This window comes from Petromyzon marinus, unplaced genomic scaffold (assembly GCF_048934315.1).
Source record: "Petromyzon marinus isolate PM22_M1 ecotype Great Lakes invasive population unplaced genomic scaffold, UKy_Petmar_22M1.pri1.0 PM_G_Scaffold_15, whole genome shotgun sequence".
Lineage (NCBI taxonomy): Eukaryota > Metazoa > Chordata > Hyperoartia > Petromyzontiformes > Petromyzontidae > Petromyzon > Petromyzon marinus.
Window position 1 is genome coordinate 1852282 of NW_027422706.1, and position 72089 is coordinate 1924370.

A 72089-nucleotide genomic window follows, 5' to 3' on the forward strand; every position below is an offset into this window, starting at 1 on the left:
GACCAGGGTGGTGAAGTATGGTCAGTACACATTGACCAGGGTGGTGAAGTATGGTCAGTACACATTGACCAGCGTGGTGAAGTATGGTCAGGTCACATTGACCAGGGTGGTGAAGTATGGTCAGTACACATTGACCAGAGTGGTGAAGTATGGTCAGGTCACATTGACCAGAGTGGTGAAGTATGGTCAGTACACATTGACCAGCGTGGTGAAGTATGGTCAGTACACATTGACCAGCGTGGTGAAGTATGGTCAGTACACATTGACCAGCGTGGTGAAGTATGGTCAGTACACATTGACCAGCGTGGTGAAGTATGGTCAGTCCACATTGACCAGCCTGGTGAAGTATGGTCAGTCCACATTGACCAGCGTGAAGTATGGTCAGTCCACATTAACCAGAGTGGTGAAGTATGGTCAGGTCACATTGACCAGCGTGGTGAAGTATGGTCAGTACACATTGACCAGCGTGGTGAAGTATGGTCAGTACACATTGACCAGAGTGGTGAAGTATGGTCAGTACACATTGACCAGGGTGGTGAAGTATGGTCAGTACACATTGACCAGGGTGGTGAAGTATGGTCAGTACACATTGACCAGGGTGGTGAAGTATGGTCAGTACACATTGACCAGGGTGGTGAAGTATGGTCAGTACACATTGACCAGAGTGGTGAAGTATGGTCAGGTCACATTGATCAGGGTGGTGAAGTATGGTCAGTACACATTGACCAGCATGGTGAAGTATGGTCAGTACACATTGACCAGGGTGGTGAAGTATGGTCAGTACACATTGACCAGGGTGGTGAAGTATGGTCCGGTCACATTGACCAGCGTGGTGAAGTATGGTCAGTCCACATTGACCAGCGTGGTGAAGTATGGTCAGTACACATTGACCAGGGTGGTGAAGTATGGTCAGGTCACATTGACCAGCGTGGTGAAGTATGGTCAGTACACATTGACCAGGGTGGTGAAGTATGGTCAGTACACATTGACCAGCGTGGTGAAGTATGGCCAGTACACATTGACCAGGGTGGTGAAGTATGGTCAGTACACATTGACCAGAGTGGTGAAGTATGGTCAGGTCACATTGACCAGGGTGGTGAAGTATGGTCAGTACACATTGACCAGCGTGGTGAAGTATGGTCAGTACACATTGACCAGGGTGGTGAAGTATGGTCAGTACACATTGACCAGGGTGGTGAAGTATGGTCAGTACACATTGACCAGGGTGGTGAAGTATGGTCAGTACACATTGACCAGGGTGGTGAAGTATGGTCAGTACACATTGACCAGCGTGGTGAAGTATGGTCAGTCCACATTGACCAGAGTGGTGAAGTATGGTCAGGTCACATTGACCAGCGTGGTGAAGTATGGTCAGGTCACATTGACCAGGGTGGTGAAGTATGGTCAGTACACATTGACCAGAGTGGTGAAGTATGGTCAGGTCACATTGACCAGGGTGGTGAAGTATGGTCAGTACACATTGACCAGCGTGGTGAAGTATGGTCAGTACACATTGACCAGGGTGGTGAAGTATGGTCAGTACACATTGACCAGGGTGGTGAAGTATGGTCAGTACACATTGACCAGGGTGGTGAAGTATGGTCAGTACACATTGACCAGCGTGGTGAAGTATGGTCAGTCCACATTGACCAGCGTGGTGAAGTATGGTCAGTACACATTGACCAGAGTGGTGAAGTATGGTCAGTACACATTGACCAGCGTGGTGAAGTATGGTCAGTACACATTGACCAGCGTGGTGAAGTATGGTCAGTACACATTGACCAGCGTGGTGAAGTATGGTCAGGTCACATTGACCAGCGTGGTGAAGTATGGTCAGTACACATTGACCAGCTTGGTGAAGTATGGTCAGTACACATTGACCAGCGTGGTGAAGTATGGTCAGTACATATTGACCAGCGTGGTGAAGTATGGTCAGGTCACATTGACCAGCGTGGTGAAGTATGGTCAGGTCACATTGACCAGAGTGGTGAAGTATGGTCAGTACACATTGACCAGCGTGGTGAAGTATGGTCAGTACACATTGACCAGCGTGGTGAATAATGGTCAGTACACATTGACCAGCGTGGTGAAGTATGGTCAGGTCACATTGACCAGCGTGGTGAAGTATGGTCAGTACACATTGACCAGAGTGGTGAAGTATGGTCAGGTCACATTGACCAGCGTGGTGAAGTATGGTCACGTCACATTGACCAGGGTGGTGAAGTATGGTCAGTACACATTGACCAGAGTGGTGAAGTATGGTCAGGTCACATTGACCAGGGTGGTGAAGTATGGTCAGTACACATTGACCAGCGTGGTGAAGTATGGTCAGTACACATTGACCAGGGTGGTGAAGTATGGTCAGTACACATTGACCAGGGTGGTGAAGTATGGTCAGTACACATTGACCAGCGTGGTGAAGTATGGTCAGTCCACATTGACCAGCGTGGTGAAGTATGGTCAGTACACATTGACCAGAGTGGTGAAGTATGGTCAGTACACATTGACCAGCGTGGTGAAGTATGGTCAGTACACATTGACCAGCGTGGTGAAGTATGGTCAGTACACATTGACCAGCGTGGTGAAGTATGGTCAGTACACATTGACCAGCGTGGTGAAGTATGGTCAGGTCACATTGACCAGCGTGGTGAAGTATGGTCAGGTCACATTGACCAGAGTGGTGAAGTATGGTCAGTACACATTGACCAGCGTGGTGAAGTATGGTCAGTACACATTGACCAGCGTGGTGAAGTATGGTCAGTCCACATTGACCAGCGTGGTGAAGTATGGTCAGTACACATTGACCAGAGTGGTGAAGTATGGTCAGTACACATTGACCAGCGTGGTGAAGTATGGTCAGTACACATTGACCAGCGTGGTGAAGTATGGTCAGTACACATTGACCAGCGTGGTGAAGTATGGTCAGTACACATTGACCAGCGTGGTGAAGTATGGTCAGTCCACATTGACCAGGGTGGTGAAGTATGGTCAGTACACATTGACCAGCGTGGTGAAGTATGGTCAGTATACATTGACCAGCGTGGTGAAGTATGGTCAGTACACATTGACCAGCGTGGTGAAGTATGGTCAGTCCACATTGACCAGCGTGGTGAAGTATGGTCAGTACACATTGACCAGGTTGGTGACGTATGGTCAGTACACATTGACCAGCGTGGTGAAGTATGGTCAGTCCACATTGACCAGCGTGGTGAAGTATGGTCAAGTCGCATTGACCAGCGTGGTGAAGTGCGGTCAGGTCACATTGACCAGCCTGGTGAAGTATGGTCAGTACACATTGACCAGCGTGGTGAAGTATGGCCAGTACACATTGACCAGCGTGGTGAAGTATGGTCAGTTCACATTGACCATGGTGGTGAAGTATGGTCAGTACACATTGACCAGAGTGGTGAAGTATGGTCAGCACGCATTGACCAGGGTGGTGAAGTATGGTCAGTACACATTGACCAGGGTGGTGAAGTATGGTCAGTACACATTGACCAGCGTGGTGAAGTATGGTCAGTACACATTGACCGGGGTGGTGAAGTATGGTCAGTACACATTGACCAGCGTGGTGAAGTATGGTCAGTACACATTGACCAGCGTGGTGAAGTATGGTCAGGTCACATTGACCAGGGTGGTGAAGTATGGTCAGTACACATTGACCAGCGTGATGAAGTATGGTCGGTCCACATTGACCAGGGTGGTGAAGTATGGTCAGGTCACATTGACCAGCGTGGTGAAGTATGGTCAGGTCACATTGACCAGGGTGGTGAAGTATGGTCAGTACACATTGACCAGCGTGGTGAAGTATGGTCAGTACACATTGACCAGGGTGGTAAGTATGGTCAGTACACATTGACCAGGGTGGTGAAGTATGGTCAGGTCACATTGACCAGGGTGGTGAAGTATGGTCAGTACACATTGACCAGGGTGGTGAAGTATGGTCAGGTCACATTGACCAGCGTGGTGAAGTATGATCAGGTCACATTGACCAGCGTGGTGAAGTATGGTCAGTACACATTGACCAGGGTGGTGAAGTATGGTCAGGTCACATTGACCAGAGTGGTGAAGTATGGTCAGTACACGTTGACCAGGGTGGTGAAGTATGGTCAGTACACATTGACCAGCGTGGTGAAGTATTGTCAGTCCACATTGACCATGGTGGTGAAGTATGGTCTTTACACATTGACCAGCGTGGTGAAGTATGGTCAGTACACATTGACCAGCGTGGTGAAGTATGGTCAGTACACATTGACCAGCGTGGTGAAGTATGGTCAGTACACATTGACCAGCGTGGTGAAGTATGGTCAGGTCACATTGACCAGAGTGGTGAAGTATGGTCAGGTCACATTGACCAGCGTGGTGAAGTATGGTCAGTACACATTGACCAGCGTGGTGAAGTATGGTCAGTACACATTGACCAGCGTGGTGAAGTATGGTCAGTACACATTGACCAGCGTGGTGAAGTATGGTCAGTCCACATTGACCAGGGTGGTGAAGTATGGTCAGTACACATTGACCAGCGTGGTGAAGTATGGTCAGTATACATTGACCAGCGTGGTGAAGTATGGTCAGTACACATTGACCAGCGTGGTGAAGTATGGTCAGTCCACATTGACCAGCGTGGTGAAGTATGGTCAGTACACATTGACCAGGTTGGTGACGTATGGTCAGTACACATTGACCAGCGTGGTGAAGTATGGTCAGTCCACATTGACCAGCGTGGTGAAGTATGGTCAAGTCGCATTGACCAGCGTGGTGAAGTGCGGTCAGGTCACATTGACCAGCCTGGTGAAGTATGGTCAGTACACATTGACCAGCGTGGTGAAGTATGGCCAGTACACATTGACCAGCGTGGTGAAGTATGGTCAGTTCACATTGACCATGGTGGTGAAGTATGGTCAGTACACATTGACCAGAGTGGTGAAGTATGGTCAGCACGCATTGACCAGGGTGGTGAAGTATGGTCAGTACACATTGACCAGGGTGGTGAAGTATGGTCAGTACACATTGACCAGCGTGGTGAAGTATGGTCAGTACACATTGACCGGGGTGGTGAAGTATGGTCAGTACACATTGACCAGCGTGGTGAAGTATGGTCAGTACACATTGACCAGCGTGGTGAAGTATGGTCAGGTCACATTGACCAGGGTGGTGAAGTATGGTCAGTACACATTGACCAGCGTGATGAAGTATGGTCGGTCCACATTGACCAGGGTGGTGAAGTATGGTCAGGTCACATTGACCAGCGTGGTGAAGTATGGTCAGGTCACATTGACCAGGGTGGTGAAGTATGGTCAGTACACATTGACCAGCGTGGTGAAGTATGGTCAGTACACATTGACCAGGGTGGTAAGTATGGTCAGTACACATTGACCAGGGTGGTGAAGTATGGTCAGGTCACATTGACCAGGGTGGTGAAGTATGGTCAGTACACATTGACCAGGGTGGTGAAGTATGGTCAGGTCACATTGACCAGCGTGGTGAAGTATGATCAGGTCACATTGACCAGCGTGGTGAAGTATGGTCAGTACACATTGACCAGGGTGGTGAAGTATGGTCAGGTCACATTGACCAGAGTGGTGAAGTATGGTCAGTACACGTTGACCAGGGTGGTGAAGTATGGTCAGTACACATTGACCAGTGTGGTGAAGTATTGTCAGTCCACATTGACCATGGTGGTGAAGTATGGTCAGTACACATTGACCAGCGTGGTGAAGTATGGTCAGGTCACATTGACCAGAGTGGTGAAGTATGGTCAGTACACATTGACCAGCGTGGTGAAGTATGGTCAGGTCACATTGACCAGCGTGGTGAAGTATGGTCAGGTCACATTGACCAGCATGGTGAAGTATGGTCAGTACACATTGACCAGTGTGGTGAAGTATGGTCAGTACACATTGACCAGCATGGTGAAGTATGGTCAGTACACATTGACCAGCGTGGTGAAGTATGGTCAGTCCACATTGACCAGGGTGGTGAAGTATGGTCAGTCCACATTGACCAGCGTGGTGAAGTATGGTCAGTACACATTGACCAGCGTGGTGAAGTATGGTCAGTTCACATTGACCAGCGTGGTGAAGTATGGTCAGTACACATTGACCAGCGTGGTGAAGTATGGTCAGTTCACATTGACCAGCGTGGTGAAGTATGGTCAGTACACATTGACCAGCGTGGTGAAGTATGGTCAGTACACATTGACCAGCGTGGTGAAGTATGGTCAGTACACATTGACCAGCGTGGTGAAGTATGGTCAGTACACATTGACCAGCGTGGTGAAGTATGGTCAGTTCCCATTGACCAGCGTGGTGAAGTATGGTCAGGTCACATTGACCAGCGTGAAGTATGGTCAGTACACATTGACCAGCGTGGTGAAGTATGGTCAGTACACATTGACCAGAGTGGTGAAGTATGGTCAGTACACATTGACCAGCGTGGTGAAGTATGGTCAGTACACATTGACCAGAGTGGTGAAGTATGGTCAGTACACATCGACCAGCGTGGTGAAGTATGGTCAGGTCGCATTGACCAGCGTGGTGAAGTATGGTCAGTACACATTGACCAGGGTGGTGAAGTATGGTCAGTACACATTGACCAGGGTGGTGAAGTATGGTCAGTACACATTGACCAGCGTGGTGAAGTATGGTCAGGTCGCATTGACCAGCGTGGTGAAGTATGGTCAGTACACATTGACCAGCGTGGTGAAGTATGGTCAGTACACATTGACCAGAGTGGTTAAGTATGGTCAGTACACATTGACCAGGGTGGTGAAGTATGGTCAGTACACATTGACCAGCGTTGTGAAGTATGGTCAGTACACATTGACCAGCGTGGTGAAGTATGGTGAGTCCACATTGACCAGGGTGGTGAAGTATGGTCAGTACACATTGACCAGCGTGGTGAAGTATGGTCAGTATACATTGACCAGCGTGGTGAAGTATGGTCAGTACACATTGACCAGCGTGGTGAAGTATGGTCAGTCCACATTGACCAGCGTGGTGAAGTATGGTCAGTACACATTGACCAGGTTGGTGAAGTATGGTCAGTACACATTGACCAGCGTGGTGAAGTATGGTCAGTCCACATTGACCAGCGTGGTGAAGTATGGTCAGGTCGCATTGACCAGCGTGGTGAAGTGCGGTCAGGTCACATTGACCAGCCTGGTGAAGTATGGTCAGTACACATTGACCAGCGTGGTGAAGTATGGCCAGTACACATTGACCAGCGTGGTGAAGTATGGTCAGTTCACATTGACCATGGTGGTGAAGTATGGTCAGTACACATTGACCAGAGTGGTGAAGTATGGTCAGCACGCATTGACCAGGGTGGTGAAGTATGGTCAGTACACATTGACCAGGGTGGTGAAGTATGGTCAATACACATTGACCAGCGTGGTGAAGTATGGTCAGTACACATTGACCGGGGTGGTGAAGTATGGTCAGTACACATTGACCAGCGTGGTGAAGTATGGTCAGTACACATTGACCAGCGTGGTGAAGTATGGTCAGGTCACATTGACCAAGGTGGTGAAGTATGGTCAGTACACATTGACCAGCGTGATGAAGTATGGTCGGTCCACATTGACCAGGGTGGTGAAGTATGGTCAGGTCACATTGACCAGCGTGGTGAAGTATGGTCAGGTCACATTGACCAGGGTGGTGAAGTATGGTCAGTACACATTGACAAGCGTGGTGAAGTATGGTCAGTACACATTGACCAGGGTGGTAGGTATGGTCAGTACACATTGACCAGGGTGGTGAAGTATGGTCAGGTCACATTGACCAGAGTGGTGAAGTATGGTCAGTACACATTGACCAGGGTGGTGAAGTATGGTCAGGTCACATTGACCAGCGTGGTGAAGTATGATCAGGTCACATTGACCAGCGTGGTGAAGTATGGTCAGTACACATTGACCAGGGTGGTGAAGTATGGTCAGGTCACATTGACCAGAGTGGTGAAGTATGGTCAGTACACGTTGACCAGGGTGGTGAAGTATGGTCAGTACACATTGACCAGTGTGGTGAAGTATTGTCAGTCCACATTGACCATGGTGGTGAAGTATGGTCAGTACACATTGACCAGCGTGGTGAAGTATGGTCAGTACACATTGACCAGCGTGGTGAAGTATGGTCAGTACACATTGACCAGCGTGGTGAAGTATGGTCAGGTCACATTGACCAGAGTGGTGAAGTATGGTCAGGTCGCATTGACCAGAGTGGTGAAGTATGGTCAGTACACATTGACCAGCGTGGTGAAGTACGGTCAGTACACATTGACCAGCGTGGTGAAGTATGGTCAGTACACATTGACCAGCGTGGTGAAGTATGGTCAGGTCACATTGACCAGCATGGTGAAGTATGGTCAGTACACATTGACCAGCGTGGTGAAGTATGGTCAGTACACATTGACCAGCATGGTGAAGTATGGTCAGTACACATTGACCAGCGTGGTGAAGTATGGTCAGTCCACATTGACCAGGGTGGTGAAGTATGGTCAGTCCACATTGACCAGCGTGGTGAAGTATGGTCAGTACACATTGACCAGCGTGGTGAAGTATGGTCAGTTCACATTGACCAGCGTGGTGAAGTATGGTCAGTACACATTGACCAGCGTGGTGAAGTATGGTCAGTTCACATTGACCAGCGTGGTGAAGTATGGTCAGTACACATTGACCAGCGTGGTGAAGTATGGTCAGTACACATTGACCAGCGTGGTGAAGTATGGTCAGTACACATTGACCAGCGTGGTGAAGTATGGTCAGTACACATTGACCAGCGTGGTGAAGTATGGTCAGTTCCCATTGACCAGCGTGGTGAAGTATGGTCAGGTCACATTGACCAGCGTGAAGTATGGTCAGTACACATTGACCAGAGTGGTGAAGTATGGTCAGTACACATTGACCAGCGTGGTGAAGTATGGTCAGGTCGCATTGACCAGCGTGGTGAAGTATGGTCAGTACACATTGACCAGGGTGGTGAAGTATGGTCAGTACACATTGACCAGGGTGGTGAAGTATGGTCAGTACACATTGACCAGCGTGGTGAAGTATGGTCAGTACACATTGACCAGCGTGGTGAAGTATGGTCAGTCCACATTGACCAGCGTGGTGAAGTATGGTCAGGTCGCATTGACCAGCGTGGTGAAGTATGGTCAGTACACATTGACCAGCGTGGTGACGTATGGTCAGGTCGCATTGACCAGCGTGGTGAAGTATGGTCAGTACACATTGACCAGCGTGGTGAAGTATGGTCAGTACACATTGACCAGCGTGGTGAAGTATGGTCAGTCCACATTGACCAGCGTGGTGAAGTATGGTCAGTACACATTGACCAGGGTGGTGAAGTATGGTCAGTACACATTGACCAGCGTGGTGAAGTATGGTCAGGTCACATTGACCAGCGTGGTGAAGTATGGTCAGTCCACATTGACCAGCGTGGTGAAGTATGGTCAGGTCGCATTGACCAGCGTGGTGAAGTATGGTCAGTACACATTGACCAGCGTGGTGAAGTATGGTCAGTACACATTGACCAGCGTGGTGAAGTATGGTCAGTCCACATTGGCCAGCGTGGTGAAGTATGGTCAGTACACATTGACCAGGGTGGTGAAGTATGGTCAGTACACATTGACCAGCGTGGTGAAGTATGGTCAGTACACATTGACCAGCGTGGTGAAGTATGGTCAGTCCACATTGACCAGGGTGGTGAAGTATGGTCAGTCCACATTGACCAGCGTGGTGAAGTATGGTCAGTCCACATTGACCAGGGTGGTGAATTATGGTCAGTACACATTGACCAGCGTGGTGAAGTATGGTCAGTATACATTGACCAGCGTGGTGAAGTATGGTCAGTACACATTGACCAGCGTGGTGAAGTATAGTCAGTCCACATTGACCAGCGTGGTGAAGTATGGTCAGTACACATTGACCAGGGTGGTGAAGTATGGTCAGTACACATTGACCAGCGTGGTGAAATATGGTCAGTACACATTGACCAGCGTGTCGAAGTATGGTCAGTCCACATTGACCAGCGTGGTGAAGTATGGTCAGTCCACATTGACCAGCATGGTGAAGTATGGTCAGGTCGCATTGACCAGCGTGGTGAAGTACGGTCAGGTCACATTGACCAGGGTGGTGAAGTATGGTCAGTACACATTGACCAGCCTGGTGAAGTATGGTCAGTACACATTGACCAGCGTGGTGAAGTATGGTCAATACACATTGACCAGCGTGGTGAAGTATGGTCAGTACACATTGACCAGCGTGGTGAAGTGTGGTCAGTAAACATTGACCAGCGTGGTGAAGTATGGTCAGTACACATTGACCAGGGTGGTGAAGTATGTTCAGGTCGCATTGACCAGCGTGGTGAAGTATGGTCAGTACACATTGACCAGGGTGGTGAAGTATGGTCAGTACACATTGACCAGGGTGGTGAAGTATGGTCAGTACACATTGACCAGGGTGGTGAAGTATGGTCAGTACACATTGACCAGGGTGGTGAAGTATGGTCAGTCCACATTGACCAGCGTGGTGAAGTATGGTCAGGTCGCATTGACCAGCGTGGTGAAGTACGGTCAGGTCACATTGACCAGGGTGGTAAAGTATGGTCAGTACACATTGACCAGCCTGGTGAAGTATGGTCAGTACACATTGACCAGCGTGGTGAAGTATGGTCAGTACACATTGACCAGAGTGGTGAAGTATAGTCAGTACACATTGACCAGCGTGGTGAAGTATGGTCAGTACACATTGACCAGCGTGGTGAAGTATGGTCAGTACACATTGACCAGCGTGGTGAAGTATGGTCAGTACACATTGACCAGCGTGGTGAAGTGTGGTCAGTAAACATTGACCAGCGTGGTGAAGTATGGTCAGTCCACATTGACCAGCGTGGTGAAGTATGGTCAGGTCGCATTGACCAGCGTGGTGAAGTATGGTCAGTATACATTGACCAGCGTGGTGAAGTATGGTCAGGTCACATTGACCAGCGTGGTGAAGTATGGTCAGTACACATTGGCCAGCGTTGTGAAGTATGGTCAAGCAAATCGCTCCTCAACCTCTCACCGGGAGACTAGCATGATGTTTTGTGTTTCTCACTCGTGATGGGACTTTGTAGTATGAACGTTGAGATGTATAAGGGGCACCGAGGAGTGATCAATAAGTTCTGAATTACTCATTGGTTTTGTCGGTAAAGTCACGTATGTAGAAATACAATAAAATTATATTAAAACAAAAAAACCACAATCACGACGTTTCGATCACAACGCAAGCGATCTTCATCAGGTGTCAAGAACAAATCGCGGAGGTAAATACAGCAAAAAGATGAGAGACGAGAATTCAACAAACCTGAAAAATCATTGTGAAGCACATCCAGTCAGGCCAACGACACAGTTAGACACTTCCAGGCGGACCACGAATTTCAGAAGAGTGTTACATTTCGTGTTCAACCTTTGGATTGCACATACCACCTGATGAAGATCGCTTGCGTTGTGATCGAAACGTCGTGATTGTTTTGATTTAAAGCTTTCGTGACTGCAGTAATTCATATTCTTAGCTCTTTTGGTAAAGTCACGTTGAAGGGAAACAATATTGTTTATATATTTTATATATATTTTATTATTTTATTGTTTCCCTTCAACGTGACTTTACCGAAAGAGTTAAGAATGTGATTGTTTTTTGTTTTTATATAATTTTATTGTATTTCTACATACGTGACTTTACCGAAAAAACCAATGAGTAATTTTATGCAGTCACGAAAGCTTTAATGCTTTATTAAGTTCTGAATTGTCCCGTAGTAAGGTAGGGGCAACTGATGAGGGGTTGACAGCTGCGCCATCGAGAGGGAATCTTGATGGTGACGGTGTTTGTCTTTGTGGGTGAAGGACGCCAGTGGGAGAGCCTCGCCATGGACACGTCAGGTGACGAACTTGGCCGTGGTGGCAGCAGCAGCAAGGCCGCTTCTGACAGCCGGTGATGGCTCTGTGGTGATCGTGATGGGGTTGGTGCTGGTGGTGATTGTGAGGGTGGTAGTGATGGGTGGTGATCGTGATGGGTGGTGATCGTAATGATTGTGGTAATGGTGGTGATCGTGAGGGTGGTTATTGTGAGGGTGGTTATCGTGATGGGGTTGGTGGTGATCATGATGATGGTAGTGATGGTTGGGGATCGTTATGGTGATTGTGAGGGTGGTAGTGAGGGTGGTGATCGTGAGGGTAGTTATTGTGAGGGTGGTAGTGATGGTGGTTATCGTGATGGGGTTGGTGGTGATCATGATGATGGTAGTGATGGTTGGGGATCGTTATGGTGATTGTGAGGGTGGTGACCGTGAGGGTCGTGGTGATGGTGTTGATTGTGACGCTGGTGGTGGTGATTGTGAGTGTGGTGGTGATCGTGAGGGTGATGGTCGTGATCGTGATGATGGTGGTGATCGTGATGATGGTGGTGATCGTGATGGTGATGATGTTCATGACGATGGTGCACGTGATGGGGATGGTTATGATGGCGATCGTGGTCATTAGGGCCATAGAAAGTAATAGACGACGGTTAGGCAATACAAAAAAAGATGTATTCCTGACCAGGGAGTATACATTTTGTGAAGTATATTTAACTTTTCAGGGAGTATAATCTCCAAAAGTTTTGCACTATTGGACATTGTGCTCCCTAGTTGGATCGTATTCTCCCCGTACAGAAATTCACGATCACATTGTGCCTCGTTCATTTTCTCTCCCACCTGTCACAATCCCAACACCAGGTACGATTCCAACACCAACTATGACCCTTCCACCCAATTATCTCCAGCCGCCGAGGAAGCCGTGACCCTGCTCTCAACCCCCTCAGGCAGGCCCACCTCTGACGATCTGACAAACGAGCTGGAAGCACTGGTGCAGGAGATTAACGATAAACGCGCCAGGGACTTGGAGATGTTGAACGAGTTCCAGAATTCACTATTATTCGAGGTGAGAGGATGTTACTACGACCCAGGGTAGCCTTAATCTGGCTCTCTTGAGCCTCTGGGGCTTAACGCCTGGGTCCTTAGGCGCCCTCATTCTGGCTTTGAAACTGTGCGAAGGATTATGAAACAAGCCTCAGAGTTGTAACACTGAACCTGACGGGGAGCCTTCAGACCAAAATGTACGAGGTTCCATTTTCAGGAAACGGTTGGCAAAAATCATCAATGATGATTACATGTGAAAGAAATGCTGTATCTTTAAAAAAAAACAGACTCAAATCTGATGACTGATCTCCCTTTTGTACATTTGGGTAAGCAACTTCCGTTGAGATCTTAGAAGTCACCTTTCTTGAGGTGCGCTCTTCAGATACCCAGTGGTCGCTCATGGAACCCACGTAGCAACAAACTCGTTTTTTTTACCAGCTAGGCCAGGGGTGGGCAAATGTTTTGACTCACGGGCCACAGTGGGTTCTAAAATTTGACAGAGGGGCCGGGCCAGGAACAGATGGATGGAGTGTTTGTGTGAACTAAATATAAATGGCGTGTTAAAAATCATGTGAAAGGATTTGGCCTTTAACAGGTAGCAAAGCATTTATTTAGCAAAGCAATTTAACAAATTGCACGAACATAAGCAATGCAAAAACATAAATTTTGATTTAAAGCTTTCGTGACTTCAGTAATTCATATTCTTAGCTCTTTCGGTAAGGTCACGTTGAAGGGAAACAACAAAATAATAAAATGTATATAACAATAAAAATTCTCACGACGTTTCGACCATAACACAAACGGTTGTCATCAGGTGTGTCGGTTTGCATGAATTAATTTATTTTTAAATATATATTTTATTATTTTATTGTTTCCCTTCAACGTGACTTTACCGAAAGAGCTAAGAATATGAAATACAAAAACGTGTCGTAACTCGCGGTCAAAGTGCGCCATCGAATGGGGAAACGGGGGCATTACAGGCGAAAGGTAAAATTTAATTTAATAATAATAATATTTGGACAAGTTCGGCGGGCCGGATTAAAAAGCCCAACGCGCCGTACTTTGCCCCCTCACGTTGGCTATTAGGCCACGTGACATCACGCACGTCATCTCTGTCTTGGGGGAGCTTGGCTGTCATCTCTTATCTCCAGCTATTTAACAACAAAAAAACACTCAGTGGGACACTCCAAGAGCATTTGACTTACAGCCCACCGGTTGCGCATTTACTTACCGTGACAATGTGCGTTTCCCTCAAGTTTAGTTCAAATAAATGTTTAACGAGGTGAGAACTCAAGGGACCAGGATAGTCTCATTATTCAAAATCGATCCCCCGAGTCCAAGGTTGACAAAAGAGTAAGCAACAAAGAAAGTACAGAAATTATCAAATAAAAAATCTGAAGAAAAACAACAGCCGCCATTCACCGCTCCGCCACTAACTGGTGGTAATGTCACCAAATAGCTTGCGCCTTTGAATCCATGGTGCTCGTTTCGAAGGCAAGAGGTCATTGGACAGGCCCAGATCATTGTGGGTTATCTGACCGAGGTAAATGGCAGATGCACGGCCTGTGATCCCCACTGTGCCAACTTGTGTGCTTTAGCCGCCCACTGCTCCACTCTTGAGCGTCGCTCCTCCACCCTACATTGATGCTTGCAGAGCGACTACCTCCAACTGCCCAGTAGCATCCTTCATGAGCCTCCTCCACAGAGGCCGATCTTGACAACGCTGTTACCAATCCTTGGCAAGTCCAATCAGCTTTATATTCTCCTGTACCACAGCAGCCCCTGTGTTCTGTAGCTTGTACCATGACCATTCAGTCCCTTCTATCTGGCTAGACAGAAACTGATTGGGCATGCGGTGGCTGGGCATGTGGGCTATGTGACCCAGCTAACACACAGTCTAGCCTCATTGAGGAAGTCACTGGTGTGACTTTCTCCAGATCTTTCAAGAACATGTGAGTTCCTCACAACACAGCAGGGTGGATTGGAGGCAGGCCAGCCTGAATGTTTCAAGCCGATGCAAAATGTTCCTTTAAATGTGTTCAGTTCCACGAAAACAAAACACGATCATATGAGGAATTGAAAACATTTCTCTCCATTATTGCTTGTAAAATTGCCCTTTCGCCCCCCCCTCCCCCCACTGTAGGTGTCACAGGTGTGCGATACTATCCGCTCCTCCATCATGTCACGTCACGAAGGCTACAATATCCGCTTGACCATGCAGTTTGGGGAAATGGCGACGGTGCTGCAACAAGCTCGACAACAAGAGGTAGCCCTCGCCACCTCGTGGCAAGCCCTGGACTCAATCATGCAGTTACAACAGAGGCCCTAGAGGGCGTCAGTAATGGTCGTGTCAGACATGAGCCCTGGGGTGTTTATTTACAGAGAGAAAAAGCAACGTTGGAAGTTCACAACGCCCATGGCGGATTAACAACGGATTTGTTGGTAATGTCACGTAAAATAGAAATAATAATAAAAGGAAATGAATAAAAATAAAACCTACGACGTTTCAATCGCAGCACAAGCGGCGATTGTCATCAGGGTTCATATTGGCCATGCCATGTTCTGAGTTCGTACCGGATTGAGGCTTCACTTGAGCCTAATGAGGTGCAGAGTAATGGGAGAAAACTGGCAGAGGAAAAAAAACCCTATAGAGGAATCGAGCCGGAGGACTCCACCATTTGTGGAGGTGCAGATGTGCGTGTTTGGCAGGGGTCTTACACGAGGCCAGCACTTGAAACATTCATATGCCAGGTTCCAAAACTGAAATACAAATTGTTGGCTAATCCTTCACGCACAACGCTCCTCCACACGTGGAATTATATCACATTTGTATAACATCTAAACATGATCCTGGCCCACTCAGTTTTTATAATTGTCAAGTGAAAGTTGCTTTCCTGCTCAAATGTGCAATGATGTTGTGTTTACAGCCCTTATCCAGTGTTAGAAATGTCACATTTCAATGATGGGTGTGAGTCGACCCATAGGACAACCACTGTTTACTTCCCTACTTAGTGGTACTAATTGAATTGGCCCTTGAGGTCTCATAGGCTGAGTCAACCCCCAACCTTAGGATTTTATTGGTTTTTAATAAGCTATTAATTCCATAATTGGATGTTATAAATTTGAGCGCTTTTCAGATTTGTTGCATAGATAGTATGAGTTTTCAGATTTTAGTTAGACCTTTTCGGCAATGTTAATTGTAAAATGTTGTGAAATGTATTCTAATATATTCTTAGCTGTTACTGCAACTGCTTTTAAAATTGCTTTGTACTTGCTGTGCTTTCGTGATGTTTCATGAGTGCTGACCCAGTGCTCACTGAAATAAAATACATCGAGACTCTGGGCTTACACTTGGTTATAAAGTTAATACTGGTAGGAACCTCCTGGTTATTACACCACCAGCCCACAGGGGATTATTGTTGTGTCCGTCCGTCGTGCATCCAAAAATGGGAGGGGTGGGGCTGGGTGGAGAGGGTGGGGAGGGGAGGGGCTGGGTGGGGAGGGTGGGGAGGGAGGGGCTGGGTGGGGAGGGTGGGGAGGGAGGGGCTGAGTGGGGAAGGGCTGGTCACCCCGTGGTGCCCTTATAAAACTCAACGTTTAACCTACTCACGCCGGCTTGTGCCCGCCCTCACAGTCGGGCATATTGTGCTGAACACACCACGTGGTGGTGCCGCCGTTGTTGACCCTGGCCATTGACCGAGCAACTCAACGTTCCTACTACCAGCTCCCTCCGCAGGAGAACGTGTTATGTTATCTTATGGTTGTGCCTCTACGTGCCTTTGGCCTTGCTTTACATACCCTTGAACTCTCTAAACATTGGGCCTCGCTCTTTGGCTCTTTAGGTAAAGTCACGTAGTAGGTATAAAATAAATTAAATCCGCGACGTTTCGGGCGCAACACAACAAGCGTCCGCCGTCAGGTGGGACAACCACAGCAAGAAAACAATTGCTGAAGTGGGCAAAAGGGCTGCTGTGACAAGAGGCTATGTAGGTAAGAGAGGGGGTGAGGAGCCAGGGAGGAGAGATAAAGAGTGGAGGGGGTGGAGTAGGGGCAGTGGAGTGCTGCAAGTGAGTCACATCTAGATTGGGTCTTGCGTTTCATTATCAAGTTACATTTTCCAAAAGCGCACCAACCTGCTCTCATCCGCTTATTTTGTAAGTTTGATCCCAGGCGGCCTTCAGTTATATGCGAGCCACTTATGGCGCTCAGGATGCGTTCTTAATAAACGGAACACTTCATGAAACAGCGCTGTAGGAGGTCAAGATGGCGCCGATGATGGCAGCCTCGGCCGGTTGGTGCGCCCTGTTTTGTCTTGTTTTGTCTTGAGAGGGGCTTGCTGTTCAACACACTCGTGCTGGTGAGAGAGGCCTGCTGTTCATCACACCCGTGCTGGTGAGAGAGGCCTGCTGTTTTGGGGCCTGCTGTTCATCACACCCGTGCTGGTGAGAGAGGCCTGCTGTTCAGTACACCCGTGTTGAGGGGCCTGCTGTTCAGCACACCCTTGCTGGTGAGAGAGGCCTGCTGTTCAACACACCCGTGCTGGTGAGAGGGGCCTGCTTTTCAGCACACCCGTGCTGGTGAGAGGGGCCTGCTGTTCAGCACACCCGTGCTGGTGAGAGAGGCCTGCTGTTCAGCTCACACGTGTTGAGGGGCCTGCTGTTCAGCACACCCGTGCTGGTGAGAGGGGCCTGCTGTTCATCACATCCGTGTTGGTGAGAGGGGCCTGTTGTTCATCACATCCGTGTTGGTGAGAGGGGCCTGTTGTTCAGCACACCGGTGCTGGTGAGAGAGGCCTACTGTTCAGCACACCCGTGTTGAGGGGCCTGCTGTTCAGCACACCCGTGCTGGTGAGAGGGGCCTGCTGTTCAACACACCCGTGCTGGTGAGAGGGGCCTGCTGTTCAACACACCCGTGCTGGTGAGAGGGGCCTGCTGTTCAACACACCCGTGCTGGTGAGAGGGGCCTGCTGTTCAACACACCCGTGCTGGTGAGAGGGGCCTGCTGTTCATCACACCCGTGCTGGTGAGAGAGGCCTACTATTCATCACACCCGTGCTGGTGTGAGGGGCGTGCTGTTCATCACCCCCGTGTGGGTGAGAGGGGCCTGCTGTTCACTCCCATGCTGGTGAGAGAGGCCTACTGTTCATCACACCCGTGTTGGTGAGAGGGGCCTGCTGTTCACCACTCCCATGCTGGTGAGAGGGGCCTACTGTTCAACACACCAGTGCTGGTGAGAGAGTCCTGCTGTTCAGCACACCCGTGCTGGTGCGAAGATGGCGCTGATGATGGTAGCCTCAGCCGGTCGGTGCGCCCTGTTTTGTCTTGTTTTGTCTGTCAATTCAGTGTTTTGCCAAGATTTTCGGAGTTCTCTAACAAGAGACGAACTTTTAAATATCAGGGAAACAACTCCTGTGGATTTAATTCCTACTTTTCTGCTTCCAGCGGCAGAATTAGTAGGCATTCTAGTCAATGCCGCGCTAGGCTTTGCTCAAGCAACGAAACGCCGCCCAAGGGGTAAACGGTCGGGGGCTCTAGTACGGCTACGCAGACGCGGGATCCGAACAGTGCTTCCGAGCTTTTTCCTCTCCAACGTACGTTCACTGTACAACAAAATGGATGAACTTCAGCTACTGATGGTAAAAAACAAAGACTTTCTTTCAGCTTCTGCATTGTGCTTCACGGAAACATGGCTGTGTGATTTGATTCCGGACACTTCGCTACAACTAGCAGGATTCCATCTTGTAAGATCGGATCGTGACATAGCACTCTCCGGCAAGACGAAAGGCGGTGGTATTTGTTTTTACATTAACAGTGGCTGGTGTGTAGATGTCACAGTGATTCTGCAACATTGTTCTCCACTCCTTGAATCAATTTTTATAACCTGTAAACCGTTTTACTCGCCTCGCGAGTTCGCGTCGCTCATTTTGGTCGGAGTTTATTTGCCGCCTTGTCCTCAGGTTAAAGAGGCCCAACGCATGCTCGCCGATCAGATTCTGAGTGTGGAGCGAGCAAATCCAGATTCGTTGGTTATCGTACTTGGCGACTTTAACAAAGGTAATCTCAGCCACGAACTCCCCAAATACATACAATTCATTAAATGCCCAACCAGAGAAGGGAACACTCTGGATCACTGCTACACTACAGTCAGTAGAGCCTACCACGCCGTCCCCCGAGCAGCACTAGGACACTCTGACCATGCCATGGTCCACCTGATTCCTGCATACAGGCAGAAACTAAAACTCTGTAAACCTGCTGTGAGGACATCTAAACAGTGGACCAGTGAGGCTGTGGAAGATTTGCGGGCGTGCTTAGACTGTACTGACTGGGATATGTTCACGACTGCTACCAATAGTCTGGATGAACTCACAGAGGCTGTGACGTCCTACATCAGCTTCTGTGAGGACTGCTGTATCCCAACACGTACCAGGGTGAACTTTAACAACAATAAGCCCTGGTTCTCAGCAAAGCTCAGAAGGTTGAGGTTGGAGAAGGAGGAAGCGTTTAGGAGTGGAGATAGAGACAGATTCAAGGAGTCGAAGAACAGGTTTAGCAAAGCGGTGAGAGAGGCTAAACGACTGTACTCAGAGAGACTAAAACACCAGTTCTCTACAAACGACGCTGCTTCTGTCTGGAGAGGGCTCAGGCAGATCACCAACTACAAACCCAGAGCCCCCCATACCACTAACGACTCCCACCTAGCCAACGACCTGAACGAGTTCTACTGTAGATTTGAAAGACAATTGGACTGTCCTGAACCACCCCTTCCAACCCAAGAGGCCCCATCCCCCACCAATACTACAGAGACGACTATCTCCTTTCAGGAGGGAGAAGTTAATAGACTTTTCAAGAGGCAGAATCCACGCAAAGCAGCCGGGCCGGACTCTGTCTCTCCAGCCACCCTCAGGCACTGCGCTGACCAGCTGTCTCCGGTGTTCACCAACATCTTTAACACCTCCCTGGAGACATGCCATGTACCAGCCTGTCTCAAGTCCTCCACCATCATCCCTGTGCCCAAAAAGCTAAGGCCAACAGGACTAAATGATTACAGACCGGTCGCCCTTACATCTGTGGTAATGAAGTCTTTTGAGCGCCTGGTCCTGGCACACCTCAAAGCCATCACAGACCCTCTCCTGGACCCCCTTCAGTTTGCCTACAGAGCCAACAGGTCTGTGGATGATGCAGTTAACATGGCCCTCCACTTCACCCTACAGCATCTGGACGCCCCAGCATCCTACGCCAGGATCCTGTTTGTGGACTTCAGCTCTGCCTTCAACACCATCATCCCTGCCCTGCTTCAGGACAAGCTCTTCCAGCTGAACGTGCCATACACCACCTGTAAATGGATCACAGACTTCCTGTCTGACAGGAAGCAGTGCGTTAAGCTGGGAACACAAGTCTCTGGCTCCAGGTCCATCAGCACCGGAACTCCTCAGGGCTGCGTCCTTTCCCCTCTGCTCTTCTCCCTGTATACTAACAGCTGCACCTCCAATCATCTGTTCGTCAAACTATTGAAGTTTGCGGATGACACCACCCTCATTGGGCTGATCTCTGGTGGGGATGAGTCTGACTATAGGTGGGAAGCTGACAATCTGGTGACCTGGTGTAGCCAGAACAACTTAGAGCTAAATGCTCTAAAGACAGTTGAGATGGTTGTGGACTTCAGGAAGAATACAGCACCACTCACCCCCATCACCCTGTTAGACTCCCCAGTCAAAATTGTAGAGTCCTTCCGCTTCCTGGGCACTATTCTCTCCCGGGACCTCAAGTGGGAATTGAACATCAGCTCCCTCACCAAGAAAGCTCAACAGAGGATGTACTTTCTACGGCAGCTGAAGAAATTCAACCTGCCAAAGACAATGATGGTGCAATTCTATACAGCGATCATTGAATCCATCCTCACCTCCTCCATAACCGTCTGGTACGCTGCTGCCACTGCCAAGGACAAGAGCAGACTGCAGCGTATCATCCACACTGCTGAGAAGGTAATTGCCTGCAATCTACCGACCCTCGAGGACCTGCACACGACAAGGTCTATGAGGCGAGCGAGGAAGATTATGGCCGATTTCTCCCACCCTGGACACTCTCTCTTTCAGCTACTCCCCTCCGGCAGAAGGCTTCGGTCCATCAGGACCAAAACCTCACGCCATAAAAACAGTTTCTTCCCATCTGCTGCTGGCCTGTTAAACAAGGCCAAGGGCTAACACTGTTTTTAACATTTGATCTACATAACGACACGTTGCTGATATTAACTATGTTTCCCTATTTGTATTTTTAAATTATATCTTAAAGCTATTTTATATTCGATATTTATTTAATTTTATATACTTCAGCCCCTTAGTGTTAGACTTTTAACCCTTATTATAGTAAGACTTGTTTAAAACTTATTTAAGATTTTAGATTCCTATATGTTGAATGTATGCACCATCCTGCCAAAGTAAATTCCGTGTCGGTGTGAACTTACATGGCGAATAAAACCCTTTCTGATTCTGATAACGTGCTTCCAATGGAGATGCATTACCGAATGAGCATTAGTTTTCCTCTGACCAAATATGAGCACTTCATTGGGGTATCAGTACCCGCCTTAATTACGATACTGTGCACATGATAAATGTTTAGAGCATTTTATATATTTAAAACAAGTTCAATGGTTAAAGACGTAAGAGCTATGCCTGTACATGTGTAGTGGGTTCTTTAAGACGGCGTAGAGACAAATCGGTAGAGGCAACGCTTATTTATTACAAAGGTGCTTAACAATACAATGCAGCCTTCTACTTGAAGGGGTAACGGCCCCTTCACCCGCTGCTAGCTGAGGAGGTACGGCTTCGGTCTAACTCGCCCTATTCCTGGGCTAGGGTCTCGGGGTCCTCCGGCTAAGGGGGTCCTAGGGGAGGCTAGTCTGACCTGACCCAGCCAAGGTACAGGTCTCGACCACTGGCCACACGGGACCCGTCCCTGATAAGCCACCCACACAGACACACACTCACCTAGCCACCCACACACTCAGTCACTCACTCACCTAGCCACCCACACACTCAGTCACTCACTCACCTAGCCACCCACACACAGTCACTCACCTAGCCACCCACACACTCAGTCACTCACTCACCTAGCCACACACACACAGTCACTCATTCACTCACTCACCTAGCCACCCACAGTCACTCACTCACCTAGCCACCCACACAGACACACAGTCACTCGCCTAGCCACCCACACACTCAGTCACTCACCTAGCCACCCACACAGTCACTCACCTAGCCACCCACACACTCAGTCACTCACTCACCTAGCCACACACACACAGTCACTCATTCACTCACTCACCTAGCCACCCACAGTCACTCACTCACTCACCTAGCCACCCACACACTCAGTCACTCATTCACTCACTCACCTAGCCACCCACACACTCAGTCACTCACTCACCTAGCCACCCACACACACAGTCACTCACCTAGACACACACTCACTCACCTAGCCACCCACACACTCACTCATTCACTCACTCACCTAGCTACCCACACAGTCACTCACTCACCTAGCCACCCACACAGTCACCTAGCCACGCACACAGTCACTCACTCACCTAGCCACCCACACACTCACTCACTCACCTAGCCACCCACACAGTCACTCACCTAGCCACCCACACACTCAGTCACCCACTCACCTAGCCACCCACACACTCAGTCACTCACTCACCTAGCCACCCACACAGACACAGTCACTCACCTAGCCACCCACACACTCAGTCACTCACTCACCTAGCCACCCACACACTCAGTCACTCACTCACCTAGCCACCCACACAGACACAGTCACTCAACTAGCCACCCACACAGACACTCAAGTCACTCATTCACTCACTCACCTAGCCACCCACACATTCAGTCACTCACTCACCTAGCCACCCACACAGACACACACTCACCTACGCACCCACACAGACACTGTCACTCATTCACTCACCTAGCCACCCACACAGTCACTCACTCACCTAGCCACCCACAGTCACTCATTCACTCACCTAGCCACCCACACACTCAGTCACTCACCTAGCCACCCACACACTCAGTCACTCATTCATCTAGCCACCCACACACTCATTCACACACTCACCTACCCACCCACACACTCAGTCACTCATTCACTCAGTCACTCACTTAGCCACCCACAAAGACACTCATTCACTCAGTCACTCACCTAGCCACCTACAGACACAGTCACTTATTCACTCAGTGACTCACCTAGCCACCCACACAGTCACTCACCTAGCCACCCACACACTCACTCACCTAGCCACCCACACACTCACTCATTCACTCAGTCACTCACTTAGCCACCCACACAGACACTTAGTCACTCATTCAGTCACTCACCTAACCACCCACAGTCACTCACCTAGCCACCCACACAGTCACTCATTCACGCACTCACCTAGCCACCCACACAGTCACTCATTCACTCAGTCACTCACCTAGCCACCCACACACTCAGTCACTCATTCACTCAGTCACTCATCTAGACACTCACACAGTCACTCATTCACTCAGTCACTCACCTAGCCACCCACACACTCAGTCACTCATTCACTCAGTCACTCACCTAGCCACCCACACAGTCACTCATTCACTCAGTCACTCACCTAGCCACCCACACACTCAGTCACCTAGCCACCCACACACTCAGTCACTCTTTCACTCAGTCACTCACCTAGCCAACCATACAGACACTTAGTCATTCAGTCACTCATCTAGCCACCCAGACACTCACCTAGCCACCCACAAACTCATTCACGCAGTCACTCACCTAGCCACCCACATAGACAGTCACTCATTCACTCACCTAGCCACCTACAGACACAGTCACTTATTCACTCAGTGACTCACCTAGCCACCCACACAGTCACTCACCTAGCCACCCACACACTCACTCACCTAGCCACCCACACACTCACTCATTCACTCAGTCACTCACTTAGCCACCCACACAGACACTTAGTCACTCATTCAGTCACTCACCTAGCCACCCACAGTCACTCACCTAGCCACCCACACAGTCACTCATTCACTCAGTCACTCACCTAGCCACCCACACAGTCACTCATTCACTCACTCACCTAGCCACCCACACACTCAGTCACTCAGTCACTCACCTAGCCACCCACACAGTCACTCATTCACTCACCTAGCCACCCACACACTCAGTCACCTAGCCACCCACAAACTCAGTCACTCATTCACTCAGTCACTCACCTAGCCAACCATACAGACACTTAGTCATTCAGTCACTCATCTAGCCACCCAGACACTCACCTAGCCACCCACACAGTTACTCATTCACGCAGTCACTCACCTAGCCACCCACATAGACAGTCACTCATTCACTCACCTAGCCACACAGTCACTCACCTAGCCACCCACACACTCAGTCACTCACCTAGCCACACACACAGTCACTCACCTAGCCACCCACACACTCAGTCACTCACTCACCTAGCCACACACACAGTCACTCACTCACCTAGCCACCCACAGTCACTCACTCACCTAGCCACCCACACACTCAGTCACTCATTCACTCACTCACCTAGCCACCCACACACTCAGTCACTCACTCACCTAGCCACGAACACACACAGTCACTCACCTAGCCACACACTCACTCACCTAGCCACCCACACACTCACTCATTCACTCACTCACCTAGCTACCCACACAGTCACTCACTCACCTAGCCACCCACACAGTCACCTAGCCACGCACACAGTCACTCACTCACCTAGCCACCCACACACTCACTCACTCACCTAGCCACCCACACAGTCACTCACCTAGCCACCCACACACTCAGTCACCCACTCACCTAGCCACCCACACACTCAGTCACTCACTCACCTAGCCACCCACACAGACACAGTCACTCACCTAGCCACCCACACACTCAGTCACTCACTCACCTAGCCACCCACACACTCAGTCACTCACTCACCTAGCCACCCACACAGACACAGTCACTCACCTAGCCACCCACACAGACACTCAAGTCACTCATTCACTCACTCACCTAGCCACCCACACATTCAGTCACTCACTCACCTAGCCACCCACACAGACACACACTCACCTACGCACCCACACAGACACTGTCACTCATTCACTCACCTAGCCACCCACACACTCAGTCACTCACCTAGCCACCCACACACTCAGTCACTCATTCATCTAGCCACCCACACACTCATTCACACACTCACCTACCCACCCACACACTCAGTCACTCCTTCACTCAGTCACTCACTTAGCCACCCACAAAGACACTCATTCACTCAGTCACTCACCTAGCCACCTACAGACACAGTCACTTATTCACTCAGTGACTCACCTAGCCACCCACACAGTCACTCACCTAGCCACCCACACACTCACTCACCTAGCCACCCACACACTCATTCATTCACTCAGTCACTCACTTAGCCACCCACACAGACACTTAGTCACTCATTCAGTCACTCACCTAGCCACCCACAGTCACTCACCTAGCCACCCACACAGTCACTCATTCACGCACTCACCTAGCCACCCACACAGTCACTCATTCACTCAGTCACTCACCTAGCCACCCACACACTCAGTCACTCATTCACTCAGTCACTCATCTAGACACTCACACAGTCCTCATTCACTCAGTCACTCACCTAGCCACCCACACACTCAGTCACTCATTCACTCAGTCACTCACCTAGCCACCCACACACTCAGTCACTCATTCACTCAGTCACTCACCTAGCCACCCACACAGTCACTCATTCACTCAGTCACTCACCTAGCCACCCACACACTCAGTCACCTAGCCACCCACACACTCAGTCACTCTTTCACTCAGTCACTCACCTAGCCAACCATACAGACACTTAGTCATTCAGTCACTCATCTAGCCACCCAGACACTCACCTAGCCACCCACACACTCATTCACGCAGTCACTCACCTAGCCACCCACATAGACAGTCACTCATTCACTCACCTAGCCACCTACAGACACAGTCACTTATTCACTCAGTGACTCACCTAGCCACCCACACAGTCACTCACCTAGCCACCCACACACTCACTCACCTAGCCACCCACACTCATTCACTAAGTCACTCACTTAGCCACCCACACAGACACTTAGTCACTCATTCAGTCACTCACCTAGCCACCCACAGTCACTCACCTAGCCACCCACACAGTCACTCATTCACTCAGTCACTCACCTAGCCACCCACACAGTCACTCATTCACTCACTCACCTAGCCACCCACACACTCAGTCACTCAGTCACTCACCTAGCCACCCACACAGTCACTCATTCACTCACCTAGCCACCCACACACTCAGTCACCTAGCCACCCACACACTCAGTCACTCATTCACTCAGTCACTCACCTAGCCAACCATACAGACACTTAGTCATTCAGTCACTCATCTAGCCACCCAGACACTCACCTAGCCACCCACACAGTCACTCATTCACGCAGTCACTCACCTAGCCACCCACATAGACAGTCACTCATTCACTCACCTAGCCACACAGTCACTCACCTAGCCACCCACACACTCAGTCACTCACCTAGCCACACACACAGTCACTCACCTAGCCACCCACACACTCAGTCACTCACTCACCTAGCCACACACACAGTCACTCACTCACCTAGCCACCCACAGTCACTCACTCACCTAGCCACCCACCCACTCAGTCACTCATTCACTCACTCACCTAGCCACCCACACACTCAGTCACTCACTCACCTAGCCACCCACACACACAGTCACTCACCTAGCCACACACTCACTCACCTAGCCACCCACACACTCACTCATTCACTCACTCACCTAGCTACCCACACAGTCACTCACTCACCTAGCCACCCACACAGTCACCTAGCCACGCACACAGTCACTCACTCACCTAGCCACCCACACAGTCACTCACCTAGCCACCCACACACTCAGTCACCCACTCACCTAGCCACCCACACACTCAGTCACTCACTCACCTAGCCACCCACACAGACACAGTCACTCACCTAGCCACCCACACACTCAGTCACTCACTCACCTAGCCACCCACACACTCAGTCACTCACTCACCTAGCCACCCACACAGACACAGTCACTCACCTAGCCACCCACACAGACACTCAAGTCACTCATTCACTCACTCACCTAGCCACCCACACATTCAGTCACTCACTCACCTAGCCACCCACACAGACACACACTCACCTACGCACCCACACAGACACTGTCACTCATTCACTCACCTAGCCACCCACACAGTCACTCACTCACCTAGCCACCCACAGTCACTCATTCACTCACCTACCCACCCACACACTCAGTCACTCATTCACTCAGTCACTCACTTAGCCACCCACAAAGACACTCATTCACTCAGTCACTCACCTAGCCACCTACAGACACAGTCACTTATTCACTCAGTGACTCACCTAGCCACCCACACAGTCACTCACCTAGCCACCCACACACTCACTCACCTAGCCACCCACACACTCACTCATTCACTCAGTCACTCACTTAGCCACCCACACAGACACTTAGTCACTCATTCAGTCACTCACCTAGCCACCCACAGTCACTCACCTAGCCACCCACACAGTCACTCATTCACGCACTCACCTAGCCACCCACACAGTCACTCATTCACTCAGTCACTCACCTAGCCACCCACACACTCAGTCACTCATTCACTCAGTCACTCATCTAGACACTCACACAGTCACTCATTCACTCAGTCACTCACATAGCCACCCACACACTCAGTCACTCACTCAGTCACTCACCTAGCCACCCACACAGTCACTCTTTCACTCAGTCACTCACCTAGCCAACCATACAGACACTTAGTCATTCAGTCACTCATCTAGCCACCCAGACACTCACCTAGCCACCCACACACTCATTCACGCAGTCACTCACCTAGCCACCCACATAGACAGTCACTCATTCACTCACCTAGCCACCTACAGACACAGTCACTTATTCACTCAGTGACTCACCTAGCCACCCACACAGTCACTCACCTAGCCACCCACACACTCACTCACCTAGCCACCCACACACTCACTCAGTCACTCACTTAGCCACCCACACAGACACTTAGTCACTCATTCAGTCACTCACCTAGCCACCCACAGTCACTCACCTAGCCACCCACACAGTCACTCATTCACTCACCTAGCCACCCACACAGTCACTCATTCACTCACTCACCTAGCCACCCACACACTCAGTCACTCACCTAGCCACCCACACAGTCACTCATTCACTCACCTAGCCACCCACACACTCAGTCACCTAGCCACCCACACACTCAGTCACTCATTCACTCAGTAACTCACCTAGCCAACCATACAGACACTTAAGTCATTCAGTCACTCATCTAGCCACTCATTCACTCACCTAGCCACCCACACAGTCCCTCATTCACTCACTCACCTAGCCACCCACACACTCAGTCACTCAGTCACTCACCTAGCCACCCACACAGTCACTCATTCACTCACCTAGCCACCCACACACTCAGTCACCTAGCCACCCACACACTCAGTCACTCATTCACGCAGTCACTCACCTAGCCACCCACATAGACAGTCACTCATTCACTCACCTAGCCACACAGTCACTCACCTAGCCACCCACACACTCAGTCACTCACCTAGCCACACACACAGTCACTCACCTAGCCACCCACACACTCAGTCACTCACTCACCTAGCCACACACACAGTCACTCATTCACTCAGTCACTCACCTAGCCACCCACACACTCAGTCACTCACCTAGCCACCCACACACTCAGTCACTCATTCACTCACCTAGCCATCCATACAGACACTTAGTCATTCAGTCACTCACCTAGCCACCCAGACACTCACCTAGCCACCCACACAGTCACTCATTCACGCAGTCACTCACCTAGCCACCCACATAGACAGTCACTCATTCACTCAGTCACTCACCTAGCCACACACAGTCACTCACCTAGCCACCCACACACTCAGTCACTCACCTAGCCACACACACAGTCACTCACCTAGCCACCCACACACTCAGTCACTCACCTAGCCACACACACAGTCACTCACCTAGCCACCCACACACTCAGTCACTCATTCACTCAGTCACTCACCTACCCTATGCCCAACTTCCTTCATGTCTCCACGCTCATGTTCAATCGATTCCAGTTCGATGTCAAACATGCATCTCTCCATGCTTTTATTTTCAAACACGGTTCTATTTTCTCTTGGGGTTTATATTTGCAAGCGTATTAACCTGCTAAAAACACGCACTGTACAGAATGCCAACCCATGTTTTTCAATGGGATTTTCAATGAGTCGGGGTATATTTTTACCAGCCCCCCCCCAAAAGGGTCTCTTTGGCATTTATTTCAGAGCTCTCCGTTATGAAATTAAATGGGCAATATTAGTGCCATGGGCTACAGCAAGAAAGGAGCATCACTCGTGGTGGGAGCAAAAACTTTGGCTATGAGCAAGTTGAGAACCCCCCCAAATTGTAAATTAATTGGAGCCGCTAAAGTTACGGCACCCGAGGACTGCCAAGTGAAATCTGGTTTGGGGCTCATGGACAAAATAGCAATGCACACGGCAGACAAACTCGGCAGGTTAAGGAGACTAATCATAATTATTTTAATTTCAACATTCTTCATTTCCACTGCGACCTTTAAAATCTTTCGGTGCAGTCAATATAGAAATCTAAATTAATCCTCCAAAAAATGACAACTAAAATGTAAACGCGTCAAATTGCACTTTCGACCTATACCCACGGTTAACTTTCAACAAGAGTGATGGGACATTCACAAATATTACACAAAGTGACAATGATGTTGACACCGACGTTCAATATGGCATGAAACATGTTGAGTTGTCTTCTATGAAGGCTGGGCAGTGGAGAAGCACAGTTTGAGGGTGTAGAGGTATGGAACATCTGAGAAAATAAAAACAGGGGAGCCACATGACGTCTTCACTGGAGCACACAAAAACTTAAAACAATGAAGCGATTCTTAGGAGGGTCTTTGTTGATGTTAACAAAATCGTTCAGGGAGCTAAGATAACGTTGAGTTGTGATAAGTGAAAGTGCTTGGCTATGTCAACTTTCAATTCCATTCTGTATATGCAAACAACAACAACGAAATCCAAATCGCCCATAAATAACAACCTGTTAATATATAATACAACAATCTACAACTGCTTTCGCTTCCTGCAATTTCACCCAAGGCTGCTAGGCAGCCAGTGTACACAGATGGTGCTATGGTAATAACAAGCGCCCCCCCCAAATCTGAACATTAGGTGCTCAACAGAGCGTACGACCAAAGATTTGCCGATAATGCAGCACCGCTTCAATGTCATCGCACCAACACAAATGGCCAACACCCCACAACTTACTTGCGTTCTTCAGGGGGTGATGGTTAATGCACGCCAGAGCCTCCATGGCATCGTTCTTGGTCTCCCACTCCATCAGGCCGGACACGCTCCTATCGGCTGGACACGTGGACGGACCGTCGCTCATAGAGTAATTTGGGTCGTGTAAAACGCAACACCCTTCGCCATTTTGATTTAAAGCTTTCGTGACTGCAGGGATTCATATCCTTGGTTCTTTCGGTAAAGTCACCACCACGTTAGAAGGGAAACAATAAAATAATAAAAATATAAAACAATAAAATTCTCACGACGTTTCGACTGCAACACAAGCAATCATCATCAGGTGTGAAAACCACAGCAAGAACATTTTAAAAAAGTGGCGGTTATTTTTAACGTTAGCACCACGGAGAGCGATTTGGCAGTTGTTCAGATGGACGAGTCCATCTATGTTCTGAAAAGAGGAGGGGGGAGACGAAAATAATGGATGCGGTCTGAAAGCCACCGTAAGCGTGAACAATCAATTAAGACCCGAAATGGTTTATCAAATCCTTCCAATGATTGCTAAGCCAGAATCCATCTTCTCGGTTGAAATTGTCTGTGTTTGTATATATTTATTATTTTGTTGTTTCCCTTCTACGTGACTTTACCTAAAGAAGCCGTGTTTAAAGGGTGGTGTCAGTCGTCGGTGAATTTCTGCAGCAGGAAGGCTTCAGTCCGATGCCTTGGCTACGCTAACACGCTTCAGTCAGCTTGGGCACGAGTGAATAGCAAGGACTGCTCTCGGGAGAGAATTTTTCACAGGGTTTCTTGAGCATGGCCTCATAGCACACGTTGCAGATCATCTGGTGTCGTGCTGTAAATCAAGCGACGATTGCATGGAGAATACAGTACACGATTTATTCTGTGCCATGACACGTAAGATAAATAATAAACATACTTTGCGGGACTTACTTTTTCCAGAAAACACTTTGAAAGAGCGGGGCCTCGCAATCGACATTTCGTCGCACAGCTGCGGGGACAGAACGGGCGGCGTTCACGTTATAGTTGGTAACAGTTAACGTGCACCGGTAAAGCATTCGGGAGATGTCATTTTAATTGCAGGCACAAATCCCGTTGTCCATTTTTAAATTTACATTCGCCAGCTTTGGAGCAGTCTTTCAAAGTGCTCAGATTATTGTGAACACCAAGCATAGACTCAGGGGGAATGCAACCATTTGCAGAAACAATGTCCAAAGACTGAAATGTAAACCTTTCGAATACAAATGAATATGAATCGTAATGTATTAAACAGGACAAATTAACGCGAGGTGTTGTCTAGTCTGTAACAAAAAAGTCCCTTTGGAACATCGATTGCATTATTTATACATCTTATGTTTTAACCGCTGAAAGGAAACTACATTACACCATTTTACATTTGTCCCGTCACAGGAAACGTGTCATGGGCCACCACAAACTCCACAACATCAATAGGCTCATCTTAAAAACCCACGATTGTTTCACGTGCAAACTTTGGACTTGAATATTTATAAAAGCTTCACCTGGGAAAACTTTTAAAGAAACCGAACGCGCTCCCCTTCTGCGCTGCTGGCAGCAGGCTGAAGGGGCGGCGGGGGCACGGACCTGCGCGAACATCTCGGCCGTGATGTCCGTGGGCGCGTTGAAGAAGTGCAGCACCGCGGTGGGACGCTGGTTGCGGTTCTTCGCCGCCTTCTCGCTGTCGGCGTAGCGGTGGTTGCGAGAACCTGCGTAGTCCCTGTAGCTGTCGGTGCCGTCCGGCAGCTCGAACGCCTGGCCCGGCGCAATCGACCGCTGCCTCGACGCGCTGCCGAGACGAGGGCGGAAGGGAGGGAATAGCGCGAAGAAACTGTTTTTATTTATTTTATCATGTTCCAAATTTCAAGTGCTCTTTGGTTCTATTCGGTAAAGTCACGTAGGTAAAAATAAAATAACAAAAAATCACGACGTTTCGGCCACAACACAAGTGGCCTTCATCAGGTGAAGGGACCGGGCTGTCCAGAGGACAGCGTTGGAGTGAAGACAGCAAAGCCCAGGTCGAGTCCTTTAAGCTTGTTGTCGCGGCATCTTTTGAGGAAGGTCAGCGTCTCGATGAGCTTTGACTTCTTGTCCCGTTGTCTGTTGAAAGCTCTAACACAGGGGTCGGGAACCTATGGCTCGCGAGCCAGATGTGGCTCTTTTGATGATTGCATATGGCTCGCAGATAAAACAAAATATTCTCACTTGTTTTAATCCATCCATCGATTTTTCACTGCGCATGTCCTGTTCAGGGCTGCAGGAGCAATTGTCCATTATTTTAATTGGATGATACTGGCCTACGTTTGCCGTTGCTGGGTAAAACAGGTAAACGCCCCCTTTTGAATCAGTCTGAGACTGCGTCTGCTCGGTCATTAGCTCAAAGCTAACCCTTCGACGAAGAAGATGGCGAAAAGAAAAAAAGACGACGAGTATCGTACATTTCAGGACGAATGGACCGAAGAATTCGCCTTTGTGGAGAGAGCGGGTTCTGCGGTGTGTCTAATTTGCAATGACAAAATTACATCGTTGAAACGGTCGAATGTAAAGCGGCACTTCGACACGCGCCACGCTACCTTTGCATCAAAATACCCTGCGGGAGACAGCAGAAAGAAAGCGTGCCAAGAGCTTCTGAGCAGGGTGCAAGCTAGCCAGCAGCAACTCCGCGTATGGACCCGGCAAGGTGACTATAATTCGGCTAGCTTTGCTGGTTCTTTAGCAATAGTGAGGAACGGAAAACCATTCACAGATGGCGAGTATGCTAAAACGTTCATGCTGGATGTAGCCAATGAACTTTTTGATGATCTTCCGAACAAAGACAAGATAATCAAACGGATACAAGACATGCCTCTGTCGGCAAGAACTGTTCATGATCGTACCATCGTGATGGCAAACAAAGTGGAGGAAACGCAAGTGAAGGACATAAATGCAGCGCCGTTCTTTTCTCTGGCTTTGGATGAGTCAACAGACGTGAGCCATTTGTCGCAGTTCAGCGTGATTGCAAGATATGCTGTTGGTGACACACTGCGTGAAGAAAGTCTTGCTGTTCTGCCATTAAAAGGGTCCACAAGAGGTGAGGATTTATTCAAGTCTTTCATGGAGTTTGCTCAAGAAAAAAATCTACCTATGGATAAACTTCTCTCAGTGTGTACTGATGGTGCTCCGTGTATGGTGGGGAAAAACAAAGGATTTGTGGCGCTTCTCCGTGAACATGAAAATAGACCCATCCTAAGTTTCCATTGCATTATACACCAGGAGGCACTTTGTGCTCAGATGTGTGACAGGCAGTTTGGCGAAGTGATGTCGCTGGTCATTCGTGTGATCAACTTTATTGTTGCCCGAGCCTTAAATGATCGCCAGTTTAAAACACTGCTGGATGAAGTTGTAAATAACTATCCTGGTCTGCTTTTGCACAGCAATGTGCGTTGGTTGTCAAGAGGGAAGGTGCTTAGCCGTTTTGCGGCTTGCCTGAACGAAATCCGGACTTTCCTTGAAATGAAAGGCGTCGGGCATCCTGAGCTAGCCGACACCGAGTGGCTCCTCAAGTTTTACTATCTCGTAGATCTGACTGAACATCTGAACCAGCTCAACGTGAAAATGCAAGGCATTGGAAATACAGTGTTATCCCTTCAACAAGCTGTATTTGCTTTTGAAAACAAGCTGGAGCTTTTCATCACGGATCTTGAAACAGGTCGTTTACTACATTTTGAAAAACTGAGCCAATTTAAAGATGCATGCACAGCAAGTGAGCCCATTCAAAACCTTGATCTCCACCAGCTAGCTGGCTGCACATCCAGTCTCCTACAGTCCTTCAAAGCACGCTTTGGAGAATTTCGTGAGCACACTCGTCTTTTTAAGTTCATCACCCATCCAAACGAGTGTTCACTGAACACAGCCGACCTGAATTACATCCCTGGTGTCTCCGTCAGAGATTTTGAAGCAGAAGTGGCTGACCTGAAGGCCTCAGACATGTGGGTGAATAAGTTCAAGTCACTGAATGAAGATTTGGAAAGAATCACACGACAGAAAGCGGAGTTGGCGAGCAAGCACATGTGGACAGAAATGAAAAAACTCCAACCCGAAGACCAGCTGATTCTCAAAACTTGGAACGCGCTTCCTGTCACATACCACACACTGCAGCGTGTGAGTATTGCTGTATTGACCATGTTTGGATCTACGTATGCATGTGAGCAGTCATTCTCACATCTTAAAAACATCAAGTCCAACCTACGATCACGTTTAACGGATGAAAGCCTCAACGCTTGCATGAAGCTTAACCTCACCAAGTACCAACCCGACTACAAAGACATCAGCAAATCCATGCAGCACCAGAAGTCGCATTAATGGTGAGTGTTATAACAACATTATTTAAAAGAATAAATTCAGAGGCTTATTATACTGACATTTAGTTGAATTCACTTTTAAAATATATTATATGGCTCTCACTGAAATAAATTTCCAAATTTTTTGCTTTCATGGCTCTCTTAGTCAAAAAGGTTCCCGACCCCTGCTCTAACAGATAGGTGAAAACCCTCCCCGTAGAGCTTCAAATCTAGAATCCAAATTTCACGTTCGCTATTTCAATAAAGGCCCTCTCCGTAAAGCTTCAAATCTAGAATCCAAATTTCACGTTTCGCCACTTCAAAAAAGGCTCTGGACAGCAAGTCATCGGGGTCCTCGTGAGCTGTGACAAGTGTTTCGTTCACGGTATTTATCAGCTCTCTTTTTCACCGTCCTAAAATTTAGCCACTTGCACTAAATATTTACTAAAGTTGTCTTCTCTAAAGGGAAAGCAGTATCCAATTACATTAACAGGATATGACGAGTTACATTTACCATTTTAACACGGGAACAAAACGGCTCACCAGAGGTTGATTTTATTTCCAAAGATCTGAGACATATTGAGGTGAAAAACCGCCCTGTGCACGGCGTACTGATCTCCCATCTCGACCATGGCGGCTCCCGGCTTGCTCTTCAGGAACTTAACCTACAAGAATAACAACCCGTAACACGGTTCAGCATCGCGCAATCTTGTACGAAAATATCTACAAGTTTCGTTGTAACGCATCGTTGAAATGTGAAGTGTTGGCTGAGGGGCCATTAGAAAACATGCACAAAGAACACTTCGCATTGGGTACATTTTTGTAAAGAAAAAAGAGCAAATGTGTATGTTGTCAACCGGTGAACAAATTTGGTCGTGTGAATCTCCCACTTTATATAACACGATGAGCGCACGACGTGCACCACACGCGTGCGTACGCGTTGCACCGCGGTTGAACCTTTGGAAGGAAAAAAACGGGGACTCATTTCAAAGCAGGCGCGCGCAACACCCAGCGAAGGCACCTTCTCCACGTCGCCGAAGAGGCAGAGGATGTTAAACACGCGGTCGCAGTTGAAGCGTTCGGCATCCAAGCCGTACACCATGAGGACCTTGTTGCCGGCCTGCTGGTTCATCATGGCCTGCACGTGCTGGCCCTGGGGCCCACCCAGGTTGCCCATGCCCATTCCTCCCATGCCCATTCCTCCCCCACCGCCCATGCCCATGCCGTCGCCGCCAGGTCCGTAGTCGAGGCCCGGTGGCGGTGGCTGCTGGTGGCCTGTGACGCAAACACACAAGAGGGGGAAACGCATCGTGAACTAGCTGAAACTCTCTAAACTTCTCTGAAAAACAGATTTACCACAGCCATCATCTTACACACACGTGTGCCCTTTCCTATAAGATCAGGTTACCCAGGATTCACCACTCTACCCCTTGGAGACACTGGAAAACATTGGTCCAGAAGACTCAGTTGCCTAGGGAATAGACTAAACTAGTTTTTATTTTAGGTTGAGGCCCACCAAGCTAGAGCTCTTATTCAGCATAGCTTGTTTTAAATACCCAATACATCTGATAACTGTTGGAAATATCGTCTCTTTAAAACACAAAGCAACTCGTACGTTGCAATTGTTAACCGCAAAAAAAGGTTTTTAGGATGCACCTTAACACTAATTCCAAATAAGAAATGTTCTCAACAGGCAGCAGGTTCTTTCAATCTGACAGCAAGCTGAAGGAAACCGAAATTATAGCATTCGCAACAAGGGGATTACCTCCACAGTCGCCACCACCGCAAGCGTGTGCTTTGGGATGGTCGCCAAGGAGAGACGTTTGCTTCGCTGGCATCACTGCATTGTCCTCTGAAAACAAACAAAAAAACGATCACCAAATTCACCCACGGGAAACATAAGCGCTCACTGCTGCACAAAATATGACAATCCAAAAAAATCATTCTGCACCCAGAACATTCACACTACCAACACATTAAGAAATTCCGGGCACATTCCACAAGGCGGCGCGCTGCGTCTGTCGATAAAAACAATCGGCGGTATTTTTAAAATGCAGATTTCACACGGCGCAACATAAATAACGAGCACCATACAAAATACAGCGCGTAAAGAAACGCTCATCGCAAGAAGAAGAAATTTTTTTTATTGGAGGTGTACAGATGCACGCGACAAATTGTTCCGAGGTGCGGCGTCAGCGAGTATCCGTGGTTGCCGCCTGCGATGCCCGCTCGTTTCTTACCCAGTCTACGCTTCGACGGGAACACAAAGTTGCCCAGAGTCGGGCGGCGGCTGACGACCCATCGCGAGGAGGATGCAACAGAAAGGCCGGCGCCTTCTTTCCTGCGCCAACAGCAGTCACGCTCGGCACAAATGGACCCCCCCGCGTTGTCCGTGCCACCGCACCTCTCGCTCTCCGGCGACCCTTTTTGGTTTGGGGCTTAAAATTGGGACAATTGAAGTGGGCGACGGGGCCTTACAAACCTTTAAAATGAAAAAGATCGCCGCTTATAAACCGATGCGAAATGCGTTGTGTCTGGCATCTGCAATGTAAAAAGCCTCGTTTGCAAACAAAACTTTAGCAAGGCAGTCTAAACGTACGAGCGTCGAGGTAAATTCTCACCAACGGAGCGATTTTAAGCCCCAAACGCATCGGCACGCGTTCCGTTCGGTTTATTTCCAAGTCCCGTTCGCGGTGAATGCGGGCTTTTGTCGTTCCCGGCTTCTTCGCGGCGATGCCGGTACTTTGCCGGTCTGTCAGCGCCGTGTCCCCCCGGTGCCTGCGGCTGGACGCGGGTTATCCGATGGCCTCTGCCAAGCGGCACTTGGCGGTTGCGGTGCAGCGGATGCGGCGTGCTGCGCCGAGTGTTCTGTGACGTGGCGCTGCAGGCGTGGGGGGCGCGGGTCGGCCGTGCGTGTCACAGCGGCGGCGGCGTGTTGGTTGCTTGGTCCCCGGTGCCTCCCAAGTGCCGACGAGGATGTCGCCAATGTCGCCGTTCGTGTCGTCGCCGTTCACGTCGGTGGCTGTTGGCTGCCGGGCGCTTGATTGCTCGTGTGTTGCTTGCAAATTGCCTCCGTGTGCTTCTGTGTGCGGCAATGCTCGCAGATGCTCCTTGTAGCGTTGATGTTTGGAGTGAGGAAAATACTCTTCGAAGCGTTTACGGAAATTTGGCGATAAAATCAAACCGCACCGTGTCCCTGAAGCTCCCTTGATAAAGTGGCGAGACTTACCTCTTCGGAAACTAATATCTGTGCGTACGCACAATGTACTCGGGACAAAGATACATTTTCCTGTTCAGGCTCAATCGTACCAAATTAAAAGGGTTACTTTATAATAAGTGATATTTTCAATCGTAAATATCGGCTTTTCTGACATCCTCTAAGCTTCTCCGCTTAGTATCCAGACACCACATAATGCAGTCAAGGTTTCTCAACCCTACAAAATATAAAAACGCAACGTGCAATGTCCACCTCAAATATGCCAGTGAAAGTTGGCACCTACTTCTGATCCAACAGACACACACCCTGGTAAATCTAAATATAAAAGTAAAACCTTGGATTGCGAGTAACTTGGTCTGCAAGTGTTTTGCAAGACGAGCTAAAATTGTAAATAAATATTAACTTGATAAACGAGCGAGGTCTTGCAATACGAGCAGTGTACGTGTAGACACACTTTGTACTGCCGTGAGTCACGTGATCACACAACTGATAGACGAGTGCTTTGATGTACGAGCACTTTGGATTACAAACACGTTCCCGGAACGAATTATGCTCGCAATGCAAGGTTTTACACTGAAGTGTTATAATGCCCAGCCTTGATACACCCCGAACAACCGAGTACCCGCCTATGGGCCACATGCACTTGACGTTGGGAAAATCTTCAAAGCTGATCAAAATCTAAAACGCCACCAACTTAATGGCAATGTCTATCGCATGTCCAGTACCAGGGCAACAGCTTTAATGGTAACATAAAAATGAATCCAATGGATTATTGAACACTCCAGCAGCCACATGCCTCCTTGTGAATCCTGTTCTTCACAACATTCACTTATACTGCCACATTGTTCTGAAGGGTAAACTAGAAAAACAAAGTACACGGGCACGAGTTTAAAACCAATCTGCCCAGAGTAAACTACGCAAGCTTAGCATGGGCTAAAAAAACACAAAGATTATTTAGTTATATGTTGCGCTAGCTGTTACTACCCGGCTTCGCCCGGGACTTGGATCCACCACGCCCGGCCGTCTTTGTCTCCCCAGTAGCGATGTTCACACACCACAGCAGTTAGTCGTTTGAGGCTGAGTCGACCTAGGGGAGGCCCAGGACCGGTTAAAATAATCGTCACCGGCGGTGGCGGTGAGCAGGAATCGAACTTGGGTCGCCGGGTTCATAGCGCAGCGTAACGCTAACCGCTACACTACGGGTCACGTGACAGATTTGACGTCACAGCTCACTTGCCGTACAAAAAATAAGTGCATTATTGAGCTCCCCCCCACCCCCCAGAAAAAAAGTGTATTTTTATAATGTTTGCACGGTGTACAGTCTGGAAAGTACCCACATGGCAAATTTCCAGTTTGTTGCATGTCGGGAAGTACGCTAAACATTTTGAACAGACACACACAATCACAACTTTGCCTTTTATATATATGGAGAAGATAGGTATAAACGAAAATAACCTTGACCAGCTCTACACAATTGCAGTGATTGCATGTTTGATACAGAAGAGGGGAGTGGCGTTTCAAATAACTTCCTGTGACATCGACCAAGTTCTGTAGATTTTTCGATTTAAAGCTTTCGTGACTGCAATGATTCATCTTCTTTGGTTCTTTCGGTAAAGTCACGTAGAATGAGAATAAAATAATAAATTGATAAAATAACACAATAATATTCTCATGACGTTTCGGCCACAACACAAGCGGCCTTCATCAGGTGAAGGGGGCGAGACTGTCTGGTAGGACAGTGCTGGAGTGAGAGAGCCACGTTCAGATCACGGCTTTTAAGCTGTGTGAGAGGAACAAAGAGCCTTGACGAAGGAATTAGCATAAAATTTAGCATTGAAATGGCTGAATGATTAGCTTGTGACTGGTCACAGAAATAGCTATGTTAAAAGTTAAAGCATACACATCCGCAGAGGCACCCATTGTTAAAAGGAATTAGCATAGAATTTAGCATTGAAATAGCTAAGTTAAGGCATACACATCCGCAGAGGCACCCCTTGACAATGGGATTAGCATAGAATTTAGCATTGAAATGGCTGAGTGATTCGCTTGTAACTGCTACAGAAATAGTTACGTTGAAGTCAGAGCATACACATTCACCGAGGCACTTAGTACAAATCAAACAGGAGAATTTAGCATTGAAATAACTAGGCGAATTTAGCATTGAAATAACTGGGTGATTTGCTAGTGACTGGTCACAGAAATGACTACACATCTGAGCTATTCACAGTACTATATAGTGAACCAATAAAAACTAAAATATAAATTATCTTCATGTTATCAATAAACTCTATATTCTCCAATCAGCTAAGCTACCAACCATAAGTCGTTATATATCACAATGCTATATGGTGAAAAAATGGGTGGATTCTTACCCTCAAATTTCCGTACCACGGATAGCTACGGGCCCCGTTCAGACGGACGAGTTCGTCCATGGTCGGAACAGAGGAGGGGGAGAGAGACAGCTGCGAAGCCCTAGTATACTCCATGTTGTAAACCATACCATTAACCGTGGTGTGAGAGGTATTAAGAGGCAATGCTGGCGAAAGAGCTGCGGTCTGAAGGTCATCGTAAAATTACAATTAATTAAGAACAGAAATGATTTAACACATCTTTCCAGTGGTTACTAAGCCTGAATCCATCTTCTCGGTTGAAATTGTCTCTGTGCTTGTATATGTGAATGGCCTCATGAACGAATCTCTCATGGTAGCCAGTTGGTTTGCAAAGAACCTCCGTCTTGGAGAAGTCAATGTCATGTGAGCCCACTGAATTGTAACAGTGATCTGCCACGGCAGAGGAGTTCGTCTTACCGTGTTTCAAGTCTGCTTTATGTTCGCGGATGCGGTCCGAGATATGTCTTTTGGTTTCTCCAATGTAGCTACTACCACAGAGGCACTTTAGTTTGTAAACGCCCGGGTACTGTATGTCTGGAAGAGCATCTTTTACAGATGGAACTAAATCACGGATTTTGTGTACTGTGTTGAATCGGACCTGGATCTTGTGTTTATTCAGGATTTTGGAGATCTTTTTAGTGACCCCTGAAATGTAGGGTAAGGTGATGGTTTTGAGTGGCTCCACAAGAGGATCCTTCTTCATGACTGGAGTGATGGCTTTGCGGATTGTGTAGTCGGAGTAGCCATTAGCCCTGAGAGCCTGGTGTACGTGCTTGAGTTCACTGGTAATGTGTTCCTGGTCGGAAATGCATTGGGCTCTATGGTATAGAGTCTTGATGAGGCAGTTCTTCTGGGATGGATGGTGGTGGGAATCCGGTTTCAAGTAAGCATCTGTATGGGTAGCTTTCCTGTAGACAGAGTGGCTCATTGAACCATCATGTCTCCTTTTAATTAAGACATCCAGAAAGGGTAGTTTGCCATCTTTTTCGACCTCCATGGTAAATCTGATGGCTGGGTGTATGGAATTGATGTGGTCGCGGAATTGGTCTAGAGCAGGCTGGCCATGTGGCCAGATGACAAAGGTGTCATCAACGTACCTCTTCCATAAGGTCGGGCGTAGAGTGGCAGTCTGGATGGCGTCAGTTTCAAATTTTTCCATGAATACGTTGGCTACAACCGGAGATAGGGGGGAGCCCATTGGGGTGCCCTCAGTTTGTTTGTAGAAAGTTCCATTCCAGGTGAAGTATGTGTTGGTTAAGCAATGTCTCACCAGGGGGGGTACATCAGTATGCAGTCCTTGATGAACCAGGTCTTCAATGATAGCGATGGTGTCAGGTACTGGGACTTTGGTGAACAAGGACACCACATCAAAACTGACAAGCAGGTCGTTTGGGGACAGGGAAATGTCTTTGATTGTCGATACCAGGTGAGTAGAATTTAGTACCGCAGAGGTGGTTTTTCCAGTGAAAGGTCGCAGTATATCAGCCAGAAAACGTGCCAGTTTGTAGGTGGGGGAGCTGATAGTAGAGACGATGGGACGAATGGGTGTATCTTCTTTGTGTATCTTTGGAAGGCCATATAATCTTGGTGGTCTGGCAGCAGAGGGTTTCAACAAGAACTGTTTGTTCTCATCAATTAATGCTGTTGAATCAGAGATAATTTTGTTCGTTTTTGTGACCAGGCTGTTGGTGGGATCTCTTTTTATTTTTGTATAGCTGCCATCGTTGAGTAGTTCTTGAATTTTGTTGTTATATTCTGTTTTGTCCATGATGACAGTGGCATTGCCTTTGTCGGCTGAGAGAACGACAATATCATCCCTCTTTTTTAATTGAGATAATTCAAAACGTTCGTCTTTGCTGATGTTGCTAGGTGGCAACTTAGCGTTTTTGAGGGTTGCAGCGATTTCAGATCTTGCTACGTCTGCAGAGATGTGACTCAAGCCCTTGAGTGCAACGTCGACATGGGCAATGATATCATTAACCGGTAAGTGTCTCGGTGTGACAGCAAAGTTTAGACCTTTAGCTAAAACGGATTTCAGACCATCAGAAATGGAACTGTTACTGCGATTAATTACGACTTTGTTGACGTCTATCTTTTCGGTGTGTGGATCCGATTTTTTGCTGGAGAGGTGATTGAATTTGGAAATCAAATTGTCCCTACATTTGTTCGACATAGTGGCAGCCGAAGAGGTAGTCATTGTCTACATGTTCCCAATCCGATGTAGACATTGTTGCTGTCAATTTTAAGTGTGATTTGTAGAGTGTCTTGTCTAACTGATCGAGTTCGGTTCGTGTAAGTCTGATTTTTTCCGAGATAAGAGCGAAGCTAGTTCTAGCTAGAATTCGTTTTGCATTGAGAGAAGTTGCAACAGCAGAGGTTAGTGTAAATGCGGTTGGTATTACCTTAGAGTCGCGGCATCTCTTCAGAAAGGTGAGAGACTCGATTAGTTGAGCCTTCTTATCCCGAAGTCTGTTGAATGATCTTAAGGATGTGTGGAATCCCTCCCCGTAGAGGCGGTTAAATTTCGATTTAAAGCTTTCGTGACTGCAATGATTCATCTTCTTTGGTTCTTTCCAGTGGTTACTAAGCCTGAATCCATCTTCTCGATTGAAATTGTCTCTGTGCTTGTATATGTGAATGGCCTCATGAACGAATCTCTCATGGTAGCCAGTTGGTTTGCAAAGAACCTCCGTCTTGGAGAAGTCAATGTCATGTGAGCCCACTGAATTGTAACAGTGATCTGCCACGGCAGAGCAGTTCGTCTTACCGTATTTCAAGTCTGCTTTATGTTCGCGGATGCGGTCAACTAATCGAGTCACTCACCTTTCTGAAGAGATGCCGCGACTCTAAGGTAATACCAACCGCATTTACACTAACCTCTGCTGTTGCAACTTCTCTCAATGCAAAACGAATTCTAGCTAGAACTAGCTTCGCTCTTATCTCGGAAAAAATCAGACTTACACGCACCGAACTCGATCAGTTAGACAAGACACTCTACAAATCACACTTAAAATTGACAGCAACAATGTCTACATCGGATTGGGAACATGTAGACAATGACTACCTCTTCGGCTGCCACTATGTCGAACAAATGTAGGGACAATTTGATTTCCAAATTCAATCACCTCTCCAGCAAAAAATCGGATCCACACACCGAAAAGATAGACGTCAACAAAGTCGTAATTAATCGCAGTAACAGTTCCATTTCTGATGGTCTGAAATCCGTTTTAGCTAAAGGTCTAAACTTTGCTGTCACACCGAGACACTTACCGGTTAATGATATCATTGCCCATGTCGACGTTGCACTCAAGGGCTTGAGTCACATCTCTGCAGACGTAGCAAGATCTGAAATCGCTGCAACCCTCAAAAACGCTAAGTTGCCACCTAGCAACATCAGCAAAGACGAACGTTTTGAATTATCTCAATTAAAAAAGAGGGATGATATTGTCGTTCTCTCAGCCGACAAAGGCAATGCCACTGTCATCATGGACAAAACAGAATATAACAACAAAATTCAAGAACTACTCAACGATGGCAGCTATACAAAAATAAAAAGAGATCCCACCAACAGCCTGGTCACAAAAACGAACAAAATTATCTCTGATTCAACAGCATTAATTGATGAGAACAAACAGTTCTTGTTGAAACCCTCTGCTGCCAGACCACCAAGATTATATGGCCTTCCAAAGATACACAAAGAAGATACACCCCTTCGTCCCATCGTCTCTACTATCAGCTCCCCCACCTACAAACTGGCACGTTTTCTGGCTGATATACTGCGACCTTTCACTGGAAAAACCACCTCTGCGGTACTAAATTCTACTCACCTGGTATCGACAATCAAAGACATTTCCCTGTCCCCAAACGACCTGCTTGTCAGTTTTGATGTGGTGTCCTTGTTCACCAAAGTCCCAGTACCTGACACCATCGCTATCATTGAAGACCTGGTTCATCAAGGACTGCATACTGATGTACCCCCCCTGGTGAGACATTGCTTAACCAACACATACTTCACCTGGAATGGAACTTTCTACAAACAAACTGAGGGCACCCCAATGGGCTCCCCCCTATCTCCGGTTGTAGCCAACGTATTCATGGAAAAAATTGAAACTGACGCCATCCAGACTGCCACTCTACGCCCGACCTTATGGAAGAGGTACGTTGATGACACCTTTGTCATCTGGCCACATGGCCAGCCTGCTCTAGACCAATTCCGCGACCACATCAATTCCATACACCCAGCCATCAGATTTACCATGGAGGTCGAAAAAGATGGCAAACTACCCTTTCTGGATGTCTTAATTAAAAGGAGACATGATGGTTCAATGAGCCACTCTGTCTACAGGAAAGCTACCCATACAGATGCTTACTTGAAACCGGATTCCCACCACCATCCATCCCAGAAGAACTGCCTCATCAAGACTCTATACCAGGGGTCGGGAACCTATGGCTTGCGAGCCAGATGTGGCTCTTTTGATGATTGCATATGGCTCGCAGATAAAACAAAATATTCTCACTTGTTTTAATCCATCCATCGATTTTTCACTGCGCATGTCCTGTTCAGGGCTGCAGGAGCAATTGTCCATTATTTTAATTGGATGATACTGGCCTACGTTTGCCGTTGCTGGGTAAAACAGGTAAACGCCCCCTTTTGAATCAGTCTGAGACTGCGTCTGCTCGGTCATTAGCTCAAAGCTAACCCTTCGACGAAGAAGATGGCGAAAAGAAAAAAAGACGACGAGTATCGTACATTTCAGGACGAATGGACCGAAGAATTCGCCTTTGTGGAGAGAGCGGGTTCTGCGGTGTGTCTAATTTGCAATGACAAAATTACATCGTTGAAACGGTCGAATGTAAAGCGGAACTTCGGCACGCGCCACGCTACCTTTGCATCAAAATACCCTGCGGGAGACAGCAGAAAGAAAGCGTGCCAAGAGCTTCTGAGCAGGGTGCAAGCTAGCCAGCAGCAACTCCGCGTATGGACCCGGCAAGGTGACTATAATTCGGCTAGCTTTGCTGGTTCTTTAGCAATAGTGAGGAATGGAAAACCATTCACAGATGGCGAGTATGCTAAAACGTTCATGCTGGATGTAGCCAATGAACTTTTTGATGATCTTCCGAACAAAGACAAGATAATCAAACGGATACAAGACATGCCTCTGTCGGCAAGAACTGTTCATGATCGTACCATCGTGATGGCAAACAAAGTGGAGGAAACGCAAGTGAAGGACATAAATGCAGCGCCGTTCTTTTCTCTGGCTTTGGATGAGTCAACAGACGTGAGCCATTTGTCGCAGTTCAGCGTGATTGCAAGATATGCTGTTGGTGACACACTGCGCGAAGAAAGTCTTGCTGTTCTGCCATTAAAAGGGTCTACAAGAGGTGAGGATTTATTCAAGTCTTTCATGGAGTTTGCTCAAGAAAAAAGTCTACCTATGGATAAACTTCTCTCAGTGTGTACTGATGGTGCTCCGTGTATGGTGGGGAAAAACAAAGGATTTGTGGCGCTTCTCCATGAACATGAAAATAGACCCATCCTAAGTTTCCATTGCATTATACACCAGGAGGCACTTTGTGCTCAGATGTGTGACAGGCAGTTTGGCGAAGTGATGTCGCTGGTCATTCGTGTGATCAACTTTATTGTTGCCCGAGCCTTAAATGATCGCCAGTTTAAAACACTGCTGGATGAAGTTGTAAATAACTATCCTGGTCTGCTTTTGCACAGCAATGTGCGTTGGTTGTCAAGAGGGAAGGTGCTTAGCCGTTTTGCGGCTTGCCTGAACGAAATCCGGACTTTCCTTGAAATGAAAGGCGTCGGGCATCCTGAGCTAGCCGACACCGAGTGGCTCCTCAAGTTTTACTATCTCGTAGATCTGACTGAACATCTGAACCAGCTCAACGTGAAAATGCAAGGCATTGGAAATACAGTGTTATCCCTTCAACAAGCTGTATTTGCTTTTGAAAACAAGCTGGAGCTTTTCATCACGGATCTTGAAACAGGTCGTTTACTACATTTTGAAAAACTGAGCCAATTTAAAGATGCATGCACAGCAAGTGAGCCCATTCAAAACCTTGATCTCCACCAGCTAGCTGGCTGCACATCCAGTCTCCTACAGTCCTTCAAAGCACGCTTTGGAGAATTTCGTGAGCACACTCGTCTTTTTAAGTTCATCACCCATCCAAACGAGTGTTCACTGAACACAGCCGACCTGAATTACATCCCTGGTGTCTCCGTCAGAGATTTTGAAGCAGAAGTGGCTGACCTGAAGGCCTCAGACATGTGGGTGAATAAGTTCAAGTCACTGAATGAAGATTTGGAAAGAATCACACGACAGAAAGCGGAGTTGGCGAGCAAGCACATGTGGACAGAAATGAAAAAACTCCAACCCGAAGACCAGCTGATTCTCAAAACTTGGAACGCGCTTCCTGTCACATACCACACACTGCAGCGTGTGAGTATTGCTGTATTGACCATGTTTGGATCTACGTATGCATGTGAGAAGTCATTCTCACATCTTAAAAACATCAAGTCCAACCTACGATCACGTTTAACGGATGAAAGCCTCAACGCTTGCATGAAGCTTAACCTCACCAAGTACCAACCCGACTACAAGGTACCAACCCGACTACAAAGACATCAGCAAATCCATGCAGCACCAAAAGTCGCATTAATGGTGAGTGTTATAACAACATTATTTAAAAGAATAAATTCAGAGGCTTATTATACTGACATTTAGTTGAATTCACTTTTAAAATATATTATATGGCTCTCACTGAAATAAATTTCCAAATTTTTTGCTTTCATGGCTCTCTTAGTCAAAAAGGTTCCCGACCCCTGCTCTATACCATAGAGCCCAATGCATTTCCGACCAGGAACACATTACCAGTGAACTCAAGCACGTACACCAGGCTCTCAGGGCTAATGGCTACTCCGACTACACAATCCGCAAAGCCATCACTCCAGTCATGAAGAAGGATCCTCTTGTGGAGCCACTCAAAACCATCACCTTACCCTACATTGCAGGGGTCACTAAAAAGATCTCCAAAATCCTGAATAAACACAAGATCCAGGTCCGATTCAACACAGTACACAAAATCCATGATTTAGTTCCATCTGTAAAAGATGCTCTTCCAGACATACAGTACCCGGGCGTTTACAAACTAAAGTGCCTCTGTGGTAGTAGCTACATTGGAGAAACCAAAAGACATATCTCGGACCGCATCCGCGAACATAAAGCAGACTTGAAACACGGTAAGACGAACTCCTCTGCCGTGGCAGATCACTGTTACAATTCAGTGGGCTCACATGACATTGACTTCTCCAAGACGGAGGTTCTTTGCAAACCAACTGGCTACCATGAGAGATTCGTTCATGAGGCCATTCACATATACAAGCACAGAGACAATTTCAACCGAGAAGATGGATTCAGGCTTAGTAACCACTGGAAAGATGTGTTAAATCATTTCTGTTCTTAATTAATTGTAATTTTACGATGACCTTCAGACCGCAGCTCTTTCGCCAGCATTGCCTCTTAATACCTCTCACACCACGGTTAATGGTATGGTTTACAACATGGAGTATACTAGGGCTTCGCAGCTGTCTCTCTCCCCCTCCTCTGTTCCGACCATGGACGAACTCGTCCGTCTGAACGGGGCCCGTAGCTATCCGTGGTACGGAAATTTGAGGGTAAGAATCCACCCATTTTTTCGCCATATAGCATTGTGATATATAACGACTTATGGTTGGTAGCTTAGCTGATTGGAGAATATAGAGTTTATTGATAACATGAAGGTAATTTATATTTTAGTTTTTATTGGTTCACTATATAGTACTGTGAATAGCTCAGATGTGTAGTCATTTCTGTGACCAGTCACTAGCAAATCACCCAGTTATTTCAATGCTAAATTCGCCTAGTTATTTCAATGCTAAATTCTCCTGTTTGATTTGTACTAAGTGCCTCGGTGAATGTGTATGCTCTGACTTCAACGTAACTATTTCTGTAGCAGTTACAAGCGAATCACTCAGCCATTTCAATGCTAAATTCTATGCTAATCCCATTGTCAAGGGGTGCCTCTGCGGATGTGTATGCCTTAACTTAGCTATTTCAATGCTAAATTCTATGCTAATTCCTTTTAACAATGGGTGCCTCTGCGGATGTGTATGCTTTAACTTTTAACATAGCTATTTCTGTGACCAGTCACAAGCTAATCATTCAGCCATTTCAATGCTAAATTTTATGCTAATTCCTTTGTCAAGTCTCTTTGTTCCTCTCACACAGCTTAAAAGCCGTGATCTGAACGTGGCTCTCTCACTCCAGCGCTGTCCTACCAGACAGTCTCGCCCCCTTCACCTGATGAAGGCCGCTTGTGTTGTGGCCGAAACGTCGTGAGAATATTATTGTGTTATTTTATTTTATCAATTTATTATTTTATTCTCATTCTACGTGACTTTACCGAAAGAACCAAAGAAGACAAGTTCTGTAGATTGTAAACAGTACACCAATGTGCTTCAAGACAACCAAGTGTCTACAGGTGTGACATTTTTCTGCAACCAAAATCTCAAGTGCAGAAGCTGCATTATCCTCTTGAGAACGCTCCAAACTTCCCCCTCTACTTGGCCACGGATCTTCAAGTATAACACGGCAAAGCCGGCTGCGTACAGAAATAGTCAATGCCTGTTTCATCACGCCGTGCACACCCCCCACCCCTTGCGTTAAAAACGTCACCCCCCCCCCCCCACACACCGAGGGCTCACCACCACCAGCTGTCGAGAGAGCGCGGCTCTGATATGCTCAATATTGGTCTTACCTTGCTTGAGGCCAGGGTTGGTGAAGTCCCAGGTCTCAGAGTCATTTTTAAACACATTCAGACGCGTCGCCTGTAAAGAGGACACAGCAGGGGGAAAAGATAAACATTATTCGTGGCCAGCATATAGGGCATAGATGCTCGGAAAAAAATTATATAACTTTAGAACCTTCTTTGGTTCTTTCGGTAAAGTCATCACGTAGAATGAGGATAAAATAATAAACTAAAACAATAAAAGTCTCACGACGTTTCGCCACAACACAAGTGGCCTTCTTCAGGTGAAAGGAAGAAACCTATATTCTTAGTTTTTTCGGTAAAGTCACGTTGAAGAGAAACAACAAAATAACAAAATATATATAAAACAATAAAAAATTCTCACGACGTTTCGACCATAACTCAAACGGTCATCATCAGGTGTGTCGGTTTGCATGCAAACCGACACACCTGATCATGCAAACCGACACACCTGATGATGACCGTTTGAGTTATGGTCGAAACGTCGTGAGAATTTTTTATTGTTTTATATATATTTTGTTATTTTGTTGTTTCTCTTCAACGTGACTTTACCGAAAAAACTAAGAATATGAATTACTGCAGTCACGAAAGTTTTAAATCAGGAAGAAACCTGTCGTCCCGACCTTGTGTTGTGGCCGAAACGTCGTGAGAATTTTATTGTGTTATTTTATTATTTTATTCTCATTCTACGTGGTGGTGACTTTACCTGAAAGAACCAAAGAAGATGAATCCTTGCAGTCACGAAAGCTTTAAATCGAAACTTTAGAACCATTTAAAATGTACAAGCATAATAATTATTAAGCAAGTCATTACCCCCGAGACAATTACGGCATGCAACTTGCGGTGAAACCGAGGTACTTAACGCAACCCTTCACCTCCTGGGAGATGAATGAATAAAAGCTGCCACACGTAGGAAGTCAACGGTAAGCTAAACTTTCGCGCCGTACGTAGCAAAAGCGTGCTTCTTCTTTGGTTTTGCAGTCACGAAAGCTTTAAATCGAAATAAAAGCGTGCTTATCGGAGTTGTGGGAAACAGTGGCCATTCTGCCACCGTTTTTTTTTTAAGATCACGTGTTGATTATCCCTCTTCGTTGGAACAAGCTCCCTTCGTGTTTGCAGATAAAAATTGCTAACCCTCGGTGGCCTATTTAAATTCCAAACTTGTTTAATTGCACATAAGTTTGGCATGCTTTGCCTAACTTGGTATTATTTATTCGCGGTGTTCCTCGTGTACTGTGAAGCGTTAGCCTTGATCGTATACCTCAAAAATGTTGAAGTGCCATAACCCCGTTATGAAAATGATGCATTCGTTATTACTGTTCTGTAATTTTATTTCCTGCTAACAATGTAACATCTCCCCTCAAGTACTCTGCAGGTCTCGCAAAGCAGCCTATGGCTGAATGTTAATCACCCGTCACCAAATAAAATTGAATTAAAAACCAACTCTACCCTTCCCACTGGATGCGAATTTTCCACTAACTGGCTCAGGGCACTGGCTCAGATGAGAACCACCCTCACGGTAATATCAATTAGGAAAAGTTTGACTTTAGACAACGGCAAGGATGACCGTCATGCACAATGGGTTGTTGTAGGTTGTGCGGCTGTGTGGTGGGCAGCTGTAAAACCCACTGGGTGCATTGTATTTCTATGCTGCCACAAAATATGCTACACTCCTTTACCCCGCACACAAGTCAAATAACCCCACAACAGGCGTCGAGTGCGGAAGCCCTCATCTGGCAATGAATTGCCGTGTGTATTCAGCATTATTTGCTCACCAAAGTGGTCAATTCAGAATATTAAATTAATCTTTGGTCTGCGGGTGAAAAAACCCAGGTTGTGGTGCACACACTTGTGAATGTACAAAGTATCGGTTGTACTTGCCCTCGCATAGTCCACTATAAGAGTACAGCAGCCCGAATAGATGTCTGCTCCATTCAGAGATGAGTTCGCTCTCTCGGCGCTCTCAACCGAAACAAACGTGGCCAAAAATTAAGGAAAACACGACCATTTCATTTTAAAAACAATACATTTAGCATCTCCAAAATAACACGTAAAATTACGTGAATGGCGGACATGTCGTTACGGTTATGCATCTCGTTGAAAGGATATTCCACAAAGGCCTGCAGGCCATTCTTCCTGAAGATCACAATGCGTTGCAGAGGCCCAAATGGTTTGCAAATGTTGTAAAGCACATCCTGCAGGACCACATGGAGCACACAAACGCAGCGAGGTGATTTTGCACGCATTACCAAGTAAATTTGAAAAGCTTTTTTTCCAGTGAATTTTTAAGATCGAGCCATACAGGACATCAACGCTTTCCAAAATCAACATTAGGTCTATATATTTTTTTTTTATTCAATGCCATTGGTAGACTTCAAAGCACAAACAAAAAACACGACTTCAATTGCCTCAAATGAACCAAAGGATCGATGTAATTTCCTTAGCAAAGCCATTCACTGTAATCCAAAACGGACATAATTTCACTCGTAAAAATGAAACACACGTGTGTGTGCGCGCGTGTGCGCATGGCACACCCGACAAATTATTCACGAGTGAATGTCCAGCTGCTGTGAGCGTAACAATGCCCACCGTGGTGATGGGGTAGATGGGGTTGAGGATGGTGAAGAGCAGGACGTGGTTGCTGTTGCCGTTATCCCCCGGGACGCCAGGGCGCCAAAGCTTCTGGCTGGTAGAGAAGTTAAAATAGGCCGGCTGCCCGCACACGTAGACGGAGCCCGTGGACGAGTAGTCGACGCAGCTGCGGGAGCTCTCCGGGTCTTCAAACTCCACCAGCGCCTGCCGCGTCTTGGGCATCATCACCACGTAGCTGCACGGAGGGAGCGATTCAAACGAGTGCCGTTATTCAAAGATGTGGCCGACTTTAAAATGCGTGCCTGTTGTTGATGTTAAACACGAGGTTGGTCTGCTCCAAGTCACCTCATTTGATCTCAAGAAATGTTTCAATGCATGCAACGGAGTGGAGACTGGTTGGATGCAGGTTAGATGCCACGTCCCATTTCAGTTTGGCAGTGTAGTGCGTTGGAATTGAATGTACTGTAACAATATAATTAGATTTAGAATACATCTTGAGGGTAATGTAGTCTTCTTCTGTCGATGTATCACCTGATAAAGGAAGCCTCTTCAAACGTACATAAACAAGGTATGTGTGCACCATTTCAATACAAGATATTAATTTTTAACACGGTTACTAATCACATTTGAACGTGTGCCGCTTTTGTCAGACGGCACAACAAAAGCAGCAGCGGCACTTTAATTCGGAGGGAATTCGTGACTTGGAAAAATTGAAAAACAAACGGTTTTTTGTTTCGATTTAAAGCTTTCGTGACTGCAAGGATTAATCTTCTTTGGTTCTTTCGGTAAAGTCACCAACACGTAGAATGAGAATAAAATAATACAATAAAATAACACAATTCTCACGACGTTTCGGCCACAACACAAGTGGCCTTCATCAGGTGAAGGGACGAGACTGTCCCATTTCAGTTTGGCAGTCTCGTCCCTTCACCTGATGAAGGCCGCTTGTGTTGTAGCCCGAAACGTCGTGAGAATTTTATCGTGTTATTTTAAGTTTTATTAATTTATTATTTTATTCTCATTCTACGCGGTGGTGACTTTACCGAAAGAACCCCAAAGAAGATGAAGCAGTTTTTGTTTGGTCACTTCAGGCTGTAAAGGCCCCGAGTAAGCCACGCACGGCGTCGCCGATCACGCCGTGACGTGGGCAACACCGCGCCCTCTCGTCCACCGCCACACGCGGCCACGGCTTTTTATTTACGGAAGTGGTTCTTGAGCTTTAACCTGCAGCCTTGCCACCCCCCCTTTGGTTCTCAATATTTTTTTTAAAACGTACAATGTTTATTAATTTAGAGGTTTGATGGAACAAAGTAGCGGTGTTTACGTGCCCGTGCTCAATGTGTTTCGATGATTTACCTTGTTAAAAATAATCTGGCATGTCTTGCGCCCCCAGAAAGGGCATCTCCCACCCCGTGCTTAAGAACCATCGAGTATTTTCGTGTTATGCAATTTCTTGAGTTGTCGAAGCGAAAATCGGTAATATTCGAATTTCCAAGGTCCAAGTTCACTCCACGTCCGCAAACACCACCACCACAACAATAATAACAATAACAACAATAATAACAACAATAATAATAACAATAATAACACCAATAATAATAACAACTATAATAACAATAATCTTTGTTTTTTTCGGTAAAGTCACGTATAAATAAGAAATAATAAAATAACATAATAGCGTACGACGTTTCGGTTGCAACACAAGCAGCCATCATCAGGTACAGAAGAGCTAAATTTACGAGAGAGGGGAGACACATAACCTCAGATGTATATACAGACACCCAAGTAGGGGGGAACTAACACCGACACAATAGGGGACACAGAGAGAGAAGCATACCAAACAAACAAGAGTTTAGCAGAATTTGGAAACCAAATAAAGCAACACAGACGGTCGGTCAAAACACAATTAACGCAAAGCCTGGTTGATTACGTTATTTCAAAGATTGCTAAATTGCAAGTTAAGTATGAAATTTAAGATACAGATGGCACACACACACATAGACATTCAAGTAGAGCGGACCAGCACAGGTACAAGCACACAGTGAAGTCGCCTTAAATAGGCAGAGAAGGCAAGGCTGAGAGACAATGGGACATATTAGCATGAGAAGGCAAGGCTGAGAGACAATGGGACATTTTAGCATGAGGTATGCATAGAGCAAAGTGGAGCACGGCAGCAAACATTCGGAAGCACCAAGACCGACACACAGGCAGAGACAGCACAGAGAAACAAATCCAAGCACAGACACAAAGGCAGATACACAAGCAGAGACAACACACAGACAACACAAGACAACACAAAGACAGACACAAAGATACAGACCTTATACCTCCCCGTAGAGGCGGTTTAAACTTGGTTCAAAGCTTTCGTGACTGCAGGAATTAATCTTTGGTGTTTTCGGTAAACAACAATAATAATAATACAGCTTCCTTCCCCATGCGGGCAACGGTCACCACCGACTGGTCACCTGACTAGGCCAAAGTGCCGCACGGCCTCCACGAGGTCCGACTCGAGGGCTGTGTCCAAGAGTCCCCGCACGTGAACCACAGCCGACGGTGGGGGCTTGTGTGGGTCCTCAAACGTGTCCTGTGCACGTCGGCAAGGAAGCAAACTCAACACGACTATTGTGCAAAGCTGTTGTTTCCTCCTATACCGAGAAGACAGTTTTCAGTTTCATTTATTTGGTATAGCCCTGTGAGCCATTCGGCTCTTGAATCGGGTGCAACCGCAACAAACAAAAACATGAACAAGAAAAACATCTTACAGTGATTATTTGACTGTGCAAACAGAAAATCCAGGAAAAAACAGCAAAATAATCCTTGAAATAGCACCGTACACCAACGCTGTGTGCAAAAATCCCAGTGGGATCCAAGTCTAACAACAACAACCACAAGACAACTTAGATTAAGGCCATCAGTCTAACTCCATACTACAACAAAACAAACATGGCCAAACCATAAAACTTTTTCAAAATCACCAAAATAAAGCCACGGCTAACATCGCCGGCAAGTGATATCGGAGCAGATGCAGACACTTGCATTAAAGGGGTTTTTAAATCTGCATCCGTTTGGCAAAAAATGTCCATAGCTCAGTGCCATCATTTCAGTAATTGCTAAGAACGTTCGCGAGTTTAACTTTAAATCTAAACGGCCCTCGAGTTTCAAACTCTGGAACTCGCATCCCCCACCGCCAGGTGCGCTTTTGTAGACGCTGTAAAGTTTTATTATTCCGCAAAGTTTTTAATCACATTGGGGAGGGTCGAAGAGCTACCCCACGACGCCATCGCGTGGGACATTTAACACATCGGTATTTTAACTTAATTAGTATTTTAACTTTTGATTTAAAGCTTTCGTGACTGCAGGGATTAATATTCTTGGTTCTTCCGGTAAAGTCACCACGTAGAAGGGAAACAATAAAATAATAAAAATATAAAACAATACAATTCTCACGACGTTTTGACTGCAACACAAGAAGCAATCATCGTCAGGTGTGAAAACCACAGCAAGAAAATTTGAATAAAAGTGGCGTTTTTTTAACGTCAGCACCACGGAGAGCGATTTGAGAGTTTGTTCAGATGGACGAGTCCATCTATGTTCTGAAAAGAGGAGGGGGGAGACGAAAATAATGGATGCGGTCTGAAAGCCACCGTAAGCGTGAACAATTAAGACCCGAAATGGTTTATCAAATCCTTCCAATGATTGCTAAGCCAGAATCCATCTTCTCGGTTGAAATTGTCTCTGTGCTTGTATATGTGGATAGCCTCATGAACGAATCTCTCCTGGTAGGCAATGTTTTTATTCGTGGTCCGCCAGGAAGTGTCTAACTGTGTCGTTGGCCTGACTGGATGTGCTTCACGTAATGTTGTTTCAGGTTTGTTGAATTCTCGTCTCTCATCTTTTGCTGTATTTACCTCCGTGATTTGTTCTTGACACCTGATGAAGATCGCTTGCGTTGTGATCGAAACGTCGTGATTGTTTTCTGTTTTAATATAATTTTATTGTATTTCTACATACGTGACTTTACCGAAAAAAACAATGAGTAATGTTTTTATTGTTTCATATTTTTTTATTATTTTAGTTCAGTGCAAAGAGAATACACACCCTTAGAAGAGAAAACGCCGTATAAAAAAATTACACTGGAAATAGCCCAAAGTGTTAACGAACACGAAATCCACGTTTACCAAAACGCGTTTTACTGAACGTAAGCAGAGCCTAGCGATGCTGTGGTCCGCGTGGTCCATCCCCAACACCAACAACGAGAAGCTCTTCGCAACGGCACTGGAATCTGCGAGTTACAAAGCTAAACAATCACGTTAAATAATATAAACACGGCTGGTGGTGGTGGTGGCACGTCGCCTGAGTGAAGCCTCTGGCCCAGGCCTCACAACGAGGCTCTGGGCGAGGAGTAAAATAAACATCTTCTCGTTATAAAAACACCTCGTCAAGTCGCTCGTCACTGACGCTCACCATCGCGCCCGCCTGGACGCGGTCGTTGCCTTCGCCATTGACTCCCAGGCGCTTGGCCGCGTGCCGGGCGGCGGAGGCGGCGGTGGTCAACATCGTCGTGATGGCGTGGAGCGCCGGAGGGAATCGATTCGCGATCCTGTCGCTAAAATCGACGACTGCGCGGATCGCCGAGCGTCAGCGGCAGCAGCGGGCGGCGGCGGCGGGGCGATTCCAACGCGTGACATCGATTCTCGGATCGATGTGTCCTCTGGCGATGTTCGCGCGGCTTGGTGTGACCCCACAGCCACTCGTCACGTGACGCCTCTCTCGGCCGACTGGGGCCGGCGACGGAGATTTGAAGCAGTCGTGGGCCTCCCCCTAGGTCGGACTCGGACTACAATTAAATTTGATTATATTTTTATAATATTAAATAAATAATAATAAAAATGATACATAAAAGTACTCAAATTTGATTATTGTAAAATCATTATAAATAAATAAAAATAACTTAAAAATAATCTAATTTGATTACTTTTAAATAAGAATAAATTAAAAAAAACAAATTTGATTATTTTTAAAATAAGCATAAATAAATAAAAATGTATAAACTAAAATAATGAAATGTAATTATTATTAAATAATAAACAAATATACATTATATGTTAAAATAATCAAATTGGATTATTAAATAATAATGAATAAATATGAAAATAATTGCCCAATTTCGATCACTTTTACATAATAAATAAAGGCAGAAATATTTAATTAATAATTTCGCCTTTCTTTATAACCTAATTTTAATATTTTAAAGTAATAATAAATAAAACTTACAAATAATCACATTTGATTATTTCAAATAATAAATATATAACATTTCGTTTAAAATTTAACTAAGCAAATTTGATTATATTTAAATAAGAATAAATAAATAAAAATAATCAAATTTGATTATTATATGAATTAAAAAAAGAGGGATTACATTGTCATCCTCTCAGCCGACAAGGTCAACGCCACTGTCATCATGGATAAAATAGAATATAACAACAAAATTCAAGAATTACTCAATGATGGTAGCTATACAAAAATAAAAAGAGATCCCACCAACAGCCTCGTCATACAAACCAAAATCATTTCTGATTCAACCACATTAATTGATCAAACCAAACAGTTATCTTTGAAACCTTCTGCTGCCAGGCCACCAAGATTATACGGCTTACCAAAAATACATCAAGTAGATACACCCCTTTGTCCCTTCGTCTCTACTACAGTGAGGGAAAAAAGTATTTGATCCCCTGCTGATTTTGTATGTTTGCCCACTGACTCAACACCGCACCATAGACTCAACACTGCCCATAGACTCAACACTGCACCATAGACTCAACACTGCACCATAGACTCAACACTGCACCATAGACTCAACACTGCACCATAGACTCAACACTGCTACCCATAGACTCAACACTGCACCATAGACTCAACACTGCACCATAGACTCAACACTGTACTATAGACTCAGCACTGCACCATAGACTCAACACCGCACCATAGACTCAACACTGCACCATAGACTCAGCACTGCACCATAGACTCAACACCGCACCATAGACTCAACACTGCCCACTGACTCAACACTGCACCATAGACTCAACACCGCACCATAGACTCAACACTGCCCACTGACTCAACACTGCACCATAGACTCAACACCGCACCATAGACTCAACACTGCCCACTGACTCAAAACTGCACCATAGACTCAACACTGCACCATAGACTCAACACTGCACCATAGACTCAACACTGCACCATAGACTCAGCACTGTCCCATAGACTCAACACTACCCATAGGGGGATCCCTGCCTAGGGGGTGTGAGGGGTCAAGGAGATCCCTGCCTAGGGGGTGTGAGGGGTCAGGGGGATCCCTGCCTAGGGGTGTGAGGGGTCAAGGGGATCCCTGCCTAGGAGTGTGAGGGGTCAAGGGGATCCCTGCCTAGGGGTGTGAGGGGTCAAGGGGATCCCTGCCTAGGGGTGTGAGGGGTCAAGGGGATCCCTACCTAGGGGGTGTGAGGGGTCAAGGGGATCCCTGCCTAGGGGGTGTGAGGGGTTTTACCGGCACGAAGTTTTCGCCGAGGCTTCGCGGTCCGCCCCTCTAGGCCGCTGTAACTTTATTGACACCACGTGGTGGCTGTAACTTTATTGACACCACGTGGTGGCTGTAAACTTTACTGACACCACGTGGTGGCTGTAACTTTAGTGACACCACGCGGTTCCTGTAACTTTATTGACACCACGTGGTGTCTGTAACTTTATTGACACCACGTGTGTCACTATGTGTGTCGCTGTGTCACTGTTTGTGTACACTGTGTGTGTGTACACTGTGTGTCACTGTGTGTGTGTACACTGTGTGTGTACACTGTGTGTGTGTACACTGTGTGTGTGTACTGTGTGTCACTGTGTGTCACTCTGTGTACACTGTGTGTGTGTACTCTGTGTCACTGTGTGTGTGTCGCTGTGTCACTGTGTGTGGGGAGCGATAGTGTAGCGGTTAGCGCGCTGCGCTATGAACCTGGCGACCTGGGTTCGATTCCCGCTCACGGCCAACACCAGTGACGATTTTCTGAACCGGTCCCGGGCTTCCCCTAGGTCGACTCAGCCTAAAATGAGTACCTGGTGCGGTGTGTAAACATTGCCACTAGGGAGACAAAGGCGGTCGGGCGTGGTGCTGGGGACCCACCCCCTCGTGTACCGTTCAGGCCTTCATAGGTGCTCGCTAACAGCACTTGCTCCTATAGTCTAAGGCTATATGGGGGATCTTTGTATCTTTGTTTTTGTCACTGTGTGTCGCTGTGTCACTGTTTGTGTACACTGTGTGTGTGTACACTGTGTTTGTGTACACTGTGTGTATACACTGTGTGTGTGTACACTGTGTGTGTACACTGTGTATACACTGTGTGTGTACACTGTGTGTGTGTACACTGTGTGTGTACACTGTGTATACACTGTGTGTGTACACTGTGTGTGTGTGTACTGTGTGTACACTGTGTGTGTGTACACTGTGTGTGTGTGCACTGTGTGTGTACAGTGTATATACTGTGTGTGTGTACACTGTGTGTGTGTACACTGTGTGTATACACTGTGTGTACACTGTGTATAAACTGTGTGTGTACACTGTTTGTGTCCACATTGAACCGAACCCCCTGCAAGGCCATCCACTTAACGACGAGAGAAAATTCACACGAAATGTCCTTTTCAATGAAGTCTTCCACATGTAAATTGATACAAGCTTTTAATGAAGAAATAAAATCATCTAATTCAAAACACAACACAATTCAAAGATGTTTCATTTTAAAACTTCAAAACGGAGCATGGGGTATTTGCGTGAATGCGTCCTTCGTGTGCAAATGTTGTGACTTTCCTGGCCTGAAGGCCGTCAATGTGTTGGACCCTTATTGGTGCACAATGTCTCAACAACCGCAGTGGGGTTTGCTTCAAGTGATAGGTACGAACATCCAGACGTCAATCAGCAAGGAGCACTTCTAGTCCCAGTTAGACAAAATCCACGTCAACACGTAAGACAAAACTACAATTCGTGTTGTAGAGAATGTACCTCCTCCTATACGTGTAACTTTCAAGTGGTATGCCTTGTAACTGATGAATGATCCGAGCGTGCTACCTATTTCAAAGACAATGAGTTGCTCCAGAGGCAGACGCTTCGTGAAACACAAAAGTACCCTTTGACCTGTATCACAAGAACAACGGGTCTCACCCCAGTTCTCTGTACAGGTTACTTCCAAAACACACACACACTTTGTCCTAACATCACTTATTCAATGTGTGACCCTCAGACAAAATGTTACATGTACGCGCACAATCAGACAAGTATTAATTCTAAATTATTGACGGGCATATTAACATTGAATTACTGCAGCGAAATTGACTGCATCACGTTACATCGTATTAACAAGAAGTTATTTTACAAATACGCACCGTCTGCTTAACAGTGTATGTACAACGTACTATTGTTGCGTCATTCAAAACGAGTAGGCCGTTGCATGCTGGCGTCTGGGTCAAAATGTAGCAAATTCTAAACATTACGCTACAAATAATAAATCACGGCGTTTTGATGGCAACACAAGCAATCGTCATCAGGTGGGACAAGCACAGCAGCAATAAGAAGAAACTGCTGGAGTAGGCGCCTACTACTTCAGCAGTTCCTCTTGCTGTGGTTGTCCCACCTGATGACGATTGCTTGTGTTGTGATCTAAATGCCGTGATCTGTTTTGTTTCTACCCACGTGGTGACTTTACCGAAATAACTCAAGAGTGTGGATTCCTGCAGTTACGAAAGCTTCGAATCCAGATTGCCTACAAACTACACAACTGAGATGACGCATCAATCATTGCCCCCTACTGACAGGCTCTTGTCTACATGCAGGCTGGTGCAGGGCCACGACCTTGTGCCACACAGGGGCAGCTGCTACTTGGGGATGCTCTTCGAGTGTTTCAGACAAGGTACGACACGAAACTTTGAGTTGCTGAGGCGATAAAGCAAGCAACGTGTAAATGCAATTGTTATAACATAGTGAATGCTTGGGAGCTTATTGTCTCTCGCTCCTGGTTACAGATCTACCCAACCCATGGGCCCACAAAGTGTTCAACTTCACGTTCTTGTCATTAAAGGCCTGTGACAAAGGTGCATCTATTGGAGCGACATCGTCTCTGGCTTACACATCTACCGGGTCTCCACTTGACTTTGTATTGTCTCGGAGGAAGTCCACCCACACCTCCACTTCCACAAACTGCTGGGAGTTGCCTCGCTCTGCCTCACAGTCAGAATTCTCCTCCTGCTTCACGATGTGAAGGTCCCATTTTGGAGTTGAATCTTCACCTTCACATTTTACCTTCACGTCTTCGCTCTTCACCATCACTTCTTCTCTCTTCACCATCACCTCTTCATATTTCACTTCGATACCTTTAATCGTGTCCAAGCTGGGATTTTCTTCCGGTTCTTGTTTCATGAGGGATGGGCTCATGATGGCACTTTGACTTTCACAAGCTGATTTCAGACTCCACTCCTTGTGAATCTTCTGATGCTTCTGTGTTTTCTGGTGTACTTGAAGATGTTGTTGCTGTGAAAAAGTTATCCCGCACGGAGTGCACTTGAAGGGTTTCTCTCCCGTGTGTGTTCTTTGGTGTACTTGAAGATTTGATGAATCTGCAAACGCCTTCCCACACACAGTGCACTTGAAGGGTTTCTCTCCCGTGTGTGTTCTCTGGTGTTTTTTAACAATAGATGACTGTGCAAACGCCCTCTCACACACACTGCACTTGAAGGGTTTCTCTCCCGTGTGTGTTCTCTGGTGTGTTTTAACAACAGATGAACATGCAAACGCCTTCCCACACACAGTACATTTGAAGGGTTTCTCTCCTGTGTGAGTTCTCTCGTGCCGTGTCAAATTTCCAGTCCGATCCGTGCTGTATGCACACCGGTCGCATTGGAGCCTTGTAGTACCGAGCTGCTGTGCTGACTGCCTTTGCTCCATCAGACCAGCGTCAGCTGCAGACAGAAAAAAATAATATCCACACCATCTACACGACAGTATCGAGGCACAGAGGAATGCATATATAGTCACATGTGACTTACATGTCTATACTTATTCATATATTCAGGATGTAGTAAAAACGTTTCCCAAATTCATCACAGGGCTGTTATGGCACACAATGAGAGGGCAAATGGTCATAAACATGCCTGGAAGTCCTCGTATCTTCAAAATTAATGTTCACCCAAAACTCCGAGCACACAATTTCGGCTGTCTGTCTACAAAAGGAATATTTATGAGAGCCAAATTCAGCTGACATAGCAAAGGGTGTTGAAAACAATACTATTTGCAGAGGTGTGAATCCAGGCTCAGATGTCCTTGAATGCTGGGGATGAACAGTTCTGACTTCAGCTGAATGTGTGTGCTGTGTTCACCTCCTGTTTCCATTCTTATAAAGAGTTCCAGAGGAAAACAAAAATAAACTACTGTTACGCTATAACCTCCGTGTTCAACAGAGTTAATAGACATTACTGCAAACACAAACTGTACACTGTCACTGGGTAAACAGGCGGTGGCGTGTCTAGAATCACGCCTGGCCACCTTCATTTGCTCGGTATTAATGCTTCCTCACTACACCAAGTAATTAATTGAGGATCAACGAACACAACCGAGGCTAACTGGAGTTTGCGTGTCTCTCTCCGTGGTGAGATGTTAACTACCTCACCTGGTATACAGGAAGTTGTGGGTTCGATTCCGACCCTGACGCCTGCTGTATATTTGGATTTTGCGCGTCACTCCGTTTAGTGTCTTTGACCGATAGACATTGACACACGTATTCTTGTTGATTTCGGTAAAGTTACGTAGATAGAAAATAACAATAACTGATAATACAATTACATTAAATAAACACCACTTGTGTTGCGATCAAAACGACGTGAGTTGTTTTGCTTTATTTGGAATTATTCATTTATTTTATTGTTATTTTTATCTTATTTTCTATCTACGTGACTTTACCAAAAGAACCATGAATATTAATTCCTACAGTCATCAAAGTTTTAAGTCAAAACATTCACACACGTTGACAAAGCCTCACCTTGTGTTGTTGTGGGCAGGTCGCTTCTGATAACAAGAGCGGTATAGCAGCTCAAGCGGGCTTGGCCTGCTAACAAAAGAAAATAAAAACTGCGTGAATATTTACAATAAAACAAAGTTACAAAGTGGCGAGCCGGGTGAAGACAAATTGAACTTAAGCGAGATAATTAAAGTGAATGCAATCAGGCAAGGGCAGGAGGCAAGGCCCCGCGTGGCTAGGCCCCGCGTTGTAAAGTTCCAACCTGGACATCGATTCCCATGCTCGCTGCTACTCAACTGACATCCCTATGAGAGAGAGCGAGGCTCTACCTTGGTAAACAACAACAACAACCACCACGACCACCACCACCACCACCACAACGATGAGAATTTCTCACCTCGGATTTCAGTGCAAGCGCACACACGGCAGCTTCCTGTTACCTAGCGACAGCAGGAAGTAGTATGACGTCACTTCTCTCCCACGAGCGGCTCTGTAACTGAATAAATTATGTTAATGAGGCCGGCCCATATGTCGAGGGATGGGGGCGTGGGCGCTGAACCCGTCGCAATAAACTCGCGACGGCTTTAACGGATGTCTTAATTAAAAGAAGACATGATGGTTCAATGAGCCACTCTGTCTACAGGAAAGCTACCCATACAGATGCTTACTTGAAACCGGATTCCCACCACCATCCATCCCAGAAGAACTCCCTCATCAAGACTCTATACCATAGAGCCCAATGCATTTCCGACCAGGAACACATTACCAGTGAACTCAAGCACGTACACCAGGCTCTCAGGGCTAATGGCTACTCCGACTACACAATCCGCAAAGCCATCACTCCAGTCATGAAGAAGGATCCTCTTGTGGAGCCACTCAAAACCATCACCTTACCCTACATTGCAGGGGTCACTAAAAAGATCTCCAAAATCCTGAACAAACACAAGATCCAGGTCCGATTCAACACAGTACATAAAATCCGTGATTTAGTTCCATCTGTAAAAGATGCTGTTCCAGACATACAGTACCCGGGCGTTTACAAACTAAAGTGCCTCTGTGGTAGTAGCTACATTGGAGAAACCAAAAGACATATCTCGGACCGCATCCGCGAACACAAAGCAGACTTGAAACACGGTAGGACGAACTTCTCTGCCGTGGCAGATCACTGTTATAATTCAGTGGGCTCACATGACATTGACTTCTCCAAGACGGAGGTTCCTTGCAAACCAACCGGCTACCATGAGAGATTCGTTCATGAGGCCATTCACATATACAAGCACAGAGACAATTTCAACCGAGAAGATGGATTCAGGCTTAGTAACCACTGGAAAGATGTTTTAAATCATTTCTGTTCTTAATTAATTGTATTTTTACGATGACCTTCAGACCGCAGCTCTTTCGCCAGCATTGCCTCTTAATACCTCTCACACCACGGTTAATGGTATAGTTTTACAACATGGAGCATACTAGGGCCTCGCAGCTGTCTCTCTCCCCCTCCTCTGTTCCGACCATGGACGAACTCGTCCGTCTGAACGGGGCCCGTAGCTATCCGTGGTGCTGAAATTTGAGGGTAAGAATCCACCCATTTTTTCGCCATATAGCATTGTGATATATAACGACTTATTGTTGGTAGCTTAGCTGATTGGAGAATATAGAGTTTATTGATAACATGAAGGTATAAATTTTGATTTAAAGCTTTCGTGACTGCAGTAATTCATATTCTTAGTTTTTTCGGTAAAGTCATGTTGAAGAGAAACAACAAAATAACAAAATATATATAAAACAATAAAAAATTCTCACGACGTTTCGACCATAACTCAAACGGTCATCATCAGGTGTGTCGGTTTGCATACATTTATTTTGAAAACGGCATATTTATTTATTTATTTATATAAAAAAATAACGTTTGCGTCACGCGCAACGATTGGCAGTTTGCCAGGACTAGTCCATCTATTTTTTGAAAAGAGGAGGGGTGAGACGAAATTTGTTTTTATGTATGCTGTCTGAAAGCCACTGTAAGCGTGAACAATCAATCAAGAACTGAAATGATTTATCAAATCTTTCCAATGATTGCTAAGATAGAATCCATCTTCTCGGTTGAAATTGTCTCTGTGCTTGTATATGTGGATAGCCTCATGAACGAATCTCTCATGGAAGCCAGATGGCTTACAAAGAACCTCCGTCTTGGAAAAGTCAATGGCATGTGAGCCTACTGAATTAGAACAATGATCTGCTACGGCCGAGGTGTTGGTCCTACCGTGTTTAAGGTCTGCTTTATGTTCACGAATGCGGTCCGAGATATGGCGTTTGGTTTCTCCAATGTAACTACTACCACAGAGGCAACTTAGTTTGTAGACACCAGGGTATTGTATGTCCGGAATCACATCTTTTACAGACGGAACCAGATCACGGATTTTATGTAATGTGTTGAAACGGACCTGGATCTTGTGTTTATTCAAGATTTTGGAGATCTTTTTTGTGATCCCAGCAATGTAGGGTAAAGTGATGGTTTTGAAAGGCTCCTCAAGAGGGTTTTTCTTCATGGTTTGAGTGATAGCTTTGCGGATTGTATAGTCGGAGTAACCATTAGCCCTAAGAGCTTGGTGTACGTGCTTGAGTTCACTGCTTATGTGTTCCTGGTCGGATATGCATTGGGCTCTATGATACAGAGTCTTGATGAGAGAATTCTTCTGTGATGGATGGTGGTGGGAATCCGGTTTCAGATAAGCATCCGTATGGGTAGCTTTCCTGTAGACAGAGTGGCTCATTGAACCATCAGGTCTCTTTTTAATTAGGACATCCAAAAAAGGTATCTTGCCATCTATTTCGACTTCCATGGTAAATCTGATGGCTGGGTGTATGGAATTGATGTGGTCGAAGAATTGGTCTAGAGCAGGCCGGCCATGTGGCCAGATGACAAAAGTGTCATCCACGTACCTCTTCCATAAGGTTGGGCGCAGAGTGGCAGTCTGGATGGCGTCAGTCTCAAATTTCTCCATGAAAATGTTAGCTATAACTGGAGAAAGGGGGGAGCCCATTGGGGTGCCCTCAGTTTGTTTGTAGAAAGTTCCATTCCAAGTGAAGTATGTATTGGTTAAACAGTGTCTCACCAGGGGGGGTACCTCAGTGTTTAGTCCTTGATGAACCAAGTCTTCAATGATTGCAATGGTGTCAGGTACAGGAACCTTGGTGAATAAGGAAACTACATCAAAACTGACAAGCAGGTCGTCTGGGGACAGGGAAATACCCTTGATTGTTGATACCAGGTGAGTAGAATTTTGTACCGCAGAGGTAGTTTTTCCAGTGAAAGGACGCAGGATTTCAGACAAAAAACGAGCTAGTTTGTAGGTGGGGGAGCTGATAGTAGAGACTATGGGACGAAGAGGTGTATCAACTTTATGTATTTTTGGTAAGCCGTATAATCTTGGTGGCCTGGCAGCAGAAGGTTTCAACGAAAACTGTTTAGATTGATCAATTAATGCGGTTGAATCAGAAATTATTTTGTTGGTTTGTGTGACGAGGCTGTTGGTGGGATCTCTTTTTATTTTTGTATAACTACCATCGTCGAGTAATTCTTTAATTTTGTTGTTGTATTCTATTTTATCCATGATAACAGTAGCGTTGCCTTTGTCAGCTGAGAGAACTACAATATCATTCCTCTTTTTTAATTTATATGATTCAAAACGCTCATCTTTGCTGAGGTTGCTAGCTGGCATCTTAGCGTTTTTGAGGGTTGCAGCGATTTCAGATCTTGCTACGTCTGCAGCGATGTGACCCAGGCCCCTGAGAGCAACGTCTACTTGGGCAATTATATCATTAACTGGTATGTGTTTAGGTGTGACTGCAAAGTTTAGACCTTTAGCTAAAACGGATTTCAGACCATCGGAAATAGAACTGTTACTGCGATTAATTACGACTTTATTAACGTCTAACTTTTTGGTGTATGGGTCCGGTCTTTTGTTGAAGAGGAGGTTAAATTTGGAAATCAGGTTTTCCTTACATTTGGTCGACATAGTAGCAGCTGAAGAGGCAGTCATATTGTCTACATGTTCCCAATCCGATGTGGACATTATTGCCGTCAATGATAAGTGTGATTTGTAGAGTGTCTTGTCTAACTGATCTAGTTCTGTGCGTATAAGTCTCTTTTCAAAAATAGATGGACTAGTCCTGGCAAACTGCCAATCGTTGCGCGTGACGCAAACGTTATTTTTTTATATAAATAAATAAATAAATAGATATGCCGTTTTCAAAATAAATTTATGCAAACCGACACACCTGATGATGACCGTTTGAGTTATGGTCGAAACGTCGTGAGAATTTTTTATTGTTTTATATATATTTTGTTATTTTGTTGTTTCTCTTCAACGTGACTTTACCGAAAAAACTAAGAATATGAACATGAAGGTAATTTATATTTTAGTTTTTATTGGTTCACTATATAGTACTGTGAATAGCTCAGATGTGTAGTCATTTCTGTGACCAGTCACTAGCTAATCAATCAGTTGTTTCAATGCTGGATTCGCCTAGTTATTTCAATGCTAAATTCTCCTGTTTGATTTGTACTAAGGGCCTCGGTGAATGTGTATGCTCTGACTTTAACGTAGCTATTTCTACAGCAGGTACAAGCTCTATTTCTGCAGCAGGTACAAGCTAATCACTCAGCTATCTCAATGCTAAATTGTATGCTAATTCCATTGTCAAGGGGTGCCTCTGCGGATGTGTATGCCTTAACTTAGCTATTTCAATGCTAAATTCTATGCTAATTCCTTTAACAATGGGTGCCTCTGCGGGTGTGTATGCTTTAACTTTTAACATAGCTATTTCTGTGACCAGTCACAAGTTAATCATTCAGCCATTTCAATGCTAAATGATATGCTAATTCCTTTGTCAAGGCGCTTTGTTCCTCTCACACAGCTTAAAGGCCATATCTGAACGTGGCTCTTTCACTCCAGCGCTGTCCTACCAGACAGTCTCGCCCCCTTCACCTGATGAAGGCCGCTTGTGTTGTGGCCGAAACGTCGTGAGAATATTATTGTGTTATTTTATTTTATCAATTTATTATTTTATTATCATTCTACGTGACTTTACCGAAAGAACCAAAGAAGATGAATCATTGCAGTCACGAAAGCTTTAAATCGAAATTCTCTATGTTATAATAATTGCATTTACACGGTGCTTGCTTAACCGCCTCGGCAACTCACAGTTTTGTGTCGTACCTCGTCTGAAACACTCGAAGAGCATCCCCAAGTAGCAGCTGCCCCTGTGTGGCACAAGGTGGTGGCCCTGCACCAGCCTGCATGTGACCAAGAGCCTGTCAGTAGGGGGCGATGATTGATGCGTCATCTCAGTTATGTAGTTTGTAGGCAATCTTGATTCGAAGCTTTCGTGACTGCAGGAATCCAAACTCTTGAGTTATTTCGGTAAAGTCACCACGTGGGTAGAAACATAACAGGTCACGGCGTTTAGATCACAACACAAGCAATCGTCATCAGGTGGGACAACCACAGCAAGAGAAACTGCTGAAGTAGTAGGCGCCTACTCCAGCAGTTTCTTCTTCTTGCTGCTGTGCTTGTCCCACCTGATGACGAGTGCTTGTGTTGCCATCGAAACGCCGTCATCTATTATTTGTAGCGTATTTAGAATTTGCTACATTTTGACCCAGACGCCAGCATGCAATGGCCTATTCGTTTTGAATGACGCAACAATAGTACGTTGTACATACACTGTTAAGCAGACGGTGCGTATTTGTAAAATAACTTATTGTTAATACGATGTAACGTGATGCAGTCAATTTCGCTGCAGTAATTCAATTTTGTTAATATGCCGGTCAATAATTTAGAATGAATACTTGTCTGATTGTGCGCGTGCATGTAACATTTTGTCTGAGGGTCACACATTGAATAAGTGATGTTAGGACAAAGTGTGTGTGTGTTTGGAAGTAACCTGTACAGAGAACTCAGGTGAGACCCGTTGTTCTTGTGATACAGGTCAAAGGGTACTTTTGTGTTTCACGAAGCGTCTGCCTCTGGAGCAACTCATCGTCTTTGAAATAGGGAGCACGCTCGGATCATTCATCAGTTACAAGGCATACCACTTAAAAGTTACACGTATAGGAGGAGGTACATTCTCTACAACACGAATTGTAGTTTTGTCTTACGTGTTGACGTAGATTTTGTCTAAGACTATAAATGCTCCTTGCTGATTGACGTCTGGATGTTCGTTACCTATCGGTTGAAGCAAACCCCACTGCTGTTGTTGAGACGCTGTGCACCATTTAATGGTCTAACACATTGACGGCCTTCAGGCCAGGAAAGTCACAACATTTGCACACGAAGGACGCATTCACGCAAGCACCCCATGCTCCGTTTTGAAGCTTTAAAATGAAACATCTTTGAATTGTGTTGTGTTTTCAATTAGATTATTTTATTTCCTCATTAAAAGCTTGTATCAATTTACATCTGGAAGACTTCATTGAAAAGGACATTTCGTGTGAATTTTCTCTCGTCATTAAGTGGATGGCCTTGCCGGGGGTTCGGTTCAATGCGGACACACAGTGTACACACACACACAGTGTACACACAGTGTAGACACACACAGTGTACACACAGTGTAGACACACAGTGTACACACAGTGTACACACACACACAGTGTACACATAGTGTACACACACAGTGTACACACAGTGTACACACACACAGTGTACACACACACAGTGTACACACAGTGTACACACACTGTACACACACAATGTACACATACAATGTACACACACACAGTGTAGACACACAGTGTACACACACACAGTGTGCACACACAGTGTATACACTGTACACACACAGTTTACACACAGTGTATACACACTGTACACACACAGTGTACACACAGGGTACACACAGTGACACAGTGACACACACAATGACATAGTGACACAACAACAACTGCCATTCGCCACTAAGTGGTGGTGACGTCACGATGCTTGTGCCAGGCACAGTGACACACACAGTGACACAGTGACACACACAGCGACACAGTGACACACACAGTGTACACACACACACTGCATACACAATAATGTCCACGTTGTTGCTGAGCTCACACACCCAAGGGAGGGAGCAATGGAAAATGAATCTAAATCAACTTAAACTCCAACTCTGTGACGTCACCACTCTGCATTACCTCATCGGGGTGAAACACCAGGGTGAGGTGTACCTCCCTAGTGACGTCAGGTCACCAAGGTATTCACCCCTCCCCCGTCCACCGCGCTCTTGAGCGTGACGTCACCTCCGCTCGGGTCACTGCCGATATCGTTCCAGTGGCAATCCTTATTTGGGCAAAGCTACGCCCAGTGACTGGTGGCTCATTAACATAATGTGTTCGTTAAAGCCGTCGCGAGTTTATTGCGACGGGTTCAGCGCCCACGCCCCCATCGCTCGACATATGGGCCGGCCTCATTAACATAATTTATTTAGTTACAGAGCCGCTCGTGGGAGGGAAGTGACGTCATACTACTTCCTGCTGTCGCGAGGCAACAGGAAGCTGCCGTGGCGCGCTCGCACTGAAATCCGAGGTGAGAAATTCTCATCGTTGTGGTGGTGGTGGTCGTGGTGGTGGTTGTTGTTGTTGTTGTGGTGGTTGTTGTTGTTTACCAAGGTAGAGCCTCGCTCTCTCTCGTGGGGATGTCAGTTGAGTAGCAGCGAGCATGGGAATCGATGTCCAGGTTGGAACTTTACAACGCGGGGCCTAGCCACGCGGGGCCTTGCCTCCTGCCCTCACCTGATTGCATTCACTTTAATTATCTCGCTTAAGTTTAATTTGTCTTCACCCGGCTCGCCACTTTGTAACTTTGTTTTATTGTAAATATTCACACAGTTTTTATTTTATTTTGTTACCAGGCCAAGCCCGCTTGAGCTGCTATACCGCTCTTGTTATCAGAAGCGACCTGCCCACAACAACGCAAGGTGAGGCTTTGTCAACGTGTGTGAATGTTTTGACTTAAAACTTTGGTGACTGCAGGAATTAATATTCTTGGTTCTTTCGGTAAAGTCACGTAGATAGAAAATAAAATAAAAATAACAATAAAATTAAATGAAAAATTGAAAATAAAGCAAAAAACCCACGAGGTTTCGATCGGAACACAAGTGGTCTTTATCTTATTAAATGTAATCTGTTATTTTTATTTTCTATCTACGTGACTTTACTGAAAGAACCAACAATACGTGTGTCAATGTATCTATCGGTCAAAGACGCTAAGCGCGTGCCGCTGTTGACTCTGAATGTGTGGAGGGGAACACCTTCACCACGGGGAGAGAGAGACAGACACACGGATAGCCTCGGCTATGTTGATTGATCCTCGATTCATTACTTGGTGGAGTGAGGAAGAATTAATGTTGAGCAGATGAAGGTGGCCAGGCATGGTGCTGGTCACACCGCCACCTGTTTACTCATGGCAGTGTGTGACAGTGTCAAGTTTGTGTTTGCAGTAAAGTCTATTAACTCTATTGAACACGGAGGTTATATCAAAACAATAGTTTATTTTTGTTTTCCGCTGGAACTCTTTATAAGAATGGAAACAGGAGGTGAATACAGCACACACATGCAGCTGAAGTCGGAACTGTTCATCCCCAGCATTCAAGGACATATGAGCCTGAATTCACACCTGAGTTGCAATTGAACGTTAATTAATGCATTTCTGCACAACAGAAATAGTATTTTTTTCAACACCCTTTGCTATGTCAGCCGAATTTAGCTTTCATAAATATTCCTTTGTAGTCAGACAGCCGAAATTGTGTGCTCGGAGTTTTGGGTTAACATTCATTTTGCAGATATGAGGACTTCCAGGCATATTAATGACATTTGCCCTCTCATTGTGTGCCATAGCAGCCCGTGGAGAGAAACCCTTCAGGTGCACTCTGTGCGTGAAGGCGTTTGCAGATTCATCAAATCTGATGAATTTGGGAAACTTTTTCACTACATCATGAATATATTAATAAGTATAGACGTGTAAGTCACGTGTGCATTCCTCTGTGCCTGACGTGTAGATGGTGTGGATATTCTTTTTTTCTGTCTGCAGCTGACGCTTCTTCTGCAGAATTGGTCTGATGGAGCAAAGGCACTCAGCGCAGCTCGGTACGACAAGTCAACAATGCGACCAGCGTGCATACAGCACGGACCGGACTGGAAATTTGACACGGCACCAGAGAACTCGCACAGGAGAGAAACCCTTCAAATGTACTGTGTGTAACAAGGCATTTGCATGGCCATCAGTTTTTAAGAACCACCAGAGAACA

At 46.4% G+C, this 72089-nt stretch overlaps 1 protein-coding gene across 7 annotated transcripts; it reads right to left on the reverse strand.

The window, feature by feature from the left end:
- Positions 1–29182: 29182 nt before the first annotated feature.
- On the reverse strand, positions 29183–58398 carry LOC142910675 (heterogeneous nuclear ribonucleoprotein L-like). Of its 7 annotated transcripts, none has more exons than XM_076060047.1 (14): positions 58301–58398; positions 56212–56584; positions 54213–54331; positions 51745–51982; positions 51265–51350; positions 51037–51133; positions 49144–49213; positions 36494–36580; positions 35750–36003; positions 35272–35393; positions 31997–32198; positions 31328–31385; positions 30401–30496; positions 29183–29942 (listed from the first exon to the last, which is right to left on the reverse strand). In XM_076060047.1, exons 2-14 carry the CDS (start codon positions 56302–56304, stop codon positions 29887–29889), a joined length of 1578 nt encoding a protein of 525 aa, XP_075916162.1. In that variant the 5' UTR covers positions 56305–56584; positions 58301–58398; the 3' UTR covers positions 29183–29886. The 7 variants fall into 7 exon arrangements, with proteins under 7 accessions (XP_075916162.1, XP_075916161.1, XP_075916164.1 ...); XM_076060046.1 differs by having other exon boundaries at positions 56182–56584; XM_076060049.1 differs by lacking the exon at positions 54213–54331 and having other exon boundaries at positions 51745–51960.
- Between the last annotated feature and the right edge of the window lie 13691 nt (positions 58399–72089).

Bases quoted from the DNA above. Each gene is read 5' to 3' on its own strand.
- LOC142910675 (XM_076060046.1), bottom strand. From the start codon at position 56,304: ATGTTGACCACCGCCGCCTCCGCCGCCCGGCACGCGGCCAAGCGCCTG. The intron at 32,199-35,271 runs GTGAGCCGTTTT...TCGTCTCGGCAG, and splicing joins GGAAATAAAATCAACCTCTG to CGCGTCGAGGCAGCGGTCGA. The intron at 31,386-31,996 runs GTCCGTGCCCCC...CTGTCCCCGCAG, and splicing joins CGGCCGAGATGTTCGCGCAG to CTGTGCGACGAAATGTCGAT.